The following is a 60,948-nucleotide window of genomic DNA, read 5'->3' as shown; positions in this document are numbered from 1 at the left end:
CGAAAGCCTCAGGGATACCAGAAATATGCAGTAATTTTGAAAGACCTCGATCGCCGCTAAAATATGAGTTGAAGTTACACATGTCGGGAGCGGTCAATGAATTACATAATAAATAATTACGGGCGAGGTTTTTCAACACATATTTTTCATACATTGCCCAACAAAAGACCAATACATATAATACATGACCATCTTAATATGATGATTATCAACCGATCCTCAATATGGGGCCCTAATGAAGACAGAATGTGTCCATGGGTCACATATGCCCTGCCTAAAATATAAAGTAAACTAGAAAATGTGTCTATGAGCCACAGGATGTCCCTCCTGTTATTGATAAATGTATGGTATAATTATCGAGATATCGAGATAATTATATCGAGATTACGATTTAATTATATCGATTTTTAATGAAATAAATATATCGATATAACGTTATAAATATATCGAGATAACGATATAAACATATCGAGATAACGATTTAATTATATCGAAATAACGATATATATATATTGAGATAACGATATGATATTCTTTTTTTTATGTCCCCTATGGGCTTCCGTAGAAGAAGACCTGGATGATTCATACCTTGTATGCGGATGCCTTATGTTACGAAGCTTCCGTCTGTCATACGTCCATTGTCCTTGACCTAATTTTCATGGTCCTGCGACTGCTTGAAAAAATTTTAAAGTTTTATTTGTCTTGTAAAATACTCATTTTCTATTTTCAATGAGTAATTTGATAACTGTAATTAGTGAATGGGATCCTGACAGTGTCTACAAGTCCTACAAAGATAAGGTTCTGACCTCGACCTATTTTCATGGATCAGGTGCTCTAGGTTAAGTTTTCGTGGTCATTTCCGTATCTCAGATCCTATATTGAAAATAGACTAAATATATTTGGTGTATGGCATGATTGAAAGGTGTATACCAGTGGCTTAGCTACCATTGACGCAACGACGCACTTGCGTGCACAAACGAGATGGCCCAAAAAAAATCATAATTAAAAATTCATAGCAGTCAAAAAAAGAAAGAGTGCGATTGACTGTCACTTTATATATATAGGTGTTTCAACTTATCAGAAAGGTTTCCGTGTTTTCTATCAGTTCAGTTTTGTTGTGCGTACATCGGTATATACAATTTTTAGACCATCTACTAAACGAACTACGAGATCGTCTTGTCAATTAGGAAGAACGTTTTCTTGCCCAGATGCTTCTTCCAAACTATCTGAAAAGTTTGAATCGGGACCATCAAATTCGCATATTTCGCGCCTACGAGTCCGATCTTCAATCAGAAGATCAGTTTCTTCTCAAAATTAAAAGGTGGGTTGCGCGATGGGATATTTATCCATCTAAGAAACCAGACCATTTCTGTGCAACATTGAAGATGACGCCTAAAGAACTTTGCCCAAATATATTCTGTATTCTGCAAATACTTCTCACCATGCCACCCTCAACCTCTACTGCTGATCGCTCTTTCAGCGCTCTGAAACGCGTAAAAACGTATCTAAGATCGACCATGGGACAAGAAAGACTTTCTTCACTTGCACTGCTGCACGTTCATTCTGATTTTGACATTGACACTAAAGAAGTTATTGGCACTTTTAACGATGCTAGGCAAATGAAAATGTTACTCTCCTAAAGGACCTCGGTTGTTAACTTCAGTCTTACATACGGTCTTACATACGAACGTCACATTTATATATCACCAAATTAAAAAATTGATTGTTTGAATTGCTTTGTTTTCGTATGTTAACATATATGTCATGAGATGATCCAGTTCTCTAGCCCTTTCTTTCTTTGAAGTATAATAAATTGGCGAGCATTACAAAGTTTTTAGATATTTGTAGTCAGTTTTAGGTCTTTGATTTGATATACTAGTATAGCAGAACACTCAACTGTGCATACTTCACTTCAAAATTAACCATCTTAGATCGAAAAAAGATTCATTTTCTGTAAAAAAAAGGGTCCAAAATTTTTTTTCGCCTCGCTCCGCTCGGCGAAATTTTTTGGCCTCGCTACGCTCGGCAACTGCTGCGTACAGATCATTATAAGTCTAGCTACGCCACTGTATACAGTTTGTCGCGCATGCACTTGTCTCTGATATTTTTTAATATATACCTCAATATAACAGTATATGAAATACGGATATGACCACGAATTATAAAGTTTTATACTAATAGTTTACATCGTAGACACCGCAGCATAGTAATCCCTATCTCATTTTACAGACTTTCAGCATATACAGGCACCTATATACACCCAAGGACTCATGCAGACACTCATACTTTTCATAGGAATCAGCTTCCTGTTGTATTTGTTCAGGCACCATTCGTTGATAGCTTCAGGGAACAGCTCACTCCCGATGTTCGCTGGACTATCAAATATCTTAAAGCATAGATTAAGATTGCATATATATACAATGTAGTTTAAATCACAAGTTTGTTATTTTCATTGCGCTTAATAAATATTTTCTGTTTAAGTTGGCGTATTTTTTTTATAAATAGTCCACGTGTAATTAATGGATGTCGATGGCATATTGTATACCGAAAGAAGATTAGTTATTGCCCTTTAATGACGATTTTTGTGTGTGCGTGTTTGCCGAATATCTTGCAAACTATAATAGATTTAATAGATATATATATATATACATTTTGAAAAGCAAAAATGTTCAGCAAGATAACTTGAGATCACCAAATAAGTCAGCGTCTTCTTATAGGAGTTATTGCCCTTGACTGACGATGTTTTATCCCTTTTCGGGGTGTTTTGGCAAAAACTAAAGAAATTAGAGAGGACTGTAAACATGCAAAATATCAGCAGCACAAGATAAAAAATATCAGCAGTACAAGATAAAAAATATCAGCAGTACAAGATAAAAAATATCAGCAGTACAAGATAAAAAATATCAACAGTACAAGATAAAAAATATCAGCAGTACAAGATAAAAAATATCAACAGTACAAGATAAAAAAAAGAGAGAATTTAGTCACGAATTATACATCTAGCCATTACAATTTTTTTTAAAGATACGCATACGCTAGTGAGCCATCGGCAAATTAGAAAAAACCACTGGCAAAATCACTATGCAAATATTCGAGTACCATAAATTAAGTTGCTTTACAAAAAACAATAATAATCAACGATAAGTACACTACACAGAACACGTGACAAAAAGTGTCTTTTGTCAAGGGTTCTCAGCAAGAGCTATAGCTTCTGTGAATAATCTTATTTATTTTGATACTTCAGTTAAGGATTTTGTTCCGTTTTTCGTTTCTTTTCCTGAAACAAATTCAGCTTGATACTTAATAATGGTTATATATATATTGGCATTTTAATATGAAAATGTTGGTTGATTATGTTTGCTTCAGTTTGTTTCCTTAGTTTGTCCTTGTAGACAAAGACTACTTCAAAACACAGTAGTTTCAGTTGTAGCAGATACAAATGGAACCACTTCCACTTTTCAAATTAACGACTGAAGTTCTACCATAACACATATAATAATACAACAAACAACTTCCTAATTGTAGGCTATATAGCCACTTCCTTCAATGCGACTTTCAGGTGTCGTTTATGGAATGTCTTTCTAATCTGCTAGCCTGTATATGTAGAAGTTCGATAATTGTTTCTAGTTGATTACGCTATCAGCTTTTATAGCGCTTCTGATATTCTTCAGAAAGGCAAAATATGGTTAAATTTCCATTAAAAATCACAGTTGATTTCCAATCAATCTGAACAGCTTTAGTCTAGAACGTGATGTCTCACAACTCTTAATTAATTCAATTAATTGTATTAACTGTATCTGATGCTGATTTTTACACACGTGATGTTTCTGAGCGACATGTGACAAGTTGAAATTTGTAAATATGGCGGAGTTCCATAGTAAAATATAACTTACGGATTAGGATTAAAAGATAATTGCGACACACCTGAGATTCCAAATGATGCATGGGGATGGGAAAGAAAGGGAGTAAACTTGCAGCTGATGATTTAAAGGAATTGTTAGAATGCACATATTGTAAGTTCTTAAACTTATGGTTTATTTAATTTCTTAACGATTTTATTGATATTTTTTCTTAGCATAATACACTAACTAAAAAACAAAACTTGAGTTTTTCCGTTAAACTTTGATGAACAATTGACATCTAGGAACTTCAATTCAGTTGTTAATATCGATATTCAATATTCATAATCATTCCTTTTTCTTTTTGTTTGAAAGGTCAGGGTGGTTTCATTTATTTATGATTCAAAGAAGTATCAGAAGTTTTAATTACTAAATATTTCTATAAAAAGTATAAATATATTGGCATATTGAAAAATTCAGGTATAGATGATCACCTGGAAAAGAAATTATACCGTGTAGAAAATTAAAATGTTCAGATTTAAAGTTTTGAAGCAATGGTATTTGAGCTTGACATATAGTTTAGCCCCTTGAATCTCACCGAGGACTTTAGTTACTGTCTCGTTGACATAATTCATATTCACTTTTATTCATGATAAGTAAAACTAAACAAAAGAAAAGTGTGTACAACTAAAGATATCAAAATACTTTAGTTAAACTAAAGCTAAGGATCTGAAGCTTGATATTAAAAGTAACTAATGCATCTAAGATCTGCTGCGACTAAAAAATACCCGCTTTATTAAACTTAAATTATCATATATATGAAACTAAAAGAACTATAACGTAACCTTTTAAATTAACCACAGTTACATTTAAAAATACTGTCTCGTTGACATAATTCATATTCACTTTTATTCATGATAAGTAAAACTAAACAAAAGAAAAGTGTGTACAACTAAAGATATCAAAATACTTTAGTTAAACTAAAGCTAAGGATCTGAAGCTTGATATTAAAAGTAACTAATGCATCTAAGATCTGCTGCGACTAAAAAATACCCGCTTTATTAAACTTAAATTATCATATATATGAAACTAAAAGAACTATAACGTAACCTTTTAAATTAACCACAGTTACATTTAAAAGTAAACTAGAAATTATATAGAAATGCTATTAAAAAAACAAACCTAACGATATGAAGAAAATGTAATAGATGCCTGTCAAGGGAAGTAGAAAAACACCGAGGAAAGACAAGCGATAGAACAACATCCAGGGAAGACAAGCGATAGAACAATCAAAAAGCTGACTTCTACAACCATCATTAATTCAATTTTGGAGGAAAACTGAAAATAAAAATATATTTGCAATGAGTTAAATAGTATGGAATGTCCTATATGAATAATGGCGCAATTCGGTTAATGACAATGTAGTCTTTTTATTCATATTATTGACCACAAGCGTGTTGTATATTTTTATTTTTGAATCGACAACTGTATCATTCCGTAGATCTAAATGTCATCATACTATATTTATACGACCGAAAAAAGCTGAGGTCGTATAATTTGACATAGAAAATTCGCACTAGTTCTTGAAAGCTGAACATAATGATTGATTTCTAACTTATCTCAAGATTTCCCTGATATTTTTTTTTTGCAATAAAAACAATTTAATAATTTGGTCTGAAGTGCTTTTCTGGATTTACCTTCATCTTGAGAGCTCAAACCCCAAAATATGTATAAGTATACGAGAGCTCTGAATTATGAAAAGAGGAAAAGATAAAAAAAAATATTCAGTCCATCAAGGAAACTTATTTATAAAGGTCATCTATACGAACTTTATTATAAAATCTCTGAATGTCAAATATTGCTTTTTATACTGCTCAACACATAACTGAAAATATCAAACTCGTAAATTAAGATACGATCCATGTTAACATATTGGTCCTTTGAATTAAGTTATTCTTACAAATCATAAATTTTATAATTGTATAAAGATCTTTGAATGTTGCAGTCTTTATCGGTACTAACATTGATTATATTTTCCAAAATTTAATATATATAAATAAACATATACTGCTATATCTAGTTATAAAAACTTATGGCCCTGATTCCTGTCAATATTTATGTTTTCACAAGGGCATGCTTTTCTCAGACTGTTTATGGCATTTTTTTTTCACTAAATCGGTTGGAGGTGTAAGGATTGATATCAGTTTCAATTGGGGTTTAAAAAAATAGATCTCAGTAACTGCAAATACTTTCTTGACAGTTCTTTTGTGTCTTTTGTCTTTAGTGTTTTTTTTTGTTTTTTTTTTTGTTTTTGTATTTAGTACCATTCTGATTAGTCTTACCCATTTCAGCTGTTTTTTATAGATTGTTCTGTTGATGTGTTCTGTTTACACTATGCACGGTCCCTTGTAATGGGAGGATAGAGATAGCACTCTCAAACATGATTAACCCTTCTATATTATTAATGTCCGATGCTAATTGAGAAAACTTGGACCATTTTAAGTACATGTCTTTCAGTTTGAGACACTCGTTTTCCTAAAAAAAATTTGGCGAATTCGTTCTTTAAGTATTATGGATTTGCCAACTTTACACTTCCGGTGCTATATCTTGCCAATTATAGACTTTGCACTTCACCTGGTTATGTTTTTCTTGCACAGTTAATGACGGTTTTAACACTTAATCCATTCGAGTGTAAACTAATTGAGAATAGGAAAGCGTGATCTATATACAGTCTCATTATTTTACGACTCGTCTGTTGCATTATTCAACTGCTACACCGGCTCTGTCCATGTTAGAGCTAAGATTGAAAGGCCACAAATATGTTTCATTTATAATATGCATGGCCCGAGCAAATCTACTTGGTTTATATGATTTTTGTTTATCTGGAAGTGTTTCACACGCTTTTGTGTCATCCTGTAAGTTACTTTCTTATCTTTCTACAGTTTTTTTGTCATGGCATTGTCAGTGTATGTTCGACTTATGAGTTTGAGCGTACCTTTGGTATCTTTCGCCACTCTTCTGTATCATCAAATCAATCTGTTCATCGGTAAGAAAATCTAGGAAAGCAAAAGACAAAGTCCTCTGTGTGAGAGGTACATTATTGAAACTATTCTTATAGATTATTGAATGTCCTGTAAAGTATTGTGAAAGGTACAATGTAAGGTAGCATTTGGTAAAAAATTGTCCACGTTTTAAATTTCACATGATCCATTCTCACTTTGTCTTATCTATTTTCAAAGTCCATCTTTCTTCAGAATGACACCTACAATATTTAGTGAAATATACTTTTAGCTATAAAGATATGCATAAATCAAATTGATATCATAGAATGACATGATTGAGAATGACATACAGCGTGAGTATTTTCTCATAATAAGATGAACTGTGTGTTCACGTCTTCGTCCTATGGCTTTGGTGGATGTTTTGTCTGTATCTTAATATGCTAATTACTTAAGCACTATATATATACACAGTTATACACTGTACATTTCTTAATAAACAAATTGTGTCTTGTTTCAGTTGACAAGAAAGAGTTGCAGCAATGGTAAGTACGTCCGATGCTTGCCCTGAGCCATGCATTGCTAATACTGACCTTGACAGTCTACTGTGTCCTTGTTTTTTTTAATATTGATCTCGGAACCAAAGTATTCTTTACTTCAAAACTTCAAAACTGAAAGTTTTGGCTACATAACCGATAAGATGTTTATTTTCCAACAGAGAACCCGGTTATGGACAATGGTGGATAGCTGTCACATTGGCAATCATACCACATCTCATTAATTTTATATCAAGTTACAAATAATTCTGTGACTTTGTATTAAATGTGTTATCAGTAAAGTTTCCCGTCTTATCATGTTTTCTCATGAGAAGGGAGGGGGTTCCACCTAAAAATTTTGCTTTAAAAGGGAGTGACAGTAAAATCTAGATCTCAAGGACGTTGCATAGATTTTTTTTTTGCACTGTAGAATGGTCTGTAATGCACTTGGAAGTATTCGATGTAGAATATGTGAAAATCTGTACACAACTCCATGATTGGAGGTGCATAACTTCAAAAGGTGTGAATTTTAAAGGATCTTGCTTGAAAACTGCAGGAATAGTCAATAACACACAAATGGTATTGCCTTTTGGCGTGACAATTTGCTGAAAAAAAATGAAAAGCAAGTCAATCCCCTAGCCTGGACAGATACGAAAATCAATCCACATTTCCACAATAGCAGATTCATACCTTCAGCATATATACAATCTGCCCATGAAGTTTCAACGATCTTAGCTGAAAACTGCGTACCTGTTTTGATCACACAAAGTTGGTACCGTTTAAACGGTTTTCGGAAATTTCTTCTGAATAATGATATAGTCAATTCCCAAAATCTGACAAAAGAGGGAAAATTTCACAATACATGTTCAGCATTTGCCATTACTTTGGTATGTGTGCAATGTTTCTGTTATGTTTCAACCATCTGACCGGTAGAAAAACTGTTTAGATGGCCCGCATGAGGATAGGAATGCCCTTTACCGTCAGGCGTCAAACGGTAATTTTCGGCTACCCGTTAGCGTCAAATTGGTTAAAATTTTACCGTGATTCGTCAAAATATCCTTATTGTGATTCGTCAAAATATCCTTATCGTGATTCGTCAAAATATCCTTATCGTGATTCGTCAAAGGTCTCAAATAATTATCGTTACTGTTATTTTTTGGAAAAAAATTAACGTGATTCTCAGATATAAGATATACAAAGAAGGAACTGAAGATCATTGTAAAGCGTGCGATTGTAAAGAAAAACATTAGAACATTTGCTTATACAATGTGGAGCTTGGAATTACCTGCGAGATCCAATTCTACAAACAATTAAGAACCTCCTTACCGCAAATGGGGATGTGCGTGAAGAAGACCTTACATGTGAAATTACAATTCAAATATTAATGGACATTACAAAAATACAAAAGATATACAGAATCACATCCGACCTGATGTCTAAAATAGAATTCCAAGCAAGAAGGCTAGTGTTCCTCATACACAATGAACGATACCAACTGGTGATGAAAGACCAAGCAAAGAAAAAGAATGCCTGAAAGTGGGTGCAAGGATGGGAAGGGCAGCAATGAATAATTAAATAAATAACTTAAAATATAAAGGTGAATTTTTCAAGCAAAGGTCACAGACTATAAATTTTGTCTTTTCCTTCTGTGAATTATCTAAAAAGTAAATATGTGATTTAATCTGTAAATTTTATTACATTTAGTATCAGCAGACCAAAATAATCAAAACTGCCCGAAGTAAAAAATCATAAAAATCAGTCTAAACTTCCCATGTAAAAAGTCTTAAAAACTGTAAACTTCCCATGTAAAAAGTCATAAAAACTTTAAAAGTTCCTAATGTAAATAGTGTATATAATGTTGTTGTGTTATGATTGTTAATTTTCATTATTTTCGTTTATTTTTTTGGTGGTGGAACTGTTTGACATACGAAAGTATGGTCACCCTATAAAGGGTGTAAAAATCTAGAGAAGAAGAAGATTCGTCAAAATCAGTCGACTTTTTTATCGTCTTAAAGAAAGTGTACATTTTATCGTCATGCACCAAAAATTACCATTAACGTCATTTGGCAAGATTTTTTACCGTTATTCGTCATGAAGGTACCCCAGTTCCTGTAAAAACTATTATAAGGGGAAGCCCCGGGTCCACGTCATTATTTTAGTATTTACAAGATTTCCCGCGGAATGTTAACTCTAATAGTAAGAGGGTGATAGAGAAGATTCCTAGTTCTCAATTCTATTAAGCACTGTCAACCAAGGGGATGCTGACTCCCAACATGTTATACAGAATCTTAACTTGTTACCGCCGTATTTACCGTAATCTCCTAATATACATAGAGGTATAGGCAAATCTCCTTATTGAAGTAGTAGCTGGACTGAATTCTTCTGTCCCTACATTGTATACAGACAAAAGTCAAATAGGGATCTACTATGAGGTCCTATACAGGGGCGGATTTAGGTGGGGCTGGTTGCTCGGCCCCCCTTTATGTAGCTTCATTTATTGTTAATCCCGACTTTTTACCGGTTTCACTACAAATTTTGTCTAGTTTGGGGCCCCCCTCTCTATCCGCATCTGCTATATCATTTGTCTTTGATATTGTGATGACTGATTTGTGGAGGGTTTTTTGGGGGGCGGGGTGCTGGCTTGGAAGATTTTGTTAAAAAAATGTTGTGACCATGATTTTTAAGATGATATCTATAAATGAGATTCAGTGGGACTATATACAAATTGCATTGATTTCATTTGAATTTTCTCCAAAAGTTGTTTATTCAAGAATATATTTTTTTGTCTTAAAATTGAAAAGGTAAAACTTTTTTTTTCAAATTGGCAAAATTATTGGCATATGAGCAATTCAGGGTCTTATGAGACTCTTATTAAGTGTACAAGTTTAAGACTATTTGTCTTCTGCAAAATCACATGCATTATCCTGAATATGTACAATATAAAGTTATCAAGTATTTATTAAAAGAAATATGTAAAATCACTCGCAGGATATTTACTTTTATATAATAAAGATCCATTTTGTTACATCTTGTGATCTGTTTATTTGGCAATCGCCAATGGCAGTCAGCAGGGTTTAAGTACATCAGTTGTTCGACCTGCTAGTCAAATGCGTGTTGTTAAAATATACTTTTTCACTCATTTGGTCTTTTGGAAAATGTTGTTTGTGTTGTATTTAGACCCCTCTACCAAGAAATTTGTTTTGCATGCACACGTATAAAAATTGTGGTTTTTATCCAACGCAATCATATTGTTTTTAATTTAGACTTGTTTATATTTTTTCGTTTGGGCTTGTATTATATTTGCCTTCGTGTTTATATGATCTGTTCTTCCTTTTTTGACTCTTTCAAAATTCAAGAGTCTATCCTAAATTAAGGTAAATTATATGGCCTTCCAAATACCATTTCAATTCCTTACATCACACGAAGAGACATTAATTGTCGAAATCAGGATATGGTGTACAAATTTTTGCACCTCATGTTTGCAGCAGTGTACCATCTTTTCCGCAAGTTTATTGTTTTCAGTTTGGTAATTAATTAATAATAAGATCTATTTTGTTACAATACATCTTGTGATCTGTTTATTTGGAAATCGCAAATGGCAGTCAGCAGGGTTTAAGAACATCAGTTGTTCAACCTGCTAGTCAAATGGGTTTTGTTAAAATATACTTTTTCACTCATTTGGTCTTTTGGAAAATGTTGTTTGTGCTGTATTTAGACCCCTCTACCAAGAAATTTGTTTTGCATGCACACATATAAAAATTGAGGTTTTTATCCAACACAATCATAGGTTTGAACGTTGTTTTCAATTTAGACTTGTTTATATTTTTTCGTTTGGGCTTGTATTATATTTGCCTTCAGGTTTATATGATCTGTTCATCCTACTTTGACTCTTTCAAAATTCAAGAGTCTATCCTAAATTGAGGTAAATTATATGGCCTTCCAAATACTGTTTCGATTTCTAACATCGCTGAAGAGACATTACATGTAATTGTCGAAATCCAGATATGGTGTACAAATTTTTGCACCTCATGTTTGCAGTATACCATCTTTTCCGCAAGTTTATTGTTTTCTGTTTGGTAATAAATTAATCATAAGATCTATTTTGTTACATCTTGTGATCTGTTAATTGGCAATCGCCAATGGCAGTCAGCAGGGTTTAAGAACATCAGTTGTTCGACCTGCTAGTCAAATGCGTTTTGTTAAAATATACTTTTTCACTCATTTGGTCTTTTGGAAAATGTTGTTTGTGCTGTATTTAGACCCCTCTACCAAGAAATTTGTTTTGCATGCACACGTATAAAAATTGCGGTTTTTTACCAACGCAATCATAGGTTTAAACGTTGTTTTTAATTTAGACTTGTTTATGTATATATAATATTGCCCAACCTGTTCAAGGAATCTTTTTTTTCTCTCACTTGCTTAAAAAAAAATTAGTTCCAAGATATCATTTGAATTAAGGCCAGGGAAAAATGATTAAAATTGAGAATGGAAATGGGGAATGTGTTAAAGAGCCAGCAATCCGATCAAAGAGCAGAAAACAGCTGAATTGTATGTCTGTGAAGGGTTTAGTAAATCTGTAGCAGTTTGCATGCTGAAAAAAATTAATCAACTCAATGCCTCAACATCTCTGTAATTGCATGGTAGAATTTGATTAATAAGTGTATATAATTCAGCATATTCAGGATTAAGAATACAAAACTGTATGTCTTAACAGATCGATCTGTGGGTTGACAAGAAAAAAGATTAAGAACTCATTAGTTTCCTCATACTTACTAGGAAAATCATTTTTTCTCAAGTGACGAGACAAAAGATGGCAGTATTATCCTCACATTTTGATGATTTTACCACCTGAGCAATTTTGATTTGCAACCTTTTTTAATTGGCTCTTACTTGACCCCCAGGTTTTGTCTACAGTTTGTGTTCATCAAACATTTGACTCAATTCAGCAATTGAATTTTGCACATATATATGTATACAAACATGTTATACTTTTTAAAAGAAATAGCTAGAAAGTAACAATAAACTGATAAGAAAAATTAATTTGACAATACAAAATTTACATCTTAATTATTACTATCAATCTTTGTCTATAAAACTGTATTGTAAAAGACTTTAAAAACAAAAAAGATCTTCAAATAAATCAATAAATCAATATTATGTATGTATCTATTTTAGGTATAGAGATTTTATGAAAGATTGTCCAAGTGGTGTGCTGCAAAAAGAGGTTAGTGAAGGTTATGTACTGTGGATTCATTTATTTTCGTGGGTACCAATTTTCGTGGATTGATAAAAACCTGCATTTTCGTGGATATCTAATTTCGTGGTTTTGCCAAAATCTGCATACAACCCTAAAGAAAATTTGCAGTTCGTTGAACATTTGAATTCGTGGTTCACCTGTACCCACGAAATCCACGAAAATTGGTATCCAACGAATAATAATGAATCCACAGTATTCCTTCTTGATTCAACTATTACAAAGTTATAGATACTAGATTAAATTTACTACACCATATTCAGAATTAGCTATTTGAATTGATTGAGTTTTTCTGGCTAGTTATTCTAGACAGCCCTTTATAATCGACTTACCATAGGCAAGCAAGGAAATACCTCACCTTAAACCAAATCCCAGGAGGAGGGTGGTGGTATATAGAAATCACTTTGTGTATGTATGGATGTATTTGTCTGTCTGTCTGTTCATGATGGTTTGTATTATTGACACCCAACAACAGAAGGTGTGTCACTAATATACATAAAGATAAATGCATGATATTTGTGAATCTTTAGGTTGATTAAAAAAGTAAGTATTTGGAGACAAGACTAAGGTGACATAGACATGATAAGTTTCAAGTCATCCACATCATTTCGTCTGGTGGATAGTTGTCTCATTGGCAATCGTTACCACAAAGTTTTGTTTAGAAAGCTTGAGAGCAACTTCATGTCGTGTAGTTTGGTAATTTTAGTTTGTACATAGATTTTACTCCTCAAAATAACTTAAAGATAAACCCGTATCACAGTAATAATAGTCAAAGCAGTTTGTTGCTTCTCTAGTCATGATATCACGTTACAATTTTTAATTGTTGGATTGTTGGATAAAAATAGGATGTCAAGCTATTTATTAACTAAAAGACATTAAATATTTATGTTCATGTGATATACTTGTAATCAAATGACATCACATCTATAAAATCAGTGGATAAATGTAAAGTTTAAATGCAGCTTTATGGTTTTTTCTGTCCTTCTGAAGTATTTCCTGTATTCATTATGACATACCTAATTTCCTGCTATATTTATAACATGTATCTTGATATGATGAATCAGTTCTTTTTAATGTTGGTATAACAGCTATATTTTGCTATTTTGACTGATGGGGAAATTATACTGCATTTGTTCAATTTTTTTTGGCTGTTTAAGACTTCAGTTTCTTGATATGAACTTGCATCTTTGATCTTCAGTGCACATATGAAGCTTTATTGACAATACTAGAAATATGCTCAAACAGGTGCTAGGGGCCATCTTAAACTCTGTAAGGTTTATCGACAAAACTAGAATTAGGCTCAAACTGGTGCTAGGGCAAGTTAGGGGCCATCTGAAACTGTGTAAGCTTTATCGACAATACTAAAATTATGCTCAAACTGGTGCTAGGGGCCATCTTAAACTGTGTAAGGTTTATCGACAACACTAGAATTATGCTCAAACTGGTGCTAGGGGCCATTTTAAACTGTGTAAGCTTTATCGACAACACTTAGAATTATGCTCAAACTAGTGCTAGGGCCACCTTAAACTGTGTAAGCTTTATCAACAACACTAGAATTATGCTCAAACTGGTGCTAGGGGCCATCTTAAACTGTGTAAGCTTTATCAACAACACTAGAATTAATGCTCAAACTGGTGCTAGGGGCCATCTTAAACTGTGTAAGCTTTATCGACAATACTAGAATTATGCTCAAACTGGTGCTAGGGCCATCTTAAACTGTGTAAGCTTTATTGACAACACTAGAATTTATGCTCAAACTGATGCTAGGGGCCATCTTAAACAGTGTAAGCTTTATCGACAATACTAGAATTATGCTCAAACTGGTGCTAGCTAGGGGCCATTTTAAACTATGTAAGCTTTATCGACAACACTAGAATTATGCTCAAATTAGTGCTAGGGCCACTTCAAACTGTGTAAGCTTTCCATCAAAGGGAAACTGACTTTTGAGATGAAGTACAGCCATTAATGCAAAATTCATTTTTGTCGCAGAAAGCTAGACATTTGGATAGTGATCTGGCGGCGGCGACATTAACTTACTTTTTAAAAGCTTAATATTTCAGAAGATAGAAGACCTGGATGCTTCATACTTTGTATATAGATGCCTTATGATATGAAGTTTCCATCTGTCATATGTCCAATGTCCTTGACCTCATTTTCATGGTTCAGTGACTACTTGAAAAAAAAGTTAAGATTATTTGTAATGTTAATTTCTCTCTTATTATGAGTGATAGGATAACTATATTTGGTATGTGCATACCTTGCTAAATCCTCATGCCTGTCAGACAGTTTTCACTTGACCTCGACCTCATTTCACGGATCAGTGAACAAGGTTAAGTTTTTGTGGTCAAGTCCATATCTCAGATACTATAAGCAATAGGTCTACTATATTTGGTGTATGTAATGATTGTAAGGTGTATATGTCCATCTGGCAGGTTTTATTTGACCTTGACCTCATTTTTATGGTTCATTGCTCAATGTTAAGTGTTTGTGTTTTGGTCTGTTTTTCTTAAATTTTAAGCAATAGGTCACCTATATTTGGTTTATGGAATGATTGTAAGGTGTATATGTCTGTCTGGCAGTTATCATCTGACCTTCACCTCATTTTCATGGTTCATTGGTCAATGTTCAGTTTTCCTGGTTAACTTTGTTTCTTAGATACTATAAGCAAAAGGTCAACTATATTTGACACAATGATTTTAAGGTGTACATGTTTGTCTGGCAGGGTTCATCTGACCTTGACCTCACTTTCACTGTTCATTGGTCAATATATATTTTCCATGGTTTGGTCTGTTTCTTTTATACTATAAGCAATAGTCATCTATATTTGGTGTATGGAATGATTGTATTAAAGGTGTACATGTATTTCGGGTTTGGTTTATCTGACCTTGGCCTCATTTTCTTGAATCATGAATGTTAATGTGATGCTTGTAGTAAAACTTTATATTTAGGACTATCAACATAAAATCAATTGTCAGTATAGTAGGCAAGACATTTAAGCATGTGCACTCTTGTGCTATTTGTTATTAATTGTTACCCTTGACCATCCATCCATCCTGTCTTTCCATCCTTCTGTCTTTCCCTCCATCCCATTTTCATTTGAAAAGCAAGCTTGAGCGAGGACATCTTCTTTTTATGCCCCTGCCACAAAATGAAGGGGGCATTCAGTGTTACCCTTGACCATCTGTCTTTCTGTCTTTTCTCAGACACATTCTTCTTTCATTTATTAAGTGCATGTAAAGATTTTGTGTCATGAATTAATTTGTCCTATCCTTTTTTCCATTAATTTATTCTAGATTCATTGTGAGGAGAATTCATGTGGGGTATTGTTATTACAATGAATTATATGTATATTTTTTCTAAAGAATCTTGAAAACAAGTTAGGTGAATTGCAATTTAGCTATTTATAAATCAATATTTTAACAAGAACATTTCAAATTAAATGATTTAAAAAATTTGAAATTTTGTTTTTCTTTGGTCTCAAACTACATCACGTACATAAGAGTGATTTTAACAACAACCGTTAATAAACAGCTAATGAATTCTTATAACTTTGTTTTTGTAAAATACATTAAGCATGTAAAATTATGAATGTGTTTCTTAAATCTCTATGATCAGAAATTGCAATTTACTTAATTTTAAAGGCAATATTTGACAAAACGCATAAAAGGTACTAAAATCTCTTATTAACACATGAGAATAACAATAGATAATCCATTGATAATCTCTAGGGATTATCTCTATATAAATGGAAATAGAAATAGAAAAGTCAATATTTCTTGAATCTTTCAGAAAAGATGTGATAGACGAATAATTTTAATCAGGCAGAAGCAATATATTATAGATTATTGCGTAGCATTGTAATATTTCCCATAGTTTTCTTACCATATTTCTCTACATGTACATGTAATGATACCATTTGGAGTAAAACAAGGTGAATTGGTGTTTTTGTCATTTTAGATGTAATATAAGTGTTTCTATACAAAAAAGTGTTACTATAAATTTATTTGCAAGCTTGTGCAATATGATACTTTTTCATGATTAAAACAATTAAGTGTTGATGTACTTATTTTTGCCTATTTGATTGAAAAGACCAGAAGTAGACATGCCATATCCTACTAAGCCCCTGATATCAAATTCAGCTTGTTGGATGCTGGAACTATCAATCGCTGTCATGCCAAGCTTATGCTGTCACAAGGTTCATTGTCACACTCATATTTCTTTAGTATGTTAAATTTATGTCACAATGATATAGGGTTATTGCATGAATATGGGTGAATATTGCTCAGAGTTGGTTTTTAGCTCACCTGGCCCAAAGGGCCAAGCGAGCTTTTCTCATCACTTGGCGTCCGTCGTCCAGCGTCCTGCATCCGTCGTCCGTAAACTTTTACAAAAATCTTCTCCTCTGAAACTACTGGGCCAAATTTGACCAAACTTGGCCACAATCATCATTTGGGTATTTAGTTTAAAAAATGGGTCCGGTGACCCGGCCAACCAATCAAGATGGCCGCCATGGCTAAAAATAGAACATAGGGGTAAAATGTAGATTTTGGCTTATATCTCTGAAACCAAAGCATTTAGAGCAAATCTGACAGGGGTAAAATTGTTAATCAGGTCAGGATTTATCTGCCCTGAAATTTTCAGATGAATCTGACAACCCGTTGTTGGGTTGCTGCCCCATAATTGGTAATTTTAAGGAAATTTTGCCGTTTTTGGTTATTATCTTGAATATTATTATAGATAGAGATAAACTGTAAACAGCAATAAAGTTCAGCAAAGTAAGATCTACAAATAAGTCAACTTGACCAAAATGGTCAGTTGACCCCTTAAGGAGTTATTGCCCTTTATAGTCTATTTTTAACCATTTTTTGTAAATTTTTGTAATCTTTTACAAAAATCTTCTCCTCTGAAACTACTAAGACAAATTTAACCAAACTTGTCCACAATCATCATTAGGGTATCAAGGTTAAAAAATTGTGTCCGATGACCCCGCCCGCGAACCAAGATGGCCGACATGGCTAAAAAATAGTACATAGGGTAAAATGCAGTTTTTGGCTCATATCTCTGAAACCAAAGCATTTAGAGCAAATCTGACAAGGATAAAATTGTTCATTAGATCAAGATCTATCTGCCCTGAAATTTTCAGACCAATCAGGGCAACACGTTGGGTTGCTGCCCCTGAATTGGTAATTTTAAGAAAATTTTGCAGCTTTTGGTTATTACCTTGAATATTATTATAGATAGAGATAAACTGTAAACAGCAATAATGTACAGCAAAGTAAGATCTACAAATAAGTCAACAAGACCAAATTGTCAATTGACCACTTAAGGAGTTATTGCCCTTTATAGTCAATTTTTTACAATTTTCATAAATTTTTGTTAATTTTTACATAATATTTTCCACTGTAACTACTGGGCCAAGTTCATTATAGATAGAGATAATTGTAAGCAGCAAGAATGTTCAGTAAAGTAAGATCTACAAACACATCACCAATACCAAAACACAATTTTGTCATGAATCCATCTGTGTCCTTTGTTTAATATGCACATAGACCAAGGTGAGCGACACAGGCTCTTTAGAGCCTCTAGTTATATTGCATGAACATATGAGTGCAATATGTATTCTATGAGGGATATGCAATAATATTTATGTAATAACTGTTTAACTGTACATATATAGCAAAGCATGAAAAACTATTTAAAACATATTTTTGTCACTAATGACGTAACTAATTTGTAGCTTTATTTGCACTAGATCAATATGATATATTATTTGGCACTAACTTTTGGTTACATTCTCTATGAAATATGTTCTCACTATACAATAAGTAGATATATCTGTACGATCTTCAGATGTCGCTATATGTACCTTAGCCTTACATTGTACATTATGTTTTCAATGTGAGTTTTATTGGTACATACACAGTGAATGTGTAATGTCATGTGTAATGTCAAACATCATTATGATGACAAATCTAATACAAAGGCTTTTAGGTCTGTATACTAGTAGATGAACACTTTAAGGACTTGTCAATGTATTAAACATCCATAATAAAAGTCGGTCTCTAAAAACACTGCAAAGGACCTCCTTTGTGCACAATGTAGCACAAAGGTGTTTTATAAGAGCACAATGGACATAAAATTGTTTACATGGGGAATATAGTCATTTTATACGAAAAAAAGTATATTTTTATTAAAATACTTTCGTTAAAGCGGTTAGTTAAAGGTTTACGACACCATGTTCTAAAATCGGTACGAATGTGCATAAGATTACGTCATTTTCAAAATGATCAATTATCTGATATTTAGTTATACATTTGTATGTATATATTTTAAAATATGAACATATAGATAAAGGCTGGACGCTTAACAGAAAAAATAAAGCAAACATTTTTTGTCAAAATTTTAACTCCACAAATAATAACAATTGTATAATGAGGACTTGATTGCGCTTGGTAAGATCAAAGAGAAATTCTTTACAATTAATTATCAGAGTTAAAAAGCAATCTTTAAAAACAAGAAAACTGTTTTAAATACAATTATATGTAACTAATTAATAGTTTTTTTAAATGATAAAAAACTTCAGATGCATGCAAAATATACAAGTTTTCTAAATAGAGATCACACACGCTGTCAGATCAAAGACACCGGCTATTGAAGTAAAAAGGGGAGAATCTATTGAAAAGGAAAACCATTTTAATCAAAAATTCATAAGAAAGTATTTTAATGTGTGAAATATGTTAAGACACAAGAAGGGAAATTTCATAAACCAGAGACATATATATATATGTCTCTGCATAAACTAATTGTTAAAATAAGCATATTCGTTTTATTATCAAATTTTCATTTCAATTTCATTAAATAGAATACATTGAGATGATGCCAGGGTTATATGTTAGAAACAAATAACCCAATGATACTAATCATCAAAAGACAGCTGTATAGTCCATGTTTTATAGCTGTATAGTCCATGTTTTATTGTGTATAGTCCATGTTTTATTGTGCTTTGTTTTTGCTCCAGAATCAATTTTGATAAAACAATAAAGTATATATATTAACATTTCTGAAATACACAGTTTACAAAAATTCATATTAGTTTAAATAGCTTTAGAATTACTGCCAAACCGATTGATCGTTTTAGCGTCTTGTGAAACTTTTTCTTTTTTGCAATTATGATTTGTAGAGTATGAGAAAATTTTGATGGATTCTATGCTTTTGTCCAGAATTCAAGGTCCTTTGTGCTCCTATTAAACTCCTTTGTGGTCCTTTGTACTACATTGTGCACAAAGGAGGTCCTTTCCAGTGTTTTTAGAAACCCATAAAAAGTCTGTAGTTCAATCAAAATTATGGATTTTAAATTAGACGCATTAATGTTTTGAACAATAAAAAACTTTCATCTGAAAAGTTTTTAAAAACATTTCTGACATCACTTATGTCTCATTAACCTCATATGAGTCCCTTAATTAACACCCCAAGCTGGTATTGGAGTTTTGTGTCATTATAGTTGTACTGATATGAAAAAATAAAATTTCATAATCAATATTTACTCTGAACTTTTCATGCCATGTTCTTTTAAAGAAACAAAATGATATTAAGAAATTTCAGAAACACTAAGCGTTCATGATCTAATAATTTAAGACAAGATTTCCAATGATTTTATTTTGCACAATTATGCAAGTTTTTAAAATTAATAACACTTGAAATTGAAAAGGTTGTAATAAGATTACACAGTTTATTGCCTTTGCTTTCCGATTGTGTCAAAATTTGGAATTCAGTTTGAATTTTTGTTTTTTAAATGCAATGGTCAAAACTCTCAGATACATGTATCTGGTAAATTATTATACATTTGCTGCTTGGGTAAAGAGGTGTGTTTTAAGGTAAATGGTCAATTTTACTTGAAAATTAAAAAAAAATCATGAAAGTGAATTAAATGTAGATGAATATTCATTTATAATTTAGTTAAGTAATTACTGGTTACTATACACATTAAATGCTGAATATATTTAATATTCTAATTTACCTATTAGAGTATACATACTTATTAGATTTAATAAGGAGATATTATTCTTTGGCAAATAACTCCAAAAACCTCGTAGTCACTAGATTTGAAATATTTTATGGAAAATGTATTAATCAAACATTTTCAGGAAATAAAAAATTGTAATAAACATTTTCATTAAAAAAAGTGTTAGAACTTTTTGATATCTAGGAATATGCTATTTAATCTTCTCTCTCCAAGAGTGGTACCTAATTCTTGTATTCTTGCTATTTCATAAAAAAAAGTCCAGGCACTCCGGCTTCCTCCACCAATAAAAACTGGCCGCCACGAAATAGCCGAAATGTGGTGCTTAAAAGTGGTGTTAAAACACTAACAATCAATTAATCAATCATAAAAAAAGAGTTAGGATTTTTTAGTTTCTAAGGGTATCTTATCTGCCATTGAGCAACTGCTGAAAGAAACTGAACATATTTTTTGTCATTTGAATTTCTCACATATTATGAGTACAATGATAACTATATTTGGTGTATGTGGTGGACATGTCTCTCAGACAGGGTTCACCTGACCTTGACCTCGTTTCATGGATCAGTAATCAAGGTTTAGTTTGCATTCTCAAGTCTGTATCTCTTAAGCTGTAAGTCAGCTATATTCAGTATATGGCTGTCTGGCAGGTTTCATTTGACCATCACCTCATTTCATTGGTTCATTGGTCAATGTTAAGTTTAAGTGTTTTAGTCTGTTTCTCAGATACCATAAGAAATAGGTCAACTATAGTGTATGGAATGATTGTAAGGTGCACAATATAAAAAAGAAGATGTGGTATGATTGCCAATGAGACAACTTTCCACAAGAGACCAATGACACAGAAATTAACAACTATAGTTCACCGTACGGACTTCAACAATGAGCAAAGCCCATACCGCACAGTCAGCTATAGAAGGCCCCGAAATGACAGTGTAAAACAATTCAAACAAGAAAACTAACGGCCTAATTTATGTACAAAAAATGAACGAAAAAACAAATATGTAACACATAAACAAGCGACAACCACTGAATTACAGGCTCCTGACTTGGGACAGGCACATACATACAGTTAAACATGTTAGCGGGATCCCAACCCTCAACATAAGAACGAACTATAAAAATCAAGTCTGTCTGGCAGGATCATGTGAACTTGACCTCATTGTCATTGTTCATAGGTCAATGTTATGTTTCCATGGTTAAGTCCGTATCTCAGATACTATAAGCAAGTGGTTAAGTATATTTGGTGTATGGAATGATTGCAAGTTGTACATATCCGTGTGGCAGAGTTCATCTGACCTTGAACTCATTACATGGTTCATTGGTCAGTGTTAAGTTTTCATAGTAAGGTCTGTTTCTCAGGTACTACAAGCATTATGTCAATTATATTTGGTGTATGAAATGACTGTATGGTGTACATGTCTGTCTGGCAGGTTCAATTGATCTTGACACCACTTTCATTATTCATTGGACAATGATAAGTTTTCATGATAAGGTCTGTTTCCCTGATACTGTAAACAAAGATTAACTATATTTGGTGTATTTAAATGATTGTAGACATACATGTTTGTCTGACAGGGTTCATCTGACCTTTACTTTATTTACATGAATTATTGAATCATCAAACAAGATAATGTTAGTTTTATGTATTAGTTGTTGGATAATATTTTTCTCTTAAAATTTTAAGCATTATATTCCAGCATGAGTTGTAAAAGACTTTTCATCATGTGCATGCACTCTTTTGTCATAATAAAGTGTAAAAGACTTTAAAGTTTAATTTAGTCATCTCCTACAAAGTGGTACTCATTCTTGTTTTGTTAATATTTTATTAAAAAGTGTTAGAACTTATTACTTTCTATGAATATCTAATGTAATCATCTCTTTACAGAGGGGTAGTGCATTTTCATATGAATTTCTCACTTATTATGAGTGATTGGATAACTATATTCAGGAATATTACAGTTGTTTTCCATTAATTTGATGTGTTTGAGCTTTTGATTTTACCATTTTATAAAGGACTTTCCATTTTGAATTTCCCTTGGAGTTCAGTATTTTTGTTATTTTACTTTTTCCTTGCCCCCTTGTTTTCTTTCTTGAAGTATAATATAGTTAGTTTTTTTATTGTTACATCTATTGAGCCTCATAATTTTTCTGACTCAACACTGTTTTAAATTTCTAATGTTGCAGTTCTTCTTGTCTATATCTTGCACAAAATGCATGTTGAAATAAATGATCTGCAATCTTTCTAACCTAATCCCTATTTTCCATGATTCATAACTCATGAAGCCTAACAAATGACATTTCATGATTAAAAATGAGAAATTCAATATCGAAAAAAATGAAACAGTCAACAATTATTGATTTGAAGTGCAAAATTATATAACAAATTCAAATTTCAGTTAATCATAAATGATTTCTTAACTGATAATTCAAAAGAAAGAAATATTCAGTCTGATCTTCACTAAAGATATTTACTAGAAATATGACGAACTTTAGAAACAGAGATTGAAAGCAGTTTTTCAGTGATATCTTTTTTTGTAAAATGGTATTTCTTGAATTTTATATAGTTTAAAATTTAGATCAGTGAATAATGTACAAATTTGATTTTGTTTACATGTTACTTCATACATGAGGAAACCTCTTGAAAGTGTTTAGAAGCACACTTTACTTTGGAATGACATGATTTCTTTACTAGCTTTCAGTAACTGAGTACTCTTAGATGATTCCTTCATGTCTATTGTTTGTTTTTTTGTGCTTTGTGCCGATCTGATGAGTCAGGAACCCTTTCCAACTGATGTGCATCACTGTTCCAGATTAGGGTGAGGTTGCACACTCTCGAAAAATTAATTTAACCCCACCACATTCTTTAAGTGCTTGTCACAAGAAGGGAGCCTGTAATTCAGTGTTTGGTTTTCTGTCCATTTAATATTTGTTGGTTCTAAATTTTGTTGATTTAGGATTGTGCCATCAACTCAGGGTACTTTATGTGTCAGATTCTTGTCTAATAAATACACCTAGTTTTTGCCTTTCTTATTCTGTCGCTTCTTAATCATCTGTATGATTTACTTCATGTTCTCATTGCCTATCACAATCAATTTATTTTTACTGAAAAAATAAATTGCAAAAAAAAATGAAATGAAATTGTTTTACAATTAAAGTTAAAAGCATAAACTTGTTAATATGGAATGAAAATCAATTATAAAGGTTGACATGCCTGAATTTTACTATGTTACCTGTATATATCTTTGAGATATCAGAAATAGGAAATGCAATTTATTTGATTTTACTTGCAAACTATGACAGCTGTATTGTTTTGCTGTTTCTGTTCAGTGTAAAAGCGGAACAAACGAGATTGGACAAACATATCAGTGGAAAATGGACCAATGGTGCAAGACTTGTAAATCTCAGACTTTTGAATTATAGAAAATTTCCAATCTCTGAGTCAGGATATCTTGACAGTACTCAATGCCTTTTTTATCGATACATTTTTCAAAAATGGTCTGAAAAATAGATTTCGAACAAGGCTTTATAAAATGTTTGAAAATCTCTCTGAGAAGGCCCATGTGTGTTTTCACCAGAATTTGGATGAGATATAGTAGCAAATTGGGATTGCTTATATCAGAGATTTGTGGAATCCATCAATAGTTTTATATATAGGCAAATTGCATTGCCAACATTTTTCAATGATTATATTTCGTGATAAATATGCTGTTATAAAAAACTATTTTTTTCCTCACCAATATGTACTGCTTTTTTTATTTCAAATTTGCTAAAACCCTAATAGACATATTATCATGATAATCATTATGAAAAAGAATTCCACCAAACTTGTACAGATTCTTTTACAGGACATGAAATGGTGCACCTGCAATTTTAATTTTTGATCATAATGATTTTTTAGAGATTTTCCATACCAAAACCCAAAACATAGATTTGAAAATTGAGCTTCAGGCCTCACTGTGACTTTGAGATGAAGAACAGCAATAAAAGTGCTGCCCCTTTGCTTTTTGTGTGTTTTTTGCTGTGCATGTACTGATTTTGTGTCATGGATGGGTACCCCATATCCTTTGTTTTTCTATAATATTATGTGGACAGCTGTATAGACCCATGTCTTCCTTTTATAACTCACACTTTCTCTTTATTCCCAGACCTGAATAATTCATCTCTTCCAACGAAGATTGGAGGTTTGAAAAGTTGATAACCTGATTGCAATGTAAGACATTCCTAATGTAAAAAAGATTTTGTTTTAATGGACAGCCGATTAAAAAAGACCTAATCAATATCGCAACTGCTAAGCAACATGTGTTTGGTGCTGTAAGGAATTTATATAGCATTAACTTATTAATGTTACTACAAACTCATGTATTGATTTTAACAACATACAGTTATAAGCCACAGAAACTTAGATTTATTTGTCAAGTATACAGGGTGTCCAAATAATAAACCAATTAACCAATTATAGCATTTGTAAAGGCATCTATAACTGCTTTGTAGTGTAAACAAATTTATTTTATCTTTTTATTGTAAAATTTCAATCTCTTTTATGAAGTTATAATTGTTGCTCAGTTTTGTTGTAATGTAAATGTTCATTTAATTTATTTCTTAAACATTTAACAATACGTTAGTTATAATGATGTTATTCTTATATTTAAATCAGTACATTGTAGAAAAAATGCCACATAAGAAAACCTCCTTTGTTGTAGTAAATTTTTGCAATGTTTATGGGCTTATTCAGGAAAAGGGAAAGTTTGTTAATAAATAATATACTGTAACAGTATTTTAAATTTGGTGAGGCCGCAATTTGGCCAAAAGAATTTCAGTAAAATAAACTTTTAAAGCCACTGATTAAGTGTTTTTTATCTGCCATGCTTTTGACAGAAGGAAGGTATTATGTTTTTGTCTGTTCATTCATATATTTATCTATTTGCCTGTTCTTATGTCCCATATCGGGTTAAAGTTTTTGGCCAAGTTAGTTTCCTTGAAGTTGTGGTCACCTCAACTTGAAACTTGGTATACATGTTCATTATGAGTTTAACTTGATAATTTGTATGCCAAAACCCAGAAACTTGGTATACATGTTCATTATGAGTTTAACTTGATAATTTGTATGCCAAATTTGGGTTTTGGCCTTGATTTTATGGTTCACTAAACATAGAAATATAGTGTGAGTCACATGCATAGTGTCCTATGGACACAGATTCTTGCAATTCACTAAATAGACTTTGCAGTTTATTAAAATAGTGAATTTTTCTATGGAATTATTTCAATGGAATGTTGATTGTTTGCTCATTGAAGTTGAACTTTTGTTGTGAGATTGCTGTTATTGAGGTCTTTGCATGCTGCTGTATTTCCTTTTTAGTTTACCTTGTCCTTTGTGCTGAGTGAGACATTCTCATCACTTGGCATTCATGGTCTGTTTACTTTTAAAATCTTCACCTATATAAGGCTGGTATTTTACAATAGCAATGTCTAGAAAACTGGATAATCAAAATATACTTTTCATGTTCTTGTTATTGATGTCTGTATTATATAAAAATAAGGAGATGAGGTATAATTGCCAATGAGGCAACTATCCACCTAAGTCAAAATGAAGTGGATGTAAGCAATTATAGGCAACCATACAGTCTTCAACAATGAGAAAAACCCATACCATATAGTCAGCCATAAAAGGCCTGACATGAAAAAAATGAAAATTTCAATTGAGAAAACAAACAGCCTTATTCATAACAAAACAATTTACAAAAAACAAATATGACAGACATAAACCAACGACAACCACTGAACTACAGGCTCCAGACTTGGGACAGGCATATAAACATTGGCAGGGTTTAAACATGTTTGTGAGCACTCAACCCTCCACCTAACATGGGACAGTGGTGTTACAGCACAACATAAGAACAAACTATAAAAATCAGTTGAAAATGGTTTAACTCATCAGATCGATACAAAACAGAAAAACATCTATCAAAAACACAGACGTGTCGTGGCAGGGTATTTATACATTCCTAACAACAAAAAAGACACAAAAGTACAGATTTGAGATCACTCACAGTTACTGACAGCTTGTTCAAAGCCAATAACAACTAATAAAAGAAATCATGTATCTAAGACTAAATTATCAATCAGTACACATCCAACATCCAATGGATTTAGTGTATTTTCAAGATTGTTTCAAAAACGCTTAAATCAGAATAAAATTTATATAAAAGGGGTTGTGGAGTATATGTCAATTGGACAGCAATCCAACAACTAACTTTAAATTAACTAACTGGTTATGATGTTATAACTAAAACTAGTCCAAATAATTTGATGTCTAGAAAGGCTATTTTAATTTTTTGCAGCAAAACATTGAAATAGTCTTTCACGATGTCATATTTATTTGGACTATGTTTTATAAGTATAATATTATAAGAAAGCCTAACATTATAAGATAGCCAAATATTATTTTTCTTAAATTCTATTTAACAATGATATTTGGAAAAAAAATGAACTACAATATGGATAAGTGAAAAATCTTTACTTATCAAGATAAATGTTAAGTTAATTGTTAAACTTGTAAAATCACAGAAATAAAACCTAAATCAGAAAAAAAGCCTAATGTGTTAGAAACAATAGAACTTGAATGATGAATTTTAAATCAGCGTGATTGTTGAGATGTGTAAGGAACAAATTGTGTCTTTTCCATAAATAGTGGAATAAATTGATTTATGAAACAGTTAAGTGACAGTGGTGACGAGTTAATCCATTATTTAGATGTTTGATGGCAGATTCATTGGCGAATCAGTACTTGAATGAACTGTACAGGATAAATAAAGAGTTACCTTATTTACATAGTATTGAATTATTTCATCTTTAAATTATTCGATGAAGAAAATAGATAGAACTAGGGGTTAATTAAACTACATAGCTATTGGGAGTTCTTGGAGTTTTCCTTTTACATTAAGCAGCAAATTATAAAAAGTAATGTCATTTCCATATGAGGCACAGATTTGGTCAAAATTATTATGGCCACTATAGGAGTGGGGCTATATTGCATTCACTTTGTCTGTTCATCTGTCAGTCGGTTTGTCCGACAATTGTCTCTCTCACACATTTCTCAGGTACTACTGAACAGAATGGTTTGGTATTTGGTCAGAAACTTGATAGTAATTAGTTATAAATTGTGGAAACAAGAGTTGAAGTATAATATAATAGCTTGACATTAGATATCATCTGTGACTTAAGGTGGTACCCAACACCTTGACTAATATTAATTTGGCTTGTTTAATTTTCATAACAAGATTTTGACAAAATGTTAACTTTGACCCTTTGACAAAAATATAAAAATTTCAAAAAATTTGAACCAACCACTTTATCAGAAAAATTTCATTGGTTATATAGCAGTTTGACAAACACTAATTTTGATCATTGAGAAGCTTAATATTTCCTTAACAATACAACGTAATTAAAATGTTTAGCTGATTTTTACAGAGTTATCTCCCTGTAGTGTTAGGTACCACCTTAAAGTCATATGATACTTCAATTTTTTTTTAAAAGTTAGAAGATGTTTCATATACTTGAATGGCTAAGTTGTACTATAAAATATGTGTACATGGTCTTTCTTTAAAAATAAAATCCTTTATGTCAAAATCTTCACAGATGTACTGCTATTCAATTAAATATTGTCTTCCCATACTCTAATTCAACAATAACTTTTCTGTATGCAGTGACCTTTACCATGAGAAATCTCGTCATACTTGGGCGACCTCACAGCTCAAGTGTAAGGATAAAACCATGATGAAAGAAAAGTTAAACAAACTTGGAAGTAAGATGGTGATAATTGATTCTAAAAGGAAAATTTTAATACACCATATCATTTAACAACTGTTATTTAACAAATGGAAATGCATGGAAAATTTAAAAAAAATATTTCAAACATCGCTCTATTGCATGTCTATTACCTGACTGATTTTTCACGTGCTCCATGATTCTGTGTTGCTTGTTTATTAAGGTCACAGTCAGTAAACTTTGGCAATTAAACCTGAAAGTTAATTAGAATGCAAAGTTTTCACTGAATGAAATGTATTTTGTTGGTTATACGTTATGGATTTGTAATAAATGAAAAAAAAATCAGGCTTAAAGGACAGGTATTAACTGGCCTTGACCTCATTTTTATGGTTCATTTGTCAATGTTAAGTTTCCATAGTCTGGTCCTTTTATTGGTCCTTTATCAACTTTTTTAGTGCTTAGAATGATTGTAAGGTGAACATATCTGTCTGGCATGAAAATCATAGTAGGCATGGAATTGTTCAGCTGCATCTGAATATAAAAATGGAAAATGTAGCATTTTGACTTCCAGAGTTACAATTAATTAAACATTTTTGAAATAAATCCATAACTGTATAGAATGCAGCCATGTTGATGAGGCGCATAAATTGTTTTCATATTAAATTGCCATTTCTCTAAATTCGATCTCCCAAAGTTGTTGAAATATGATATTACATTTTGTGTTAAGGACAAAAGGAAAATATTCATCTGGGATAATGAACTGGTGGTTTATTTTTCTTGCATTAAATTATTTGTCATTTAAACTAACAGCATAAGCAGCTAGTGTAAAATAGTGTGACATTAAACATAAAAGAAAACTTACTTCAGAAAGTATCTTGTATTTTGATTGTCGGAAATAAAACACAAATATAAGCAGTATGAATATTCCATTGAGTGTTGTACATAAAATTTAAATACACTGAGAAACCATGATTAAGATATGACTCAAAAGAACATCAGTGGATAAGTTATAGGTACATGTTATGTAAAAATGCTGTAGTTACAATTCATATTTGACAACCATTAACCAGGCGATGAACTTTTTCTATTGTTTAAGGTCATAGTTTTACTTATAGATGTGTTTTTATACGTCCATTTACGGGATGTATTATGGTATACCGTTGTTTGTCTGTCCGTCCGTCGTTACCATGTCGGATAATAACTCAAAAAATGCTTTAACCAGTTTGCATGAAACTTTGGTGAATTGTTTATATCTATTGACGTTAACTCCCTTTCGATTTTATTAATTTCCGATTATACGTTTCCGAATTATGGGGTTTTATTCATTAAACATGAGGCTCTCAAGAGCCTGAATCGCTCACCTAAGATTTTTGAATGTTAGCAAAATTGATGAACAAATTGTGTAAAATTGTCTTTAAAGGTCAATAACTCCTTAATGGGTCAATTGACAATTTTGGTCATATTAACTTTTTTGTAGATCTTACTTTGCTGAACATTATTGCTGCTTACAGTTTATATATATCTATAATGATATTCAAAGTAATAACAAAAAACTGCAAAATTTGTTAAAACTACCAATTTGGTGGCAGCAACCCAACAATGGGTTGTTCGATTCGTCTGAAAATTTCAGGGCCGATAGATCTTGACCAATTAAACAATTTTACCCAATGTCACATTTGCTCTAAAAGATTTAGATTTTGAGATATAAGCCAAAAACTGCATTTGACCCTTATGTTCTATTTTTAGCCATGATGGCCATGTTTGTCGATGGATCAAAACTTCGGATACAATTTATAAACAAGATACTCTAAGGAACATTTAGTTAAAGTTTGAAGGTAATTGGCCCAGTAGTTTCAGAGGAGAAGATTTTTAAATGGTAGCAAAGTTGATGAACAAATTGTGTAAAATTGTCTTTAAAGGTCAATAACTCCTTAATGGGTCAATTGACAATTATGGTCATATTAACTTTTTTGTAGATCTTACTTTGCTGAACATTATTGCTGCTTACAGTTTATATATATCTATAATAATATTCAAAATAATAACAAAAAACTGCAAAATTTTGTTAAAACTACCAATTCGGTGGCAGCAACCCAACAATGGGTTGTTCCATTCGTCTGAAAATTTCAGAGCTGATAGATCTTGACCAATTGAACAATTTTACCCCATTTCAGATTTGCTCTAAAAGCTTTAGTTTTTGAGATATAAGCCAAAAACTGCATTTGACCCCTATGTTCTATTTTTAGCCATGGCGGCCATGTTTGTCGATGGATCAAAACTTCGGATACAATTTATAAACTAGATACCCTAAGGAACATTTAGATAAAGTTTGAAGGTATTTGGCCCAGTAGTTTCAGAGGAGAAGATTTTTGAAATAGTTTACGACGACGACAGACGACGACGGACGCCAAGTGATTGCATAAGCTCACATGAGCTAAAAGGGGGATCTTCCAGTTTTCAGTCAATAACTCAAAAGTTCTTTGAGCAGTTTTCATGAAACTTTGGTGACTGGTTCATATCTATTAAAATGACCTCCCTTTAGTTTTCATAAATTTCTGATATGACATTGAGGAGTTATGGAACTTTATTCTTTGAAAAAGTGACGGGCGTATCATGCACTCATGGCACAGCTCTTTATTTTTTCTTTGAGTTGCTGTGTTATTTACATTCACCAAACAAATCATTTTCTACTGTTGATGGTCATATGTTTACCTCTAGATGTGTTTTTAGCTCATCTGGCCTAAAGGGCCACGTGAGCTTTTCTCACCACTTGGCCCACGTCGTCATCGTCATCCTTTAACTTTTACAAAAATCTTCTCCTCTGAAACTAGTGGACCAAGTTTTACCAAACTTGGTCACAAACATCATTTGGGTTTTTAGTTTAAAAAATGTGTCTGATGACCCTGCCCGCCAACCAAAATGGCCGACATGGCTAAAAATAGAACATAGGCATAAAATGCAAGTTTTTGTCAAGCCTGCGACTTTTGTCGCAGAAAGCTCGACTTAGGGATTGAGTGATCTGGCGGTGGCGGCGTTAACTAATTTCTTAAAAAATTTCTTAAAAGCTTAATATTTCAGAAGGTAGAAGACCTGGATGCTTCATACTTCGTATATAGATGCCTTATGATATGAAGTTTCTGTCTGTTATATGTCCATTGTCCTTGACCTCATTTTCATGGTTCAGTGACTACTTGAAAACAAAGTTCAGATTTTTTGTAATGTTAACTTCTCTATTATTATGAGTAATAGGATAACTATATTTGGTATGTGCGTACCTTGCAAGGTCCTCATGCCTGTCACTTAACCTCTAGATGTGTTTTTTGTTAATTTTGTTTGTTTCCTTTGGTTGCTGTGTTATTAAATACATTCACCAAACAATTCCTTGGATGTTTTTCAACGGTGTCTTTATACTGATTGTAGCTGGTCCTTAACCTGTGTTAATATCTGATATAAGGTTTATTATCTGCTTTCAAGGATCTAATAAATACAACTATGTGTCTGAATAGGCTAATAAGATAAGATTTATTCTGTTGTGAGTTAAATGGCTGGTAAGGTTAACATATTTCATCTGTCTTTAAAATACAATATTGGTATAAGAGGCTTGTTGGTAGGTTTTTAATATATTAGTACTACAGTAATAATTTAATGAGAATGTAGGGTTTTACAGATGAATTAAAATAAAACTACAAAGAAAAAAAGGCTTGTGGTACATTCTGGAACTATATAAGTATTTTTTCTGAAAGAACTGGAAAAAATTATAAAGAATTGTTTCTGAACGATCTTAGACATTTTGAAAAACATTGCGAAGGAAATTTAAATAATTGAAAGAATACTTTCTCAATCATTTCTTTTATAAAGAATTATTCTAGAATATAACAATGTCCTCCCAGCAGTTGTTTTTTTGTCTGTTTTGTATTACAATATAATCTGCCTTGTATAGTTCACACCTGTACATTGTCCACACCCCCCTTCTCTACATATATGCACAATGAAAAATTAATTTGGATTTAAAGCTTGTTTAAAAAATGAATAAGTTAACATAAACACTAGCTATAACCAAAGCAAGTTTGGGTACAATTGGTTAATGAAAAAAATATGTCCCTGTTTGAAAATGTGTATATTAAGGCGTAAATACTTATTATGTTCAGATGTTTGAAAGGTTCTTGAAATACAATTGAAGTTAGAAAATTCTTTAGTTCATTTTTACTTTGTTTGGATAAGATTTTGCTCTTTTTTAAACATGTCACATCAGCATTATGGAACTTTACATTTTAATGGATTGTTTCTTTTGAGCAGAAATTTTCTGACAATTTGATCTAGTAATTTTAGAGAAGGGGAATTTTGATGTCTTATGAAACACTTAAAACACTTGTAAAGGTTTATTGAAAGATTCAATTTTGGAATGTAATGTTGATTTTTGGTAGAAAGACATCAATAAATTTTATTTTGTCACAAGAAATGATTTATGTTGTTTGAAATACTTTATGTCTAATCCTTAGGATTTCACTTCCATTAAATGGAGAGCTTTAAAATAGGAAACCAAATTAACACCAAAATAGATTTTTGGAGAATTTGTTTGGAAGAGACACTTTCGTTCGATGAATGTAATCCTGGTTTTCAATATGTTCAGCCGGATTCATTTGATTTGATGATTTAGGAGTTTTTGATTGGACTTAATAAAATACAACAAAATCAAGAAAATTAAATAATGCTGAAAAGGCAAAAATTTGTAAATTAGCTTGAGCTTTAAATCTGTTCTATTGGTAAATTGATCTTATTTGATTTAATATTAACAATTAAATATTTTGATATCAGAGAAATCTGATCTTGTAGGCACGGGGCGATGTATTCAAGATTTAGTTGACCTGGGTCAGATGTTCAAAGTTAATGACGAGACTATTTTAATCAACTTTGTAAAATCTTTCTGTAATGGATTAAAAGATCAGTTATGCATTAATGGAATCTTTATATAGAGTATTACTATGATTGACAAGGTCAGGTCTGTTCCTAAAGTCATTTCTGTTCCTAAGGATTAGCCCCAAGAACTTTGAGGTTTATGAATGATTAAGATTTTTAACTTCATAGTATTTCACAAATTACCAAAAAATGTGATTTTAAAGAATGTGCAGAAATACAAACCGTGATTTTGAAGAATGGAAAAATGATTTAAAAAAAAAAACAGTTAATTAATGCATGATTGATAGATTAATAAGGATTAACAGAGTTGTTACAACTGTGAATGCCACTGGACATTAAACAAGCAACAATCAATCAATCAATACAACTGTCAACAGGTGTTGGACATCAAGGCTTTGAAACTTTTAATTAAGGACATTTATATTCATAGTTTTGTGTTTAGCATTTAAACAACTTTAACAAACTGACAAATGGGAACTTTAACAAACTGACACATGGTATCATTCAAATATTAACAGTTTGACAGATTTAAATAATTTTAATTTATTGTTTGATTTTAGAAGTTTACCTGTGACCATTAATGGTCAGAAACTAACTGCATTAAATTGTTTATACAAATTTAACAGTTTAGACTATTCTGAAATTTTCATTGGACGTGACTGTACCTTTATTGTGTTGTTTATATAAGATTTTTAGAAGTGGGTTTGGACCATAATTCTTTCATAGTCAATGTACCGGTAGTAATGAAAACCATTAAGACACGTGTTATGTAATATAAACTGGAATTATGTTGAAATAAGTTATGTCCTAATTGACTTAAAACATTTATTATTGATAAACTTTTGTACAATTGCAAATATAAGTATTGTGCTTTTGTAAAAAATATTGGATTACATACATTCTTACCACAAAAGGATAAAAAGGATAAAAAATATTTATAAGTTAATAATTCTCACTGGGAATTATAAAGAAAGGAAATTAAAACTGTTTGTGAGTGTGGATTAAGATTATCAACTATTTTTGGAGGAAATTTATATAAAGATTTATAATGCCATACCCGCACCCATCACATCCAGGAACAAAACAGAGCCATTTTGAAGACTCTGATCTGATTGAACTGAGTAGTAGTGATCCGTCTTCTGTGATTGAGACAGTTCCATTGAATGATCTGCATAGTAGGCCAAAACCTTTGACAGCAAGAAGTCATAGAACAGAAGATAGTAGAACTTCTTCTAAACTTGAAGACAACTTACAAGTTACAGAAAAGTTGTATATTATTGGTGCCAAATTAGACAATTTTCGAACAGTTGGTCCTTGGCACCATGTGGACGGGAAGTATTTAAACAAACAAGCAAAAAGACTGTCTACTCCAACACTTAGACCATGCAGTCGAGGTCATAGTGTTGGGGCTAAATATTCTGAGGACAATCAGTATTATTCTTACGCAATGAGCCGACCTGACACAGGATATAGCAGTTCAACAACTAATGGTGAATATTATGGCAGATCTACAGCATTATCAGGAAGGTGTTCTGCTGCTCCAAGAAAGTTTGTTAAAAATGAAGGAGATAATGGATATGATAGCTGGAGTACAACGCCAACTGATCCAGGTCAAAGTTTGAAATCATTTGACGTAAATGGTATAGTTAAGCGTATGACAAGACCTACGGTATCCAGTAGAGGAGGGGTAGATATAGCGGAGAGATTTGAAAATAAGGATTATGTGTATGGATCGCTACAAGTAACATCTACCGATTTAAACCAAATTGTATCACGTGTGACAAAACCAACAGTGGCCAGCACTGGAGGCGCAGGAGTTCAAAGGAAATATACAGACTTTGTTTATGGTGACAAAACTGTTTCAAAAACTGAATTTTCTAACATAATTAGTCGTTTGACCAAGCCAACAGTGGCTAGTGAGGGAGGGGCACCTATTGCAAAGAGGCCATTCATTTATAAAACTCCTCCAATCACAAAAACTAATCCAAAGATTCCAAATCTGGAAAAGAAACAGCAACGTTTAATGAAAACACGAAAGGTGTCGCCAAGTGAGATGCAAGATATTGTTGAACGATTGAATAGATTGACGCCTGCATATAAGGCAAAATATTCTAAAAATCCACATGTTTGGGTGGATGATGCATGTTATGGACCTGCTTTCAATCAACAAATTGCTGCTGCATAAAAATTGTCAAAACTAGAAGTTTTAAACTGAATTATAATGTATAATCATTTCTACTAAAAAAAAATTGACTATAACAATGTTGAGATCATATGTATTATTTTAGAGTAAAGTTGGTTCAGGTCAGGCATATTTATTTGAGATTTATTTCTGTCAGTTTGACATGGTAGTAGAATATAAAATTTGTACTTGATTAAATTTTTCATTGCTATGCAAATGTTTACAAGTGCTCTTTTGATTAAGAGAAAAATGCTGCCCGAAAAATCCAAAGAATGAAAAATCTAGATTCCTTTGGTCTCTATGGGGTTGAGTACTATTTTACCTATTATTGGATGTATGTTTAATATATAGTATTTGTATGGCATAAATCATCTGTAAAAAGGAAGGAAAAAAAATTGACTAGTTTTATTACTGCCCAGTATTCTTGCAATTTTGAAATATAGATAGAAAAATCATATTAGATTTATCCAATTGATTGCTATTTTTAGGGATTGGGATTGAAAATGATTTTGTTTAGCATACACATCACTGTCAGTTCTTTAATGTTATAAAGATCATCATGGCATTTGTAACTTTAATTATTTCATTGATTTAATCAGATTTAAACATATATGTTTAAGTTTTGTTAAATGAAATTTCATGTCTGAAGGAACTGTTCCTATTTTGTAATCATATCTAAAAGGTCTACCGGTACTTTAAGACACGTTGACCAAAACAGGATTTTTTGCTTTTTTAGAGGTGCAACATTTAAGGAGTGTGTAATGTTTTTTCTTTGATAGAGTTAAAAATAAGGATTGAAATAGCTTTTTAATCTGAATGATTAGTATGTTCAGATTATTGATCTGATAAATTAAAATGTTTACAATAAGAACAATGAATTCCTTTAAATGTAAACATATTTGAAAATAAAGACAAAAACAAGCCCTAATTCTTTTACGTAAAACAAATTTTTTAGTATAAACAAACAATTTAAACAGCCCAGCTGCAGTTGTGATAATTGAATTATGTAAGAATTATATCACATTAACAAAGCAGACATTTAAAAAATTTAAGCATTTGTTGGTTACATGCAATCCAGTATTGTTTATATATTACTGAGGAACTGTACCATAGAGCAAGGACAAAGAAAATTAAGAATTTTGGTTTAAAAGACACCTTTTAATTTTTGGCAGCAATTGCTAGATCTTGTGAATGATAACCATCTGTCCTCATCCAACCTTAACCCTTTTCAAAATATTCATGTCAGTGTCCAACAGCTGTATCAGTTCGAACAAACTTTGGTCTGTAACCATGCCCAAACTGTCAAGTTTCAGAACTATATTTCCAGTGATGCTACTGATGGACTTACATGACTGCTGTTATTATAATAGAACATTGAGATAGAAAACAACATTTTTTTTTATTTTCATAAATGCACCCAAGAGGACAAAATATGGGATATAAGAACTTTGATTTCCCTTTGTAAAAAGAGCTATGCATGTTCCTTGGTGTCTTAATTTGTTGTCTGAATTGGCATATTTCACTATAAATTCAGAAAGTGGTTTAGATGATGGACTTTTAAATTCAAATACTATATAGCTTGTTGTTTTGTACAATACAGTATACCAATATGATCAGGGACAAACCAGGTATTTGATGGAACTTATAATACATTTTACATTTAATATGTTTACCTTATGGTTCCCAATACAGCTTATTATGCAGAATTGTCTTAGTTGAGAGTCTTATTACTCAAAATCCTCAAATCTAAAACCACATATCCAGTTGCAGGCAAATTTGGTTGGAACCACCCCTCTCTGATATTGTTTGTTTATTTTCCGATATTCTTTGTTTATTTATGTCAGGTGTAGTAACCAAACAACCAATCAAACTGTAAACAAAGTAAACAGTACGTCAAAGTACTGTAAATTCAGAAATTATTGCGACGTTTTTATCAATGCAAAAAAAAAATCGACAGTATCACTCAGTTCCCAATAACGGAAACAAAACTTGCATTCAATTAATTTTCACAAGTGATGTTCCTTCACAAAATTTTTGCCAGTGGTCAAGGATTACAATAATAAATGCACGCATTAATTTCTGAATTTACAGTGAATGGTCTCTGTTTTGATGCAGCCTTCAAGGCTCACTCACAGCTTTTAAGGCCTTTAAGGCTCACTCACAACTTTTAAGGCCTTTAAGGCTCACTCACAGCTTTTAAGGCCTTTAAGGTATTGTGACAGCTGGCCATATGGATATATTTCAAGTAGAAGGCTATATAGGGTATAGGTCAATTAGACAGAAACACAACAACTCAAAAAAGAAAAAAACTTTTAAGAGGTCAATTACATAATGAGAGACAAAGTTTCCATTATAATTATACTTGACAGAAATGTTTCAAGAATCATTCAATAGGCATTTGTCATCTATTTGATAATCCTTCATATTTCTCTTTTCTTTGAAGCTGAAGTTTTAAGTTAAAGATTATCTACTCATATTTTCTCGATGTAATACTCTTCTTTATACATTAGGCCACACTTAAAAATATTTTAGTTTGCCCAAACCCTACCCAAAGGTAGAGACAGTGGGTAGGTAGGTAGGCATTTTCTTTTCTTTTTTCTGCAAAGAGAAATTGAAGTGTCAGATCTTTGTTAGTCTTCATGCCTATCTAATTAAAAAAAAACTTTTTCACATCAGGACAATAAAAGATTTTGAGTAGGCAGCTATTTTCTGGGTTGGTAGGGTTTGAGCAAACAAACATATTATTTTTTATGGCCTTATCATTTCCTTTACATTTTCTGAACAGTCTTCCCATTACAGATAGAATTGGACAAATTACAACAAAAAACTCAGTTCTGTTAATTACTGTGCTTTTGACAACAAAATGACATGAAACATGAATAACAGCCCCCAAAATCCATCGTGTAGCTCTTATTGCAAACCTATAACATCCAGTCCCAGAATCCTTTCTTTCTTTACGTACAAAATGAAAGAGGTTTACGAAAACAATCTTTTTTATGAAGCATTTGAATTGATATTGCTTTTACTAGCAGTTCACAAAACATACCATCTGAAAATGAAATAACCCATAGAAGATTCCCCCTCCCCCGTTTTTTGCACATGAACTGTCACTGTTCTCACAAACTATTGAACGCAGCATCCATGAATTAAAAGAGCTTTTGTAACATATTCATTCATTAGTTGACTCAGCGTAAGGGATTTGTATTAGCTGTGAAACACAGGAGATGAGATCCCAAGAGGTAGCACAGATCATTTTCCTGAGCATTTAACTCTGTACATAGCCAATGATTAATGATTAGTTAATACAGGTACATAATCTAGCAATTCTCAGTTGAAACTGTCAGTTTTTACACCATAGTAATGGCTGCTTTGTCTTCTGTGGTTAGGAATTATTCAGAATGATATTTTATTGTCTCCATGTAATGCACTCGTAATAGCTATAATAATGGATTTAAATGCTGGTGATGTCAATTATTTCTGCCTTCTTTTCACATTTGACAGTCATTCTGTATGTGTAATGGTTACATGAAATTGACTTGCATTTATTACTGTTTGTCTGGTTAGCTGGTTAGACCTTTTATATTGGATAAATCAGCTTAGATTTTGCCTCATAGTATGTTCACTTAAAAACAAGGAATTATTTGAATCTGGAATAATTTTGATTTCTGTAAAATTGAAAAGAAATGTTTTAACTGATTTCAGAGATAGTATTAAGCAATGACTCTTATGAGCTACTAGTTTAGGTGAAAACTTTTCATAAAGGAAGATTTTACATTTTAAACCAATGCTTGTTGTTCACATTAAAATGAACATATTATGATCGATATTAATTGATTCCTCTATTCTCCTTTAATGCCTTAATCTGTAAATCGACAGCAATCACCTCTGGTTCTCATTAAGAACAATTTCCATTGATTTCAGTAGGTTTATGGTTACTAAAACAAAAAGCATCAAATGCATAATTAAGGTATCGCGATTGAATCAATCATTCAAATTACATAAATCATCTTAATTTTGATGGATCATTTTAAGAACACACCTCTGTTTAGGGGACTTAAAATGATGGATAACTTTTGTACTAGTAAGACTGTTTGGAACTGATCCAAAATATAAAGATAAAGTGATGTGGTATGATTGCCAATGAGAAAGTTATCCACCAGAGTTCAAAATGATGTGGATGTAAGACCATTTTGACCTTTATTTGGTTATTATAAATGGGGTCTAATGACTCTAATCTTTTACTTAACGTAGAAATTTTCAAAATAAATCATCCTTTTGAAGTAAGAACTCGAAGTTGTCAACCTTCACAACTAGATTGATATACTTATAGAATAAAACTATATATACAAACAATTAAATATCATATACCTGATTATTAGACATTTTTAAAGCTCTTATTTGGATAAATTCCTCATAGTTGGTCACCGTGGTCTTATGGAAGCATTCTCGTCTAAGGGTGGGATTTGTAGCACATTCTATCCCATATATCAAAGACTTAAAACTCAGATATTTGCAGCTTTATAATGTGCCAATGCACAATACATGGCATCTGAGTTTGAACAAATGCTGGTTTAAAGTCTACCTCGGCGTGTCTGTCTAGTAAAAAGCAGGATATCTTCATATTACTTTTGAATGTTGTCGTCCTGTTATGATGCATGTAATATTTGCTGCTGACTTAAGCAGCAAGCAAATTGGTTTATTCAGATAGATTTTATGGTCAATTATTAAACTCAGTTCAGTTGATAAAACATCAGATGAAATTGTATTGTAAATTATTCTTTTATTTGAGGTGAATTTAGAAATCTTTAAATATTCCTGAGATTGTTCCAATATTACTGATCCATAGGCTTGAACACATATTGCAAATATTAAAATCAATGAAGATTGTTTGATGTTTAATTTGCAACTCAAATACCAGTTAATTTGTGTGTTTACTTTCATCTTTATTTTCACATCTATTCAGGCAAAAGAACATTTAACCAGTACATATATAAAAAGAAGATTGTGTCTTGATGGCCAGCAGTTAATGAATCACATATTAAAACAAATTGTGTTTGGTCAATAAATGAAAAACAAAATAGAAGGTTAGGTTTATTTTGATAATTAAGTCATATATCAACCTTCATGTCACTTTGTACACTTTATTTCATTTTATTTCTGTTCTTTGCAGTTTTCTCTTTCTCTGAACCCAATGGTACTGTATTAGACTGAGAACTATTATATAACTACCTGGATTCTGACTGAACTACTTATCCTACATGATTAAAATAAACATGTTTACAAATGGTATATAATTATACTGCACTGAAAAGACTATTCAGTAAAAGTATTGTCAAAAAGTTCTTAAATGCAACTTTTGGAAGAATAGTAGGCTTTCTATCATTTTTGTGGTTACTTGTTTTTTGCAATTAGTAGAAAATGCGGTTTTAACCTTTACAAATAAGGTAAATTCTTGTCATTGAAAATATAGGAAATGGCTGTGGTTCAAATTCTTATGCAATTAACAGGAAAATGCACTTAACAGACATCCACTGTGTCTGTTATTTGCTCATTTATATTCGCTAGAAAATTGTTTTTGCATCGAAGTCGGGCCAACCTAAACTTTAGACCAACAAGGCCATTTTAACATATGGTAAATTAGAAAATAGCTCTATAAGACAAAACCATATTCTATAGAAATTTTATCAGATTATTGGGATGTTTTTATTAACATGAAAAATGCGACTATCAGGTTCACAATAATTAAAACTAGCATTCATAATTGTAGTTAAGTGATTTTCCATCATTAAAATTTTGCAATCTCATTAATTAGATTTTGTATTTTTGCCAGTGGTCAAGGATTTATGCAAAAGTAATTTAAAGCCACACATTAATTTCTGAATATAGTAGTGGATGTTAAACACTCCAGCAATAGTAAGTAGACTGAGAATTTACTTAACCTACCAGGGGAACCACCAGATTCATGCATTTTGATTGGTTGCACAGTTGACAATTGACAAATATTGTACAATCTTTATATGCTTTAGAATGTTCATCAAAACAGCAGACACTGTGAGGTCAATACATAATATTGGTCATATTCAATCAGCAGTCAGTATATAGAGATACAATTCTTATCTTAATGTCCCCTAAAGTCAGATGACTAAAATTGTCATGAAAATGGAATGCCATTGCAAGCTTTAAAGCTTTAATTTCGTTTCAAATTTACTAGCTGTCAGCTTTTTCATGCTTATTTTAAACTATTTGACCATCAGTTATTGGTCTTGAGTATAGCTTTCATGTACATAAATACGTAGGCTTATAAAGTATAAAATCTGTTGAAGAAAATGGGTGAGGCATATAATCTATACTACTTTTTATTATCAATTTACTAGATCAAATATTTTCATACAAAGAGCATGAACTTTAAATTATTAATATTAAATATTTCATATTGATAATTCGGTCATAAACACTTTTTTGGCAGAGATATTACAGGTGCGTTTGATTTGTTATCATTCCTATATTTAATCTTGTTATTGACAAGTATTTGTAGAATTTAATTTGAACTTGTATAGTTAATTAGGAAAAGACATGCCACATAATCTTAAATGTACCATGGAATCAGATAAAAGGGGCAAGGTTTTAATTTATCTGGTAAATACATGTCTAAATTATCTATGATCAATTAAATGATGAATTTAAAGATAATAGACATGTACTGTACGAATAAAACCGTGGATTAATGAACTGCAACTTTTTTTCACCAAAAAACATACAATCAATTTAAGTCATAAACTATTTTATGAAAAGTGTTGCTGAATATGGTAGTCTGGATTTAGAGATTACATTACATATTAGGAAAAATATAGATATTAAAAAAAAAATATCGGCTAAATCAATTTCCATAATTTTATTTATGAAAGGGTCAAGCATTTGTAAACTACAGGAATGATGACTTTTAATTTTCCAATTTGTAAAGAAAAAGAAACGTGTTTGTCTATCATATTTTCTTTCTCCATTCAATGTAACTAAAGTCCTTTTGTATTAACATATCAAAAAAATATTTTATTGGTCTTGAGTTTTTGTGTTATTGGGATGCATGCATTCTCACTGATATTTTACCCTACATTTCTGTTTATTGACTTTGAATGAAAGTTTTTACTGTAGGTTGTTTTAATTTCATTCTGAAGATATTGCTTGTTCCTCAGTTGCAGTCCATTTTAGGTAAATAAAAATTAACAGCATTTTTTAGACAAGCTATATATATATAATCTCATGTTTTAAGTTTTAAATCAAAATGTTGAATGTGTGCCCAATGCATACCTATACCCATGCAGATCAGTCTGATTCAAATCATTATATTAGAAATTGGGATTTATTTATTTTAATGCCCCTCCTACCATAGGGGCATCATGTTTTCCATTGTTAAATGCACTTGTTTGTCCCTTAAAGCAGGTTAACGTTTCTGTTTAATGTGGTTTTCCATGAAGTTGTGGTCATATCAACTAAGACTTAGTACACATTCTATTATGATGTGAACTTTATATATTGAATGCCAAATAAGAGTTTTACCCAGAAATTTTGCAGTTTACTTTACATGGAAATGTGATAGGTTTTTGTAGCAGTTTAAGTTGATGATTTATTTATTTTTATTATTGTTTTCAATAGAGTTTGCTCTAAAAAAATCTTTTGACACAAATACAAAAAACCAGGAACCATGAAACACTGGTCAAATTTACATTTTACACTTCAATAGTAATGTCCCTTGATAATTTTTCAAATAGCAAAATTCATGTTTTTGATAACTGGAAAATTCTGTAACAGAATCTGTGGATCTTTTAAAACAGTGCAAAGAACCACTTAAGGGCATACGATACAGTTTTGATTCCACAGTGATTTTTTTATGAAAATTTGCATACAAACTATTTTTTGCTTAAACAATTCAAATATGCATTTAAAAATATACCTTCATGTGGTAAATTTAGAGATAAATGGGGTCGAAATTTCAGCCATTTACTTAAAATTTCAGTTTCTTGCACATTTCTATTCTTCGGACAGACATACTTAACTTTTTTGTTTCAAAAGATAAACATACAGATTTTTGTAAAAAGATTTGGAATATCTTCTTTACAAAGTTATGCTCTTAATTTGTGTAATAATTCTTTGTAAATAATTTTGATTGAATTTTCATGATTCTAGAAAAAACAGCATTTTTTGCTGCATATTTATCTAATTTAAAAAAAAATCATTGGTGATTTTTTCATAATCTTCATACATTATCAAGTCAAATGTCATTTTGAAAAGAGGGGTCCATGTACTTGTTTTTCAAGCTAATAAAAATGATCATTTCCCGATATGTCACAGTTTGACGTTTTCAGTTATATTTCAACGAGCGAAAGTTGTATGCAAAATTTTAGCAAAATCTGTGACATAGCCCATTTAGTGTTCCTTGACCTTAACACAGTGTGACACAAGGTGGACACAAGAGAGATTTTTTATAAAGCTTATGTTATTTTTTTACAGGAATTTCAGACAATTTACAAGCAGTTCTTTCCAAATGGGGATCCTAGCAAATTTGCAAACTTTGTTTTCAATGTTTTTGATGCAAATAAGGTAAGTCAATGTTAATGCATTGTGATATCTTATAATGTTTTTCAGAAATATAAGAAGTTGTGGATTCAGGAATTTTCAAGATGGTGGGGACCTAAAAGGGCCCACCAAAAATGAAGGAACAAAGGGGGAGAAAACACAAATTTTCTGTCATGAAGGGGGAAGTGCCCCTTAAATCTACCCTGTTTTAGAGATATACCAGGCGACAGCATTGCAGTAACAAGAGAAATTCCTAAATTATGTTATAATTAAACTGTGAAATATTTTATATGTTTTTTTATTGGATATAGAACTTGTTAGCAATATAGGAATTGTCATGAAATTTCATGATGACAAACTTACCCAAACCCTCCTATGGCAAATACAAATGTATTTATGGTAAACCGATGACAGTGATGATAATGTCCTGGTTACACAAGATAAGAGATGGTAAAATTAGTAACTGATTATAGGTCTAAATACAAAATTACTTTCAAAGTTTGCAAATGCACTCTAGAATTAGCTGGTTAAATTATTGATAAACATATATACATATAAGCATTACAATTCATATAATATAATTCTAAGAAGATGTGGTATGACTGTCAATGAGACAAGTCTCAACCAGAGACCAAATGATTGTGAAGACCTTTAACTATAAGCAAAACTCATACCAAATAATAGAAAAACAAAGGATATGGGGTAACGGTCCATGACACAAAATTAGTACATGCACAACAAAAAACACACACAAAGCAAAGGAACAGCGCTTTTATTGCTGTTCTTCATATCAAAGTCACAGTAAGGCCTTCCACACGGAGACTTTGGACAGGCACATACCATACAGAATGTGACAAGTTTGAACATGTTTGTACATTGTACTTATATTTTTGATGTTTCAAAGCAGGTTTTCCTTATCTAATTTCTTTTCATTTTAATTAACAGACCTAGAAATTTGCTTTTGCATCCAAAAATGGCTTGAGTTAAAGTTTCTTTTAGGCTTTAGCTACTTTTTTCCTTCAATTAACATGATAGTTTATTTTTTTCAGCAAATATTTAGTCACAAGAGTATCATATTTTGTCCTTGGTGAAAACCAAACTCATTATTCAGACATTAGTATGGCATAACCCATTATACTCATCCATCAGTGACAAGTATTACTGATTAAACAATAACAAAATATACTTCATATTTATTTACTCTACAGGATGGTTATATATCATTCAGAGAATTTATTACTGCTTTGTCCATAACATCCAGGGGTTCACTAGAGGAGAAACTTGACTGTAAGTATAAGATATCTTCCTGGGGGTGTGAGTCTGAGGTTCATTAAAGTAGAAGCTTAACTAAGTATGAGATATACTCATGAGGGTGTTTAAGTCAGAGGTTCATTGGAGTAGATACTTGACTGTAAGTATTAGATATACTCATGAGGGCGTTAGTCAGAGGTTCATTGGAGGAGAAACTTGACTAAGTATTCGAAATACTCATGACGGTGTTAGTCATGAGTATTTCAAATACTTAGTCAAGTTTTCGAAATACTCATGACGATGTTAGTCAGAGGTACATGAGAGCAGATACTTGAGGAGAAACTTTACTATAAGTATCAAAGATACTCCATAGATGATTAGTCAGAGGTTCATTAAAGGAGAAACTTGACTGTAAGTATTAGATATACTCCATTAACCATCAGTCAGAGGTTCAGTAGAGGAAAACAGCTTGACTGTAAATATTAGATATACTCCATAGACCATTTAGTCAGAGGAGAAATTTGACTGTAAGTATTATATATACTCCATATAAGATTAGTCAGAGGTTAACTAGAAGAGAAACTTGACTCAGACAGACTATTTGATATACTCCTGAGGTTGTTAGTCTATGGTTCAGTAGAGGAGAAACTTTACTGTAAGTATTAGATATACATAATAAGGTAGGGTCATTTAAGGAACTTGATTGTTAGAATTAGGTATGTACACCATTGAGGGCCCTAGTCGGATCAACTAGATTTCATTTACACTATGATATTCTGGTTTATGCAAAAAAATGGTGTTTCATCATCAGCTGAACCACAGTTTATTGTGTACATTAATTCATGTGTCCATCTTTCAATTCGTACATATGTTCATTGGTGCATTTGTCCATCTAGACTGTTTGTCTGTATAACTCTTCATAAAACAGCCACAGAATTCCACTGAGACTTTCAGAATCTTTGTTACTTTTAATGGCATTCTGCATCAATATTTGACTGTATTTAAAGGGGCACTAACTACGAGATATGAAAAAAATTAGAATATGATTTCATTTGGTTCAATGATTAATAAAAGTGAAATAATGAAATAATAATTCGTTTTTAGCAGCCAATTTGGTATAATTTTGTCAAAATAAGCAAAGAAATATCGCTGATGAATTATTCACTTGCAAGTGAATAATTCGACCTCATTAAATCTGTATTCATGTGACCTTCAATTTAACCCATTAGCTAGAGACTGTTTACGCATGCATAAGTCGTGTTCAGCCATTAAAAGGAAAAGAATGTCAACATTGAAAGTGAAACAAAGGTGAACCATTTAGTTGACTGATTCGATCATGTCGATCCACAAAAAATCATTCTTATACAGGTAAAAATGTTAATTAGCTTACTTTTTAACCTATAACATGAAATCAAACAGACCTATAAAAATCCAATTGCACGAGGTAGCAATCTATTTATATTTATGTTTATGTTTATTTCGGGTTATGCGACCAACGGCAGTATTAGGAGGTCATCTCGATAGTTAATTAGATGGAGTCTAGACTAAAATACACACGAAATTCGGATAAAATTATCAAGTACATGCATTGTTAACTGTTTATTTCAGACTTATTGTAATTTTGACATAAGTTTTAGTATGTTATAAATCAAAATATGAGAATTTGAGTCTAATCGGTGAACATGAATTTGACAGCTAATGCCCCTTTAATCCCATTATATATAAATTAAAGGAGATCTGAGGTAATACATAAATGAGAGAACAATTTAACATTAGACAAATAACCAAATGTTGAAAAGACATACATATATATCTACAGAGGTCATAAACTTAGATAGTAGTTGTTATAATATTGCAGATCATAATCAAGCAAATCATATAACTAATACCAAAAGATGGAGTACAAATGGCCAGAGGTAGACCAGACCTTCAATTGCCATTGTGATAGGCTGACTGACATCATAAATTGTATATGGAGGAATATATATTTATTGAATAAAACTTTCAAAATGTATCTGTTAAAGTCAATAGAAATTAAATATTTAATGTCAAATGATTTATGTATTAAGGATGTACTTAGGTCAGGTTTATGAATTTTTGTCAGATGTTCAGACTTCTTTAGTTTTTTCCAACGATACAGGATAAAATATTTTGCTCCACATCACCCGCTTTTCTTTTCATAGAAGACTTCAATAGCTCATAAAAAGGTCATTACCAAAATTTATGCAGATTTTAGATTTTTTTTCCTATGATTTGATACCCAAATAATGCCTATGCTAAATATAATGTAAAAGTCTGAGTCGGCCTAATTTCCCGCAATTTTTCAAAAAAGTTCCATAACCTTTCAATATTTTTAGCTTATTTTGTTCCTTTACTAATGCTCTTCTGACTTATAGTATCAATTTTAAATTCTAGGTTTTTTTCATTTCACCTAACTACATCCTTAATCAACTGAAGTGAAAAAGGCTCATCTGTAAAAAAAAAATTACCTTCATATACAATTTAAAATATTGCCAAATAAGAACCTTTTAGAATAAAATCTATAGTTTAAAGTTCCAATTATAACTGAAAACAGTTAGTGAAAGAGGCAAAACACATGCTAGCACATGAACAAATAAAAAAAAGGCATAATAATAGAAAATACTTGGATGTTACATCATTTGCTATAGATATTCTACATGAAGTATTTTCCATGTTAAAACTTCATTTATTTACAGCTTGCTATTTTGGATTAATGATTATATACTGTGATTATCCATGTAAAAATCGTAGCCGACCATTTGTATATGACCACAAAATTAGTTGTCTAACACGATCTGATTGTCGACTCTATAGAAACTAATAACTGTTCCCATTACTACATATTTGATAGAATGGAGTGTGAAAATTTCATTTCCTGGATCCATTATCGGTCAGAAAATTAGATTAAGACACTAATATAACTTCCCAGCCCAGGCAAAAACTATATGTATACTCAGGGTAATAGATTTAAGTGTTGATGGTTTATGACATGTTTTTTAAACATTACTCTTTATACTTAAAAAACACCTTTATCATATTTCAAATTGATTTTTTGTTGTTTTTTTTTTAAATTTATAATAATTGGACACTTATGTTGAGTAAATAAACGTTTACAAAGTCAAGTAAATTTATGGTCAACAGAACTTTTCCACATCTTTGGGAAAGAAAAATGAGAAAAAAGGTCAATTTTTTGTGGCAACTTGACACTAAGTGAAGGAGTAAGTAAGTAAGTTTTTATAGAACTTTTTTTATAAGTAGAAAAGAACATAGAATGAAGATCAACATGAAAATTTTATATTCCCGGAGGAAATTGAAAGGTTTTTTTGTTATTGTCATTAAAACTTGTAAAAAAAAATTCTTGCCTTTTAACATTTGATTTGATGAGAAGATCAGTAATGATGAAAGTCGTGATGCTGAAGTGTCATAAAATCTTCTTTTACACCTGATTACACTGTCCTTGTTCATTTCAGCGACCTCATCAATACAATAAAACATCATTATCACCAATGTTTTTCTCCATAATCCTTGCAATGCGTGGAAGATAATTCCTGCTTTAATCAGAGAAAATTAAAAGTCAATCAATAACTTTCTAAAAGTAGTTGATTTCTTGAAGGAATATGTTTTTATCTTAATATTTTTCTACATCAGCTTACTCAGATAATGAACTTTTGTTGCCAAAGGATTAATATACTTATGTTACACATATTTGCTGTATTTGAATGATTAGTGTAAAATGGTTAAAAAAAAACAGGGGCCTTCTTTTACTTTAGGGGTCCCTTCACTTTATAGAGCTATGGTTTGGTATGGTTAGGTGTTTGTTTTAGGTTAGGACTAGGTTTTTTGTCTCGCCTGGATGAAGTGGTGAAGGTGTGCTGTTTCCAGTAGTGTCAACAATTTGTTAAAGTTGTGATTTGGTCAGTTTATATGAAACAACTAAATGTAAGTCAGTGATATTTGGTATGCAGTTGTATCAGCATTGGCACATTTCATTTCCATGAAGATTATTTGGCCTCACCTCCTCAGTCATGATTTATTGATTTTTGAAACTTTGCAGTTTACATGTTAAAGTTTGTGATTAGGTCAGTTTTGGATGAATCACTAATGGCAAGTCAATTTTATTATGCCCCCACCGTAGGCAACAGGGGCATTAAGTGTTACCCTTATAGGTTGTTATCCATAAAGTAAAAGATTGGAGAATTTTGGGCTTTTCTTTCATGCTAGTTGTTTACTCCTGAAAGAAATTGTTATTGATTAAACTTTCCATTACATAATTTGTAAATCAACCTGTGTGGACAAAGCTCTGATAAATGTTCAGATGATGTATTTTATGAAGTTATTCGAGGAGTATTCAGAAATTAAGAAGTATCAACTTTTAGAATGAAATTCCTTATATGTCAATCCTAATGGGACCATCTAGCTTAGATGTTGTAGTGTCTTGTATATCATCATTATGAATGTAGGATGAGTTTCAGCAGCCGTCAATATATCACTTTTATAGGCAGTTCGAGTTTTACATAACTTTCGGTTTTCTGACATTGGCTTATGACGTTATTGCCACTATAAGGAGAAAATAATCACAATAAAGATCAAGGCAAAAAATAGTGATAAATATAATTATATGGAATTTTCAGTTTTCAGTTCATATTATTTTTTTTTATTGTATAGTCATATCCCATAAAATCAATAAAATCAATAAAATTAAGAGATATGAATTAAAAACAAACAAATTTATCTTTTTACTTTAAGGACACTTTGCAGTTTGTTCTCTTTTCAAAGATAATTTCAAATATAAATAAAAAATTGTATGAAATGTATTATACTGTATGATTAATTGATTTGGTTTTTTTTCAACAAATATTGCCAATTGCACTATGTTTGAAATTGCAAAAGATGCTATTAGTATGTTTATATTGACTATGTCATTACAACAGATATTTAGCCACTGGTAAAATTATGTACATCTTAAAACACAATTAAGGTACAGACATTTCATAATAGATTTTCTTCCATTTCAAATAGAAAATATAATTGACTGCCTTAGGACTACAACAGAGATTTTCAGTTTGATACTATGTATGCTTTGTTCTTAGTAACAGATATGTTGGTTTTTTTTTCTTCAGGAAAATAGACATTTTAGTCGTTAAGATACATGATTTTTTTTATTAATTGTTATTGGCTTTGAACTAGCTGTCAGTAACTGCTACATACTCTCAGATCTGTACTTTGTGACCATGCCACGTCCTGTCTGTGTTTTTGTCAGATATTTTTCTGCTTTGTATGGATCTGATGAGTTAAGCCCTTTTCAACTGATTTTTTATAGTTTGTCCTAAAAGGGGAAGTGAGCTTTCCTAATCACTTGGCGTCAGTCGTCGTCTGTTAACTTTTACTAAAATCTTTTCCACTGAAACTGCTGGGCCAAATTCAACCAAACTTGGCCACAATCATCATGAGGGTATTTAGTTTAAAAATTGTGTCTGATGACCCACCTGTCAACCAAGATGGCCGCCATGGCTAAAAATAGAAATTTTCCATATTATTTTGAAAACCACTATGAATAGAGAAAATCTGACATGAGCAAAAATGTTCAGAATGTTGAGCTCTACCTATTTTTAGCTCACCGGGGCCGAAGGGCCCCATGTGAGCTTATGCCATCACTTGGCGTCCGTCGTAAACTATTTAAAAAATCTTCTCCTCTGAAACTACTCGGCCAAATACCTTCAAACTTTAACTAAATGTTCCTTAGGGTATTTAGTTTATAAATTGTATCCTAAGTTTTGATCCATCGACAAACATGGCCGCCATGGCTAAAAATAGAACATAGGGGTCAAATTCAGTTTTTGGCTTATATCTCAAAAACTAAAGCTTTTAGAGTAAATCTGACATGGGGTAAAATTGTTCAATTGGTCATCTATCAGCTCTGAAATTTTCAGACAAATCGAACAACCCATTGTTGGGTTGCTGCCACTGAATTGGTAGTTTTTTACAAAATTTTGCAGTTTTTTGTTATTATTTTGAATATTATTATAGATATATATAAACTGTAAGCAGCAGTAATGTTCAGCAAAGTAAGATCTACAAAAAAGTTAATATGACCATAATTGTCAATTGACCCCTTAAGGAGTTATTGCCCTTTAAAGACAATTTGTTCATCAAGTTTGCTAACATTTAAAAATCTTCTCCTCTGAAATACAGGTGAGCGATTCAGGCTCTTGAGAGCCTCTTGTTTATTTACATCAAAACTGTCAGACAACTTCTTTTAGGAGTTATCGCCCTAAGATGATGAATTTTACCATTTTTATTATTATCTAAAATTATGGTAGATAGACAGAAACTTTGAATAGCAAAAATGATCAGCAAGACAAGATCTACTAATAAGTCAACATGGCCAAATTCTTCAGTTGACTCCTTGTTAGAGTGATTGCCCTATAATGACGATTTCTACAATTTTTTTGTGTTTTGCCTAATAATAATCTTTAAAACTATATAAAATAGATAGGAAATTTTAACAGCAAAAATGATCAGCAAGACAAGGTCTACCAATAAGTCAAACGTGACCAAAATTGTTAATCGACTCCTTGTTGAAGTTATTGCCCTTAAATGACAATTTTCCCCATTTTTGCCAATTATCTTGAAAACTGTAATAGATAGATAGAAACTTTATGTTGCACAAATGATCAGCAAGACAAGATCCACAAATAACCCATATGGCTGAAATTTGCAGTCGCCTCATTATTGGAGTTATTGCCCTTTAACGATAATTTTTAACATTTTTTATGCCAAGCCTACGATAGTAGTAGGGGCATTATGTTTTCTGATCTTTGCTTCCATCCGTTCGTCTGTCTGTCCAGTGTCAGGTTAAAGTTTTTGATGAAGTTGAAGTCCAATCAACTTGAAATTTAGTACATGTGTTCCCTATGATATGATCTTTCTAATTTTAATGCCAAATTGAAGTTTTGACCACAATTTCACAATCCACTGAACATAGAAAATGATAGTGCGAGTGGGGCATCCGTGTACTATGGACACATTCTTGTTTCTGCTTAAGTAAGTTTGATAGGAACTACTTGTGATAGATCAATGATATTTTGGATGAAGTTGCATTACTATCAGTACATATCAGTTTGATGACTATTTTGAGTCCCTGCTCACTAGGTCATGGTCCAGTGACTGAATTAATTGGCAATTTTAAATGTTAAGTTTTCTGCTAAAGTCAGTTTGATAGGAACTACTTGCAATAGACAACAATATTTTCTATAAAGTTACATTACTGTCTGTACATCTCAGTTTGTTAACCTTTACGAGGCCCTACCCACAACTTCATGGTCCAGCGACCTGGAATAAATTAGCAATGTTGCTGTCCATCAGATTGTCTTATTCTGAATGTAATGCTGATAGGCGAGACATATCTCTGTGTCAAAAGTTTATTATATTGTTTTATTTGATATATTGATTTATTTTCTAGTGAAATTAACTAGGGCTTATTGTTCTCAGAAATATATTTAACATTGTTCAAAGTATTTCTATTCTAAGGCAAAGTTGAATGAAAACAAAATGCAAACAAATAAAAGATGTAGATTTGAATTACAACAAAAGTAGTGATATATGCTCTGATTGGGGGAACTCAAGTAATGCTATCAATGAAATGTTTTTTGATGAATAAAAAGATGGATTGATGGATGGCTGTTTAAAGTCCAGTGGCAAATAAATACAAATTCAGGGCGAGAACATGTTAATTAGATATGAATATGAACCCTGCTTTGTACTAGACTGACACGCTGAGCAGGATTTTAAACTGATAGTTGATCACAAGGTAGACATGTCATTTTACCTGGACACATTATTCTGAGTCCGACCATACCAGTAGTACTAGTCTTTGCCCTTATTCCTTAATGCTGCTTGCTTAGAGTATCAATTTTCCAGTCGAAGGCTTTGGTTTGACCAGGGTTTCAAACCAAAGACCTGCCACACTTAAGGCAAACAATGCTACCATGAGACCACCATGGCGGTTATAAATAAAAGGAGATATGGAGTATATGTCAATGAGACCGCTATCCAACAACAAAAATAACCAAAAGACATCTAGAGAGCAACATACAGTCTTCAACGATTGACATATCTCAAGCTTTAAATTGTCTTATGTCTATAAAACATGTTAATAAATTTAGTAGAAATATAAAAATTGTGTATTTTGTAGGGGCTTTCAGTTTGTATGACCTTGACAATGATGGTTATATTACCAAGGAAGAGATGGTCAACATAGTTGATGCTATTTATAGTATGGTTGGTAATTTGATAGATCTTCCAGAAGAGGAAGACACACCACTGAAACGTGTTGAGAAGATTTTTGCTCAGATGGATGTGGTATGTATAGAGGAAAAATTATATGATCATGTAGATCAAGATGCCAACTTTGGGAATTCACGAAAGGGGAGGAAAAAGGATGGGGAAAGGGGGAGGAGTTACACCCCTTTTGTCATAAAAAAAGATGCTGTATTAAAATAGATTAGACTACTTGCATCAAAGTATCGCACATTTTTATTTTTATTATGATATTTTTTCCAGCATGGAATTAATTTATCACATTAAAAAAAATTCTTAGTCCAGCTGAGAAATATTTCAACAAAATTTCTGGATGACAGGACACATTTATATATCAGTAAAACTTTTTACTCATTTATTTTGAAAAGCACAACCACATTTAGTGATCAAACACTATGTAAAATGAGTTTTTGCAGAAGAAAGTCCTATCTGTGTTTTTCCCCATCAAGTGTTAAGATTGTGATTACATGTTACACAGAGGAGATATATCTCTCCGTTGAAAGTTTATTTTTTATAAATAGTAATCTGATGGCAAAATATGTGTAGCTCTAAAAGCCTACATCAATAATCTTCCAAAATTTTAAATAAAGCTGACAAAATTCCATTTCCATGTCTGGATTCTGATTGATTGTAGTATATCCCTGACAAGGTTAAATTACTAATGATCCATTACCTTAAGTTGTCTAATGATGTACAGACCATTAGATGATTTCTATACTGTAATTGTTAGAATTATCTTCGTGAGGAATAACATCTCTGTGTAATCGATGTAATCATTGTAAGGGGACATCTATAAATTCTGTATTAAATATTTATAATCAAGGTTTTAGTTAACAATGATGGACAGTTGCAATTCCAGGATATTTTTTAACATACTGTGTGTCACTCATTCTCCTTAAATATGAAAATAAAGAGATATTGTATGATTACCAATGAGATAACTATTCATAAAGACCAAAGGACAAAGAAGTAAACAATTACGGGTCACCTTTCAAGTTCTTTTTTTTCATTTAAGAATTTCTGTTCTAGCAACGAAAGGGGAAATTGTAATGTTTTGACAAGTTATAAATATCGATCCACTCTGATAGTGCATGAATTTCTGTTACAGTCATTTGCAAACATATTTTTTTCATTTCGTGTATATGTTTGTTCCTTGAAAATAAAAATGAAGAGATGTGATATGATTGCAATTGAGATATATATGTTGTGTACAAGATGTAAGTTTGTACAAATTATAATTTGTACAGGGTTTTTGTACAAGTTATAAGTTTTTTGACACATACCTTTTTGCACCAGGTGATAAAAGTTTATCTTCTAAAATTTATCAGCTTTATGTCTTAAATTCAAATTTATATACTTCAACCTAACATTTAGTGCTATTCTCCTTGTCCTAAAGCTGGAAATAAGGACACCTGAATGGTTTAAATTCTATTTTTATTTTTCTCCTTATACCAAAATCATATCCATAAAAAGTCTTTTTGTGTTCTTATAATGTTTTTTGTAGCAATGCTCAGTATTAGAATGTGCCATGAAGTCATGGAAATATGACAGAAATATGCGAAACAAAAGACTGTGTGCTTGTATCATTCGTTTGTGTTAAGCGGTGCATAAAACACTGATAACTTGTACAAAAATTCTGTATAAATTATAATTTGTACAACATTACAATTTGTATACAACATATATGTACATGTATGTATAACTATCATGAACTATGCAAGACAAGTGACATCGGAGATGAGTTGCATTTACTATTTCAATGTAGACATTACAAGAAAATAAGAAATGATTATCAAACAAAATTAGCAGAGATAGATGAAAATGCAACAATTTAATATTTCTTTTTTGTTAGTAAAAATACATTATTTACATTAAATCACAAATTCAGCAATAATTATGAAATCAATTGCAAAATTTGTTTATGATCATATATATAAATGCCTAACAAAATGAGAAAGCACAGTTAAGCTGACATAGACACCTGATTATATTTCATTGTAATCACAATGTTTTTGTTTTGCCTGTGATGAAAGTTGCAGTATGCAAGACATAGGTATTACTATTCGGCGGCTGCAGTGGCAGTGTAAACTACTTGTATAAAGCTTTATATTTCAGAAGGTAGATAACCTGGATGCTTCACACCTTGTATCTAGATTCCTTATGTTACGAAGTTTCCATTTGTCATATGTCCATGTCCTTGACCTCATTTTTAGCTCACCTGGCCCAAAGGGCCAAGTGAGCTATTCTCATCACTTGGCGTCCGTAGTCGCCGTCATTAACTTTTTACATTTTGAACTTCTCCTAGAGAACCACTGAATGGAATGTAACCAAACATGGCATGAATGTTCCTTATGAGGTGCTGACCAAGTGTTGTTACTTTGCAGTTGGTCCATTATCCAAGATGGCTGACAGCGGGTACTTAGTTTAACATAGGACCTTATGGGAAATACATACAAATGTCTTCTTTTAGAGAACCACTGGATGGAATGAAACCAAACATGGCATGAATGTTCCTTATGAGGTGCTGACCGAGTGTTGTTACTTTGAAGCCGATCCATAATTTGAGAATTGTAGTATATGCAAGGGGAGACAACTACAATAAGAAATATAATCAAACTTTTTTGTTTTGCTTTTCAGAATAAAGATGGTAGACTAACTAAAGATGAGTTTAGAGAAGGTTCCAAATCTGACCCTTGGATAGTGGAAGCTTTGTCAGCTCCTCACAGATAACAGAGAGTATCTGCTTAGTGTTATTATGCTCACTTTTCAGAGCATTAGCTTGAATTTTCTTCAGACATAAGATTTTTTGCAGACATTCAATGCAGCACATTAAGAATTGATGTTCCTTTCTGGAAGCTCGCTGACAAAGACATGAGAATTAAGATGAACAGAATTGTTTTTTGGTTATTTTTATGCTTATAAAACTGCTGTATCACTAGTGATATAAGATGGAGAATATTATGTGTGATCAAAGTAAAGTTTGATGGATCTTTTTGCTATTGTAATATTGGCTTCCAGTCTAGTATATTATACAGCTATGTTATATGAAGAAAAATATGGTTATGCCAAATTTCTTGGGTCTAGCATACATTAAATAATGTGGATCTTCTCATGCTCTTATGCATGCATATCTATTAAACACTTGACTCATGTACACCTATTGAACACTTGACTCATGCATATCTATTAAACACTTGACTCAAGCACATCTGTTTAACACTTGACTCATGCACACCTATTTAAGACCTGACTCATGCACACCTATTTAAGACCTGACTCATGCACACCTATTTAAGACCTGACTCATGCACACCTGTTTAACACCTGACTCATGCACACCTATTTAAGACCTGACTCATGCACATCTATTGAATACTTGACTCATGCACATCCGTTTAACACCTTACTCATGTTCATCTGTTTAACACCTGACTCATGCACATCTGTTTAACACCAGACTCATGCATATCTATTGAACACTTGACACAGGCACATCTGTTGAACACTTTGACTCATGCACATCCAATTAACGCCTGACTCATGCACATCTATTAAACACTTGACTCATGCACATCTGTTCAATACATGGCTCATGCACATCTATCTGACAGCTGACTTATTCGTTGGTTTTCTCGTATAAATTGATTCACATTTTGTCATGTCTGGGCCTTTAGTAGCTACTTAAGGTATGGGTTTTTCTCATTGTTGAAGGCTGTTTGTTTACCTATAGTGTTTACATCCACATCATTTTGACTCTGATGAATAGTTGGCAATCATACCACTTCTCCATATTTATATATTATTGTTAAACACTTGACTCATGCATATCTGTTTAGTACAGGACTGATGCACCATGTTTGTTTTGGTTGCACTAATATCATATATGTCGTCTGTTGTCCTTTTCATATTTTCACATTCTCCTCTAAACCACTTGACCAATTTAACCAAACTTAGCAAGAATGATGTTTGGAAAGTTCTTTACAAATAATGCTTATGTGATTGGACAATCATGTCCGCAAGAAGACAAATTTTATTCTGGGTGGCCAATTCTAAAAAAAATATTCTCTGTAACTCCAAGATTAAAACATTTTATATCTTTACAGGATTGATGATTGGGGGACTTTACCAAACTTTCCCCATTTAATGTTGATCAGGTGACAATTATGGGAGCATATATTTCCCATTTAAACTCAAATCATATTTTTATCTTCTCTAGAGCTATTTGAATTAATTTGGCAGGAATGATGTTCTATTTTGATGAACAACATTGTCAAAGAGGCAATTTTCTATTCTGATTGGCCAATATTCAAGTTTTCTTCCCTGAAACTACCGGGCAAAATATTTTGAACATTAATAGGATTGGTGATATGGAGACGTGGAGACCCTGTGCAAACTAATCTCATTTAGTGTTGATTGGTCAAACATGGAAGCATTTGTCAGAGCTCCAGATAAGAATTCACAAATTGGGGTTTTTACCCACCATTTTTTTTATGTAATTGGGTGATAATGTTTTTTAATTGCATTATCAATTCCAATTCACCCCTCAAGCAAATATCAAATTGGGTTTTTCACCACCAAGCTCCTTAATGTATTGGGTTTTTTCATCAACACAATATTGAATATTTAGGCATGTTATAATCATATTATATCAACCCCAGATGTGTTTCCATCTTAAATGTGTTTCTTTCTTTGTATATGTGCTTAGCTGTTTTATTTGGTTTATTCACTGACGAGCAATTGTACGTTTAATTTGTGTCCCGTTTTAAACGTTTAAACAGTAACTAATTGCCTTTCTAGATCCCATATGATCACCCTACAGTTTATAGTTGGGGTAGGTGTGGCTAAGTGTTTAGATTTTTATGTAATATATGTGAAATTTAGGTGCTGTAAGAAAGTTTTGCCAGTCCTTTCACCTATTTGCCAGATCTACTTTTTAATAAAAATAAAAAGTAGTTCCCAGATTTAAGATATGCCAGTTCTGCCAACTTTTAATAATGCAAATGCGTGAGATTTGGCCAAAATTGTAAAGATCAAAGAGAAAAAACAATAGATCAAAGGAAAATGCCGCCAAATAAGCATGAAAATGCGCAAGTGCGTGAGACTTGGCAGCCCTGGATATACCCCAAAACCTTGAGATTTATAGGGTGGTTTAATGATGGAGACCACATTCAACTTAAATTTACAAATAATTCTGCAACATCAAGTAAATAAATGACAATGTTATGCTGCACTTGCCAATAAGACAACTATCTTAAGCATCCAGAACAATTAGACCAAAACAAAGAAAGTGTCAAGCTGCATAATTTGACGTAAAAAACGGATATGTGTATTCATTCATCAACTAAAATGAAAAAAATAATATATAAACTGTTTTTGTTTAATTCAATTTACATAAATCTGGGTTAAGTTGTCCCTTATCAGAACTTTTGGTTTCAGATGCTTTCAAACTACATATCATGTCATAATTGATTTGGCCTTTCACTTTTTCCAACTGATTTCGTTTTTGACAAAACCCCGTGTTTATCGTTCTATAGCAATGTTCTCGTTAAGGTATGCAAACACGCCCGTGCGTTCAATGGACGCTTCCTAAAATCACTAGCTGAGCCTTGTTATCATCATAACTTTCCCTCAGCTATCAAAAAGCAGCCGAAAACATGCTTCTATTCAATATTTTTATCCGTTTTAATTCATTGTATGTTATGATAAATCCCGAGCAATTCGAAAAAATATGACAGCATGTCACACACTAATTGGATAAACGCCGAGAAGATCGAAATGTTTTCATAAACATGTGTACCTTTTGAGCAACGGAAAATTCCAACAGGGACCCATTACAGCTACTTGATGCAGGGCTCTATTTTAAGAACGAAAGGACATTTGGGGGGGGGGGGGGGGGTAGGACCTTTATCGGAACTCCGGGATCGGGTGTTTTTAAGCTCGGGATGTCTGGATTTAAATTTTTTTAAATTCGGGACCTCGGGATTCCATGTTTTTAAGCCCTGGATTTAGGGATCAGGACCCCTCCTACCCCCCCCACATTTCCAATTATAAATATTATAAAAATAGATTTACGTGACGACTGTAATCAGATGAGGGTAAATAACGCAAACGATAGCGAACAAAAGCGTTTTAAGAACTCATTGTTTTGGCATATAATTGGGTTTTTCTTTGAATTAATTGGGTTATTGAACCCTGCAATGGGCAATTGCATTGGTTTTTTAATTATTTGTATTGCGTGATCACGCAAATACGCAACTTATCTGGAGCTCTGATTTGTTGCATTTAGATCCCAATGAAACCCTATGAGATTGTTTATCTTTTGTGAAATAAAATTGGCAGGAATGAAGTATAATGGGACATCACAAGAAATTTTGAGGTCCTTAAATAGAAGGTCAAGGTCACGGTTAATCAAACAAAAATTATCAAGTTCTGGTCTTTATGTGAAGTGTGAAATATGCAAAATACATAGTTAAATACATGAATCCTACAACATTCCTATTTGTCATGTGACATGAGGATATTCCTTTGCTATGTTCCCATATGAGCATCCCAATACGGCTTAATTTAGCATATTGGCCTTGCATGTAATAATTTGAAATATTCCATTAATTTTTTAGTTGTATTATATTATAAAAAACATTATTCACTCTTCAGGTAGATGTTCACTGCTGAATTATCAATGCTGCCATCTTTGATATTGTGCTTATATATCATGCTTATCTTGTAAGATTAAATATTTGCAAACATGAAGGAGAATCTGAGAATTTATTTCTGGGAATTTAACATTGTAGATAACATTTGTAGAACTTCACAAGATTATAATAGACTAGTTGATGAATAAAACATCTGATATAAATTGACCAGAGAGGATAGTTTTTACACAGTGAGGTCATTCATGAGAAGATAAACTGGATGTTAATGCAAAACTAACAGTTTTTTGTGAAATATAAAAAATAAATTGGACCAATTTTTCCTCATATTTTCTGAAGGTTATCAAAATTAACACAACCAAAATATTTTCAATATCTTTTTGTCTTTTTCACCAAAGAATAATTTTTTTCCTTGACATTTATTGGTATGAAAATTATATAAAAAAAAATCATATTCCTAAAAAAAAAAGTAAGTTCAGAGATATATATTTTTTAAGTAAATGTTAAAATCTTTCAGAAAAATTTATTACATAATTTTTAGTACATATCTGTCATTGACAATAACAATATGATTGGAAGTTGAAAACCTTTCGAGTATGTGTTAATTTTATGTATGCTTTGAATA

The 60,948-nt window shown here is 31.9% G+C and overlaps 1 protein-coding gene across 2 annotated transcripts; it reads left to right on the top strand.

The window, feature by feature from the left end:
• Positions 1 to 3,740: 3,740 nt before the first annotated feature.
• Positions 3,741 to 56,803, top strand: LOC127729328 (neuronal calcium sensor 1-like). 2 transcript variants are annotated; one of them, XM_052237085.1, is made up of 7 exons: positions 3,741 to 4,013; positions 7,359 to 7,383; positions 12,550 to 12,598; positions 44,017 to 44,106; positions 45,291 to 45,369; positions 53,549 to 53,715; positions 56,311 to 56,803. In XM_052237085.1, exons 1-7 carry the CDS (start codon positions 3,944 to 3,946, stop codon positions 56,401 to 56,403), a joined length of 573 nt encoding a protein of 190 aa, XP_052093045.1. In that variant the 5' UTR covers positions 3,741 to 3,943; the 3' UTR covers positions 56,404 to 56,803. The 2 variants fall into 2 exon arrangements, with proteins under 2 accessions (XP_052093045.1, XP_052093046.1); XM_052237086.1 differs by lacking the exons at positions 3,741 to 4,013; positions 7,359 to 7,383 and adding an exon at positions 9,564 to 9,710.
• The last annotated feature ends 4,145 nt before the right edge of the window (positions 56,804 to 60,948 follow it).

Source organism: Mytilus californianus, unplaced genomic scaffold (assembly GCF_021869535.1).
Source record: "Mytilus californianus isolate M0D057914Y unplaced genomic scaffold, xbMytCali1.0.p SCAF_2, whole genome shotgun sequence".
In the NCBI taxonomy this organism is placed as follows: domain Eukaryota; kingdom Metazoa; phylum Mollusca; class Bivalvia; order Mytilida; family Mytilidae; genus Mytilus; species Mytilus californianus.
The sequence above is the reverse complement of the archived record's forward strand: the minus strand, read 5'-3'. Positions and strand labels throughout refer to the sequence as shown.

What these genes read in the sequence shown, in the direction of transcription:
- LOC127729328 (XM_052237085.1), top strand. Translation starts at nt 3,944, where the DNA reads ATGGGGATGGGAAAGAAAGGGAGTAAACTTGCAGCTGATGATTTAAAG. An exon ending in GTGGTGTGCTGCAAAAAGAG is followed by an intron (nt 12,599 to 44,016) that starts GTTAGTGAAGGT and finishes ATTTTTTTACAG; the next exon opens with GAATTTCAGACAATTTACAA. An exon ending in ACTAGAGGAGAAACTTGACT is followed by an intron (nt 45,370 to 53,548) that starts GTAAGTATAAGA and finishes TGTATTTTGTAG; the next exon opens with GGGCTTTCAGTTTGTATGAC.